This window comes from Lactuca serriola, chromosome 1 (assembly GCF_051521515.1).
Source record: "Lactuca serriola cultivar US96UC23 chromosome 1, Lser_US96UC23_V15, whole genome shotgun sequence".
Classification (NCBI taxonomy): Eukaryota; Viridiplantae; Streptophyta; class Magnoliopsida; order Asterales; family Asteraceae; genus Lactuca; species Lactuca serriola.
The window spans coordinates 82,445,111-82,517,199 of record NC_136408.1 but is presented as its reverse complement, the minus strand read 5'-3'; the positions used below and the strand labels follow the sequence as shown (position 1 = coordinate 82,517,199).

The 72,089-nt window shown below is 34.5% G+C and overlaps 3 protein-coding genes and 1 long non-coding RNA gene across 4 annotated transcripts; 2 read left to right on the top strand and 2 right to left on the bottom strand.

Moving 5' to 3' along the window:
- Window positions 1-12,891: 12,891 nt before the first annotated feature.
- Window positions 12,892-16,170, top strand: GRIK2 (geminivirus rep interacting kinase 2). Its single transcript, XM_079031806.1, has 12 exons — window positions 12,892-13,030; window positions 13,404-13,745; window positions 13,835-13,909; window positions 14,024-14,068; window positions 14,182-14,256; window positions 14,335-14,422; window positions 14,521-14,645; window positions 14,836-14,931; window positions 15,183-15,249; window positions 15,500-15,615; window positions 15,696-15,774; window positions 15,859-16,170. Exons 2-12 carry the CDS (start codon window positions 13,431-13,433, stop codon window positions 16,005-16,007), a joined length of 1,230 nt encoding a protein of 409 aa, XP_078887932.1. The 5' UTR covers window positions 12,892-13,030; window positions 13,404-13,430; the 3' UTR covers window positions 16,008-16,170.
- Window positions 16,171-22,488: 6,318 nt separating this feature from the next.
- On the bottom strand, window positions 22,489-34,473 carry LOC145093607 (uncharacterized). Its single transcript, XR_013702966.1, has 2 exons — window positions 34,387-34,473; window positions 22,489-22,628 (listed from the first exon to the last, which is right to left on the bottom strand). It is a non-coding gene; the product is annotated as an uncharacterized LOC145093607 (long non-coding RNA).
- On the top strand, window positions 34,397-36,333 carry LOC145093597 (F-box/kelch-repeat protein At5g60570-like). The gene is made up of 2 exons (XM_079031789.1): window positions 34,397-34,583; window positions 34,791-36,333. Exon 2 carries the CDS (start codon window positions 35,048-35,050, stop codon window positions 36,152-36,154), a length of 1,107 nt encoding a protein of 368 aa, XP_078887915.1. The 5' UTR covers window positions 34,397-34,583; window positions 34,791-35,047; the 3' UTR covers window positions 36,155-36,333.
- A 2,221-nt stretch (window positions 36,334-38,554) lies between these two features.
- On the bottom strand, window positions 38,555-39,850 carry LOC145057813 (uncharacterized). The gene has a single exon (XM_079005717.1). It carries the CDS (start codon window positions 39,848-39,850, stop codon window positions 38,555-38,557), a length of 1,296 nt encoding a protein of 431 aa, XP_078861843.1.
- Window positions 39,851-72,089: the final 32,239 nt, after the last annotated feature.

Here is a 72,089-nt window from a genome sequence, read left to right as displayed (position 1 = left end):
AGAGCGAGAACTCATAAGCCAAGGAGACAGTGGGAGGCAAATCGAGCTTGAAGAGATTCAAGAGTTGATAGATGAAGGAACCTCTACCGCTGGCACTCAACCCGAGGAGGAAACTCCGGTTGAACTGATTGACGAATCCTTACCTCTTAGACGTTCCGATAGAGTTAGAGTTCAATCCCAGTTTTATGGTTTTCATTTTACTACCGAAGGGGACACATATATTAGTGATGGTACACTAATAAATCTTGATGAACCTAATAGCTATAAGGAAGCCATGGCAGGCCCGGAGTCTGAAAAGTGGAAAGAGGCAATGGATAGCGAGATCTAATCCATGTATGATAACCAAGTTTGGAATTTGGTTGATAATGTGCCCGGACGTAAGACCATTGGGTGCAAATGGATCTTCAAGAAGAAGACCGACGTGGATGGAAACGTACACACATATAAAGCGCGATTGGTCGCGAAGGGCTTTACTCAAACTCCCGGAGTTGACTATGATGAGACCTTCTCACCAGTTGCGAAGATAAAATCTATTAGAGTGATGCTAGCGATTGCCGCATTTCATGATTATGAAATTTGGCAGATGGATGTCAAGACCGCTTTCCTTAACGGAAAGTTGGCTGAGGATGTTTTCATGGCTCAGCTAGAGGGGTTTGTGGATCCGAAGCATCCGAATAGAGTGTGTAAGCTTGAGAAGTCCATTTATGGACTTAAGCAAGCATCTCGCAGATGGAATCTTTGCTTCGATGAGAAAGTCAAAGAGTTTGGATTTGTACGAAGCGAAGATGAATCTTGTGTATATGTCAAAGCCAGTGGGAGTATAGTAAGCTTCCTCGTTCTATATGTCGATGACATATTGCTCATAGGAAACGACATCTCGACTCTGCAGGAGGTTAAGTCCTGGCTCGGGAAGTGCTTCGCTATGAAGGACCTCGGAGAGGCTTCTTACATTTTGGGAATAAGGATAGTAAGAGAAAGAAGTAAGAGACTAATTGGACTTAGTCAGAACACTTACTTAGAGAAGGTACTAAAACGTTTTAGTATGGAAAACTCGAAGAAGGGAGAATTATCGATACAAAGTAATGCCAAGTTGAGTAAGACTCAAAGTCCGAGTACTGAAGCTGAAATAGCATAAATGAGCCGAGTACCATACGCTTCCGCAGTTGGCTCAATCATGTACGCTATGACTTGTACTCGCCCTGATGTAGCCTTTGCTTTGAGCATGGTTAGTAGATATCAAGGGAACCCTGGCAGAGCCCATTGGATTACGGTGAAGAATATCCTTAAGTACCTTCGGAGGACGAAGGAATGGTTCTTAGTCCTCGGAGGGAGTGATGACTTGAAGGTGCGAGGGTATAGTGACGCCAGTTTTCAGACCGATAGGGACAACTACCGTTCGCAGTCGGGCTGGGTCTTTACCCTGAATGGAGGAGCAGTGACATGGAAAAGTTCCAAGCAGGAAACCGTAGCTGATTCAACGTGCGAATCAGAGTACATTGCAGCGAGCGAAGCGTCGAAGGAGGCAGTATGGCTGAAGAACTTCATCGGTGATCTTGGAGTTGTACCCGCCATAAAGGAGCCCATGGAGATTTTCTGTGATAATGAAGGAGCGGTTGCCTTGACCAAGGAATCGAGGGATCATGGTAGATCAAGACATATCGACAGAAAATATCACTTTATTAGACATCGTGTAGAAGAAGGACAACTCGTAGTGAAGAGGATATCATCAGAAGATAACCCAGCAGATCCGCTTACGAAGGGACTGAGTAGGGTTAAGCACTTACAACATGCTAGGAGTATTGGGCTGAAGGATGATATTAGCATAGATTAGATAGTAGTAGAAACGTGTAATAGATAAATGTAATTAACATTTGATGATTAAATAAAGGAGTTTTATTTATGAGTAATGTTACTATCTTATGTTGATTGTTTAACTATTGTTTCATTTTGCATGTTTTGACTTCCAGAATAATTGAGTTTATTAAGAATAATTGAATTATTCAAATTGTCCACAATCGTTCATATGTTGGAAGTAGATATGAATGAAGATTGTCGTGAATTGGTGCGTAGATTGTCTAAATGGTATTAGACATAGCAGATTGCTGTGACGTTCATGAGTGCTTATGAACTGGTTTTGAGCATTGGAACAAACCCGTGCTTGCTGGAATCACCTTATGGAATATGATATAAAAGGGTGATCGCAAGACGATAATATCATATAGTCTTAAAACCTAGATATATGGTTTGTTATTTGTTAATTGATTGTATATTGATAATGCGAAAACGCATCAGTAACTCGGTGTCATAAAACGCATTGTTGTGTATAGTTGGTTAATGAATAAGTAAATGCATATAAGTCGAAGTTTATCTGTAACTTTTATCCTAAGAAGGTAAAAGTGATATCTCGGCCGCTCGATGATTTGATTTGACTTAAGTGCTGGGCCCAGTCAGAACTGAATTGATGTGTTCGATTAAGTTCTATGTCAAATAAATCAGAGATCGAGAAACCTAAATGCTTGACTAATCATTCCACAGAATTGTCAGCATGATATCTAACAGAGGACTGTATGATCCCTTATCTAAAGGACAAGATTGATTAGATCAGAGTTTGACAGCGTCTTTGAGAGCTACGATTGCAAATCGAATTGTACTTGTGCATATAGTTACTAGACTTATCCAAGTGGGAGACTGTTGGAATAGTGTCTAAGGTTGCAACTATATTAGGCAAATATTTGACCCGATTGTGCATGGTCCTTTTGGGTTGCCTTCACCATAGCAACTTGATAGGATGATTTATTAAGAGAGAATAAATATTATTAATATATTATGAGAATAATATAAGGAATAATAATATTGTTATTTGATTAATATAAGTCATAAATTAATTGGTATTAATTTGGTGACTTAAAGAGATAAATTAAATAAGAGGGTATAAACTGTCAATTGTTTGATAGTTAAACTTTAGACTGTAAATCCTTATTGGATAGAGAATGGACGAATTCTAGAAGCTAGGGATAGCTTAAAATCATCCAAGGATATCTAAGGAAAGGATATGGATTGCTTTAAGAGAAGATTATCCAACTAGGGTTTAAGTTGTAACCCTTAAGGAGTCTACAAGTATAAATAGACCCTATGGCAAAGGGAAATCGACACTTCATTGAGAATAAAGAATCCCTGGCCGAATTTCGTCCCCTTTCCTCTCTCTCAAATCATCCTCCTTGCTATTTGGTGTTTGTAAGCCATTAGAGGAGTTACAATTGTGACTCTAGAGCTCCAAGACAACTAGATCAAACAAGAGATTCAAATGTATGATTCTAGATATGATTTTGTATTGTTCTTAAACCTAATTAGTCATTAGAAGTATTGGATTCAAAGCATGTTTAATTAGAAAACCTAGATCCAAGCATTAGGGTTTTGCATGCGCACATAGGAAAGTTCTTATGGCTAAAACCCATCATGGGGTAGTACCATGAGGTGACTAGGAGTGGTGGGGAGTACAATAGCTGGTCAAAGGAATGGGCATGGGGTGGTTGTTTGTGTCAAATATTATGGCAAGATCCACACTCCACCTCAAGATCTCACTTAATAGATTTTATTCTTAAATAAATATTTCCATAAATATATGTTTATATTATGAGTATTTAGGGTCTTATATGTTAAAATATGATTTTTGGAGAAAATCTCGCGTTAAAATGATGAAAAACGGGCTTAAAACGGAGTCGTGGTCGAAAATCGGGTGGAAAGTGGCAAAATCCGAAGTCAGGAGGGTAACTCCGGCCTTAACAGCACTAGATCCAGAGGAAAAGGGGGTTGCGGTCCGAAGGGGGAGGTCTGATGCGGTCAGGAGGCTGCGGCTCGCTGGCTGCGGTCGGCTTGCTGCGGTCAGCTTGCTGCGACTACCCCATTGCGGTCCGAAGACTGCGGCTGCTCAAGGGCCTCGGACTCAGTTCATGTGGCCTCGGATCCAAGAGGACTTGGCCCCTGTAGAGAGGCTTCGACCCTATGGGGCTATGTTCCAAAATATCTCCCCTCCTTGAGTGGTTTCTCATCAAACCAAGTATCGGGATGCCCCCAAATGATCAAAATAAATCGAAAGGGGTTTTGAGAGAGATTTTGGGAGAGATTTCACAATCTTGGAGAGATTTCACATATGGAGAGAGATTTGGGAGAGATTTCACAATCTTGGAGAGATTTCACATATGGAGAGAGATTTGGGAGAGATTTCACAATCTTGGAGAGATTTCGGAGAGATTTCACATTTTTGGAGAGATTTCTCATACAAAGAGAGATTTGGGAGAGATTTCACATTCTTGGAGAGATTTTTCATACGAATAGAGATTTGTGAGAGATTTCACATTCTTGGAGAGATTTCTCATACAAAGAGAGATTTGGGAGAGATTTCACATACTTGGAGAGATTTGGGGTAGTGAGAGATAGAGCGAAAGAGATTGGGAGAGGCTTCTTTTATGACCTTTTTGAGTGCTTGGCTCTGCAACGCAAGGTCTGTAAGCCCCGTTAAGCCGTGTTTAAGGATCTTACACACTCCCAGTGAGTATGCAACATCGTTTTATCAGTTTGGTTCGTTACTTACCATAGTTTTAGGTTAAGGAAATCTAGATGTACGAACTTTTCAATTTATGATTTCTCATTAGAATAGCGAGTTGTATAGTAATCACCTAATGTAAGCCCTAGTACACAAGGGTTAGTTTGGTTGACCGGTTTGACTTGTTGACTTTATTTGACTTTGACTTGACCAGAATTTGACGGTTGTCACAGTACCCGGTATATAGGGTGATGTTATGCTAGTGACCGGTTAGGTCGGAATCCTGGTTAGGATGTTGATATGCTATGTGATATGTTAGACTGTTTGTCTGGTTAAGGAATTATTATGTGATTAATTGTTTGATGTGCACATGGTTGTTTGACGGGGGGTGGGTTGAGGCAAGTCATGTTTTGTGTTGTAGGCCAACATACCCAGGGCGGACCGGATATTCCGAAGGCCCAGCGAGCGGTCCGGATAGGCTGAAGGCCCCAAGAGGGCGGACCAGACGTGCCGAGGCTCGGAGAGTGGACCAGGCCGACTGAAGGCCCGATGTGGGCGGACCAGTCATACTATAGACTCAAAGAGTGGACTAGGTGGATTGAAGGCCCGGTGCTGGCGAACCAATCACATTGTAGACTCGATGTACATGTCTAGACTCAGAGGGTGGACTAGGTGGACTGAAGGCCCGGTGCGGGCGGACCAGACACATAGTAGACCCGATGTGCATGGTTGTTCTATTTGTGATATGTTGTGAGTATGTTTATGTGTGGTTGGTATTTTGGGGGTAATTGACTAAGCTTTCAGGCTTACAGTTAAGTGTATTGTTTCAGGTACTTTAGGAGATCGTGGCAAGGCGAAGGTGTGATCGTACCGCTCCTTATGTTTTATGATTTATGTGATATGGTTATGGGAGATACTCTGATGTTTAAACTATTATGAAAACAAGTTGTATGAACTTAATGGTTTTTGAATGAGATAAAATGTTTTTTGGCTCGAATTTTATGGGTGTTACAAGTCGGGGGTTATTGACCCGTTGCGGTCGGGTCTGGGTTCTGATGTATGGTGGGGGTCAGACAGATTGTACTAGAGGAGGCTCACAAGTCTCGCCTCTCTATTCACCTGAGGGCCACCAAGATGTACCGGGATCTAAGCTTGAGTTATTGATGGTTGTGGATGAAGCGAGAGATCGCTTGGTATGTGGATAGGTGCTTAACCTACCAGATGGTCAATGCCGAGCACCAGATGCTGTATGGCAAGCTGCAGTCTCTAGATATTCCCATATGGAAATATGAGCATATCACGATGGACTTCATCACCAAATTGCCGAGAACGAGAAAGGGTTTCAACGCTATATGGGTCATCGTGGATCGATTGACCAAGAGTGCATATTTTCTGCCCATTCAGGAGAGCTCATCGGCCGAGAAGCTGGCCGATGTGTATATACATGAGATTGTCGCTCGTCATGGGGTTTCGGTCTCTATCGTTTTAGACCGAGATGTTCGGTTCACCTCCCGTTTCCGGCAGAAGTTCCACGAGGAACTGGGCACGCAGTTGTATTTCAGTACCGAATACCATCTGCAAACTGACGACCAGAGCGAGCGGACCATTCAGACCATCGAGGATATGTTAAGGGCATGTGTCATTGACTTCGGTGGGAGCTGGGACTCCTACCTACCCCTTGCAGAGTTTTCTTATAGCAACAACTATCACTCCAACATTGGTGCTCCACCTTATGAGTTGTTGTATGGACGAAGATGCCACACCCCGGTCTGTTGGGGTGAGGTTGGTCACAGGGTGATGGGTCAGACCAGTTGGATTTAGTTTCTAAGCCCATAACTATAATTGGTATGTACTTGACCCGAGAGTAGCATGATCCTTTTGGGTTGCCTTCATCAATGCAAATTGATAGGATGGACTTTTGAGAATAAGGTTAATTGTGATTTATTAATATATTACAAGTATAATATATTAATATGAAATCATATTATTTAATTATTATTGATCAAGAATTAATTTGGAATTAATTTAGTGATCAAAAGAGACTAATTAAATATACTGGGACTGATTTGGTAAATCAATGATTCTTATAGTGTGGGCCAATGATCCATGGTTATTTGGGTGGGCTAAGCCAACATGGATAGTCCATGGAGGTTAACCCATGGATCCTAAGTAAGATGAAGAGTCATGGTGCATTAGGGTTTACATGGATGTAACCCTAACACTTGACACACTATAAATAGACACCCCTAGAAGCCAAAATCGGTTACACCTATCATTCTTAGAGTTTGATATTGATTTTGAGCTAAGCAACTTATTCTCTCAAGCCTCCTTTTGCACTTGGTGTTTGTGACACATTAGAGGCATCACATTTGAGGTGCTAAAGCTTTTGAAGGCCAAGAACTACAAGTTGTACTAAGAGGTAAGTTACCTAACTAGTTGTCTTGTTTGATGATTAAAATTGTATGCTAGTTAGAGTGCTAAAAACCCATCAGAATCGAGGTAGTCCTGCAGACTACTGATATGATTCAACATATCAGACAACGGTTGTAGACCGCACATAGTCGGCAGAAGAGTTACGCCGACCGACGCTGAGCGGAGTTGGAGTTTCAGGTCGGTGACATGGTACTCCTAAAGGTCTCACCCTGGAAGGGTGTGATTCGCTTCAGGAAGAGGGGGAAGTTGGGTCCCAGATACATTAGGCCATTCTGAATCATTTCCAGGGTTGGCAAAGTAACATATAGACTGGATCTCTGGCGGAGCTTAGTTAGATCTATAGCACGTTCCATGTTTCATAATTATAGAAGTGCATATTAGATGAGGAGGCAGTGGTGTCATTCGATGATATACGGGTCGACGAGCGCCTGAATTACGTGGAGAGGCCAGTGGCCGTTCTGGAAAGGAAAGGGAAGGTTATACGGAACAAGGAAGTACCTTTGGTAAAGGTACAATGGGAGCATTAGATGGGATCCGAGTGAACTTGGGAGCCGGAGGCAGAGATGTGGGAGCATTATTCGGAGTTGTTCACCGCAGCAGACTTCGAGGACGAAGTCTAGTTTAAGTGGGGGATAATTGTAACATCCCGAATCCCAAGTATAAATTTTACAGCTTTATATTCAGATTTAAAGGCCTACTCGACGAGTTGGATGCCCCAACTCGTCGTGTAGAAACAAATATGGCCGCGTGATTTAAGGGACCTACTCGACGAGTTGGAGTTGGAATGTGAAACCCTAATTTCTAGGGTTTTGCACCTTATTTAAAGGCTCATTAGCCACCCTCTGCCTCTCTTATCGCCCCTTGACCTCAGAAAACCCTAATCGTGTATTACTTTCCATTTTGTGTGTGTAAAAGCTTGGAAGGTGGTTTTAGTGCAATTAACTTGAAGACTCAAGAGCTTTGATCAAGGAGAAACTTGTAGATCCAGTACCTACTCCATTTTAGCTTCCATTTGAAGGTAACAAGTTGTTACCTTGATCATTCTAGTGATAGATCTCCTCATTCAAGGGTTTAAATACATTTCTAGCATATTTATGGGTAATTTAGGGTATTGAGCATGATCTGAAGTTGTAACTACAAATATGGACTCCTTTAAGCCCTCATAGTCATAAATTTATTGAATTTATCACGCTTTGCCCCTTCTCTTTGGCTTAAACCTCTTCCTTAGCTTGGTTTTGGCATTTAAGGCCTTGCATGCACGTAAAGTTTGCAACTTTACGTGGTAACCATGCCCTAAGAGGCTAGATCTACAATTTGGAGCCTTGGTCTTGCTTAAAGGCGTCTGAATAGGAAAAGGACTAAAGGGACTCGACGACTTGCATGGTCAACTCGACGAGTCGGATGAAGATTGCTTGTTTTTGGTTCTGCATGGACTCGACGAGTTGTTTAGAAACTCGGCGAGTCGACTAGGGTTTTCACAACTTCTTGAGTTCTGAAGGAACTCGATGAGTCAGGGAGTTACATTCGACAAGTTGGGTCAACATGGATTGTTGACCTTGCTGTTGACTTTGACTTTTACCAAGGGTTGAGCAATTTGACTTCTAAGGGTACTTTGGTAATTTGGGTATTTATGGAAGTGGATCATTGGTGGTTGGAGCCGTGATTTGGGAGTTTGATATTTCAGTTTCGATTGACATTGTGAGGTGAGTTGTCCTCACTATACTAATAGGGTCGAATGTACCAATGCCGACCCTTTTCGGATTTGTATCCGAGTTTATTGCATGATGATATGCTTAATGACCTGTTAGGTTGGTATCCTGGTATATAGGATAATGCTATGTTAGTGACTGGTTATGTCTGTATCCTGGTATATAGGATAATGCTATGTTAGTGATATGTTAGATCACTATCCTGGTTATAAGATGATGTTATGTTAGTGATCTATTAGATATGTATGACTATCTGTACATTCTAGCTTGCGTATGATATTTATGTGCACATGATTGTTTGATTGGGGGTTGGGTTGAGGTGACTGATAACTTATTTTATTTCCTTATTTTTATTAGTTTATTTTAGATTTTTAGCTCTTTTTATTAGTATTGCATTGTATATCTTTTATTTTCTTTATCATGGATCGTATCGGGGACTTTTTGTTTTGCATGAGGAATCTTGCAGGGTTTTGGAGCTTATCGCGATCGTGGATTAGAGTGAAGACGGACTTGTGGGCTCTCGAGGCGCTATTGGGCTTGGCGGATCCATAAAAGGAGATTTGGGCTTAAAAAGATAAAGGCTTGGATGAAGTGGGCTTGTGAAGATGGATTATGGATAATTAATTTGGGCTTGGAACATCCATATTTGAAGCTAAATGATGATTGGTTGGTTTAAATCACATGGATATGGAGGGGACCAAAGGAATCTTTGGTAGTGGAAGGGTGGAATGGAGGAATGAGGAGCCAATAACATTACAACAACATTTGCGCAGGTGGAATTTTCGTCGCCCGGGTACCCGCGCAACTGCCCAGTTTGGGCATTTTGGTCATTTGGCACACCATAAACTTGGGGGATCAGATCCATCAGCAACACTCTGGATTTTTCACCATTGGAGACCTGTAGGAGGCGATTTTTGAGCTTGAAGACTCATTTCTTTTCATCTTTCCAAGATATTGGTAGTTTCTTTATGCAATTAGACTTTTGTGATTGTTTTTCTATTGCCATGAGTGGCTAAACTCTCTATATTGGTTAACTTTGGTTAAAACCTTTGAATGTTTGTGGGTTTTTGAAGGATTCATGCTAGATTGTCAATTATCTTATGTTTATGGTTCTAGATCATATTTCTTATGCTTGTTTAATGCTTTGATCATGAGCTTGGCACTTGAATGAGCTATTGTTAGTTTATTTCTTTGGTTTTGCATTGAATCATTGAATTAACTTAGAATAAGGGCTTTATGATGGTAAAAATCATCTCTAGTTTATGAATCATAGCTCCTTTATGGATGTGTAAGCGTTGACATCTTCTAGGAATTGGGGATTCCTTCTTTCTTAAGGCTAATTAACTTCTTGGGTTCAATTGCTTCAATTAAACCCTTGATCTTGATTAAGAAGGTGTGTTGTGGGCTTCCCCAACCTCCATACTACCTAAGAGGAATCTTGGCATATCATGCTTCATGATTGCTATAACCAATTTGGGATGAATGATAAACTTCATGTTGAATCCTAATGATAAACACATAAATGTTCATTGTTTTGAATTGCCTTAGTTAACCAACTCTCTCCAATATTTGAGCATCTCACTATCTTGCTTAATTGCAAGTTTTTAGTTATTCAAGTCTTTTAGTTTTCAAGTAATCAAACACCCCCCTTTTTAGTTTAATTGTAGTTACTTAGTTTATTTACAATAGTTCTTTTAAATTGCATTGGTGATTGAATACAACCATTTCTCCGAGGATCGATACCCCCTTTTTACCATTATATTATGTTTTATTTGCAAACAAAGGGTGTAATTTACTTGGTGGACTTGACATCCCACCAGCGACCATGCTTTGTGCTTGAGCCAACATACCCACGACAGACCGGATAGAATGCAGACCCGGTTAGGGCGTACTAGTTAGGCCGAAGGCCCGACGAGCGGTCCGGATAGGCTGAAGGCCCTGGTAGGTGGTCTAGACGTGCCGATGACTCGGAGAGCGGTTCAGATATACTGATGGCCCTGCGAGGCAGTCTAGTCAGGCCGATAGCTCATTATGCATGTTGTTTGTTTATATGATATTGATATAGTTTGCATGGCGTTGGTATTTTGGGGGAACTCACTAAGCTTCGGGCTTACATTTGTTGATTTTGTTTTAGGTAGTTCTGATGATCGCGGAAATGCGAAGGCGTGATCGTGCACCTCCTTATATTTTTATGATTTGATTATGGGATACTCTGATATAAAACTATTTTGAAAACAAATTTGTAATAGTTATGAGTTTTGAATGATTTAAAAGTTTTAAATTGACGTGGTTTTTATGGGTGTTACAGTTACATATACGACCGTTCATACATATATAAACGAGAAAATTTGACCTAAACCTATAAGGCCAATCCCGATTGAAAAACACAAAAAAAGCCTAAAAAATCTTTAGTCTTTAAAATTCCAGATCTAATGATAAGTCTACTGTCTCCATATTTGACAAGACTTGTTGTGCGTGTTTTTCATTTGTCATTGTTGTTTTAGATTGCATACTTAATCGATGAAAAACTACGGTTCTTCTATGCATGATGATAAGGGTGTCGATCACCTATATTGAATACACTAATCCATAACCAAAATCAATATAACTCACCTGTAAGTGTGTAATTGAACCCTAAATTGCCTTAGAACACTTCGAAACTGTCCCAAATACAATATATACGGATAAGATCTTATTTGAGTTCCTTTTTTTCATTCGAATTCTAATACTTTCTTCGTTCCATAATTATTGTTTACTTTTGACTTTTGAAATATTTATTCATCAACTTTGACCTTAGATATTTTTATTTGTTTTATGTATTACTTGATGAAACTTATAAAAATAAAAAAATATTTAAAACACAATTCATTCATATATTTTGCATCGAATATTATATATCAAAATCGAAAATATTTAAGTTTAAAGTTGAAAAATAAAAATTTCAAAAATCAAAAGTAGACAATAAATATGGGACTGAAGTAATATATAAATATGAAAAAGCCAAACCATATCGGGATACCTCAATATCAAGTTTTCTCCATTACTTCTTTGTTGACGTTCATTTCCACCAAACGACATCAAATCGTGAGTTTTACAATACATTCCTAAACGAGCACATTATAAACATTTAAATATAGAGACTCTTGTGTGGTCCTCTAGTCATTACTCATTACTCGCAAAGTTCTTTTTTAATATTGTATACGAATGTACAACTTGCTCCAAATCTCCAATACAGCAAATATTCACTTTGTCACGATTTGCATTTTGACATAATTTCATTGATTTATTTATTACATCTTACTTTCATTTTATTCTCTAATACAATATTATAATTCAAAAAAATTACCAAAACATAACAATATCATTAAAACATCAATCCTTATCACATCATATGCTTCAACTTTAATCTAAAAACTTTTAATAACAATAACAAAGTGTCCATTTAAAAAATAAAAAAAAATTATAAACTAATTTTGAATTAAAAACTTGAAACACATACAATTACATCATTTTCTTGTTTTTGTTTTCTAATGTTTTTTTATTACTTTTTGACAATCAAAATTTATGTTTATACTTTATACGTGTAACATGTTTATAACCAAAAAAATCAAAAATAGGTTACATGTTTAACAAAAATAAAAATAAAAATGTTGAATTGTATGAAATAATTAGATACCTACAAGGAATCTTATATGCACCCCCATTCTCTGTCTCCATGTCGCTCTCCTTCTCTTATCTCATCACATGGGAAGCAATGAGCAGATGCTTGTATTCCCTCCAGCAAGATTGCTTGTAATTTCAATTTTCAACTACAAATAATTGCATTTAGTGTTTCATTTTTGTTCCTTCATGTCCACCGATCAATCAAATCCCCAAATATTTTCATAAATCCGCTGTTCCATTCCCATATTCCTCTAAATCCGCAAATCTTGCCCTAACTTTCATATCCAAGGTAATTATTCGTATTTTTGGCCTTAATCTCGCGTAATCAATTATGTTTGAATCCGAATTCTGATAATCACTCTTCGATTACTTTAATTCTTTTAGTTCTAACAATCATTAAGTATGTGTATATATGAATTACGTATATTTCGTAGCTTCTAATTTTGCTTTTTGCTGATTTGAAGGAAAGCGAACGTTTTGGTGGAGTCAAGCCGGGAAATTTGGGGTTGGGCGGTTTTGAGAAAAACTGGAAGAGTTGTTCTTAAGAGATGTTGCTGGCTTTGAATCGTAATGGGGTTTATTTCATCAACTGTTTCTTCCATTTTTCTGAATGGCATCCATTGGAGTTCAGCAAATAGCAGATTAATTAGGGCTTGATTGCCTCCTTCCTGTAATTTCATAGGTCAGCATAATCGAATCCTACACAACTTTTTGCTATTTCTGAAATTCGATTTCCCTTCTCAGTTCTAAACTCAAAGCTTCACTTTATTGAAATGATATGATCAACTAAATATCAATGAGATTATCATATTTGACAAGGAAGTTATATGAAATTGAAAGATAGCACGCCTGTTTTAAAAAGTCAATGCTCAATTATTTATTCCTTCATTCTCTTGTGTTGGAATAAAGGAGTTTATTTTATTCCAGAGTTATTGCTTGCTTAACTTGACTTGTTTTTGCTCAACTTATATTCTAATTAACCTGATAAACGTTTGCTCTAGACTATTTGAATTCACGGAGTATTTAACAACATCAACTACTCCATGTTCATTCAGGGATAATCATCTGCAAGCGTAACATAAATGGGCTGCTGTGGTTGTTTTGGGTTTTCATTTGCAAAAAAACACAAGAATCAGAGGCCAAGGGTACAGGGGGGAAATTATGTTCTACAGGGGTTATTAAATGAAGAGGTGGAAGAAGATGAGGAAGAAGAAGAAGAAGAAGAAGAAGATCATCACTCATATACTGACAACATGACAGATACTGAAAAAGGAGATCATGAAGAGCTTAGAAACCCTGCTAAAACCTCTCAAGAGATTCTTATTTACAGGACAGAAAATGGATTAATTTGCAGAGAGTTTCCTGTTAAAGAAACCCACAAAGTTATTCGATCAGAGGTAATCGTTGTCCTTTGATCTCAATTTGGCTTCTTTTCACTTTTTTTTTCAAAAGATTCTTATATTAGTTTTTTTTTTGTTACTTTTAGGATGAAAATGGGAACAAAATGGTGAATGAGTATGTTCGCGAGTGTAAAATTGGAGCTGGTAGCTATGGCAAAGTGGTAATTTACTAATTACTTGATTTCTAGTTAATTATTTATAACCCTTTACATACAAAAAATAAAAGTTTATTAAATTATTAAAATCCTTATTCATTAAACTTACATGTTCTACAGGTTCTTTATCGAAGCCAGATTGATGGGAAGCATTATGCCATTAAGGTTCTTGGATCATATTTCAAACTAGGAATTGCAACTTATACTTTATAAATTTATAAAATGTTTTTGTAAATTTGTAATAAGAATAATCACCATTTCCAAATTTGTTAATGCAGGCTTTTCACAAATCTCATTTATTAAAGCTACGTGTTGCCCCATCTGAAACAGCCATGACTGATGTTCTTCGTGAGGTAATTTAATTTAACCTAAAACATTTTTTTTTCTTTTCCATTTTTGTTTTTTTAATTGTTTTTGGAATTTCCTCACAGGTTTTAATCATGAAAATGTTAAATCATCCGAATATAGTGAATCTTGTTGAGGTGATTGATGATCCTAACACAGATCACTTTTACATGGGTATGAACTATGAACTATGAACTATGAACTCTTACTTTCATGTTGATTTTTTTATTTTTTTTATATAAATGATTAATTTATTTATTCTTTTTTTGTAGTTCTTGAGTATGTTGAAGGGAAATGGGTGTTTGAAGGTGCGGGCCCGCCAGGTGGCCTAGGAGAAAATCTTGCAAGGAGATATTTGCGCGATATAGTATCTGGATTGATTTATCTCCACTCTCATGTAAAATTACAAAACCATTTTATTTTAAAATAAATGAAACATTTTTCTTTACAATATTAAAAAAAACATTTTCTTTAAATCCAAGATTGCATCTTTATCATTGTAATGATCACAAAATCTTGATAACAGATAAATGAGTTGATATTCTGTGTTCTCATTTCCTTTTTTTTTTTTTTTTATAAAATTTCAGAATGTTGTTCATGGAGATATAAAACCTGATAATCTTCTAGTAACTGGTAATGGGAATGTTAAGATTGCTGATTTCAGTGTGAGCCAAGTTTTTGAGGTAATGAAATTAAGTTTACTTTTTGATATTATGTTTAATTGCAAGAAACAACAATATACTTTTATTAATTTGTTTCTTATAGCATCCTACTTTCATTTTTTAAAGTATAATGCTTTAATATAATAATTTTTTTTGAAAGTACAATGCTATAATAGAAAGAAATGAAAGTAGGAAAGTAGGTTGCTATTTCTTGCATTTAGCTCTAATTAATTGTTAATCATATTTTTCTTAACGTTAAAATATATTTGTAGGATGAAAATGACAAGCTTCGCCGCTCCCCTGGGACACCTGTTTTCACCGCTCCCGAGTGCTGTCTAGGTAAATATACAGTACAAGACATGACATGACATGACAAAAACAGAACAGTCTGACAATCTGGACATGACGTAACAGACTGTACGGGAATTGAGACTGATGTCAATGGAACAAGATTTCAACTTTTTGGGATGGGATGGTGACTAGCTCTAAGTCTGTGTTCTGTGCAAAAGACGAAAATGCCCTTCTCATACGAGATAGTTTCAACAAGTTTTTTATTTATTTTTGTTTTTTGTTATTTTTTTATAAATAGGTAAAAATTATCATGGTAAAACTGCGGATACATGGGCGGTTGGAGTTACTTTGTATTGTATGATATTGGGACAATATCCTTTTCTTGGAGACACACTACAAGATACGTACGATAAGGTATAAAAAAATTCTTTTGTATTTTAAATGTTTTAAATATTATAATATTTTTTAAATTAATTTCTTGTTTTATTTTTCAGATTCTTAATAATACTATATTTCTCCCCGATGATATGAACCCCATGCTCAAGAACCTTATCGAAGGGCTTCTTTGCAAAGGTTAGTATTTTTTGTTTTAATGTAAAAAGAACGACTTAATAGATACAGTAAGGGAAATTACAAATTTGCCCTTTGTTTGAATAGATCCTATGGAGCGAATGAGTCTCGAAACGGTTGCAGAGCATTCGTGGGTGATGGGAGATGAGGGACGGGTCCCGGAATATGTTTGTTGGTGCAAAAGGAACAAGTTACAAAGGGACGAAGAGAGAGAGATTATTAGCAATACAAATTAAGTTGATTTTGCTTTTTTGTTTTATGGATATTTTTGTATAGTAAGATGTTGATTTATTAATGAGTTTGATAAAAAAAAAAGTAAGAAAGGGGATAAATGTGAGATAATAGTTTGGAACTTTATAATATATGATGATATAATATCATATTCTGGTTTGTTGTATACCTCCTAATTGTATTTTTATCGATTTCACTAATCCATGTTGTATAGGTTATGCTTGGTAAACTAGCAAAAAAAAAAAAACTTTTATCTAAAAAGCTAGGTTTTGTCTGAAATAGCTGGTAGTTGATGAAGTGATAGTGTATGGTAAAAAATAGTTGATAAACTAGATGACATATAAAATGTTTTAAAACGACAATAGCAGGATATGAACATTTAATGGTATATTTGGAAAACGTCTTGTGAGTTTTTCAATAAGATGGTGTTTCTTTGTGAGTTTTTCAATAAGATGGTGTTTCTTTTTGAACTGGTAAAATGTTTTTAGTTTTTTTTTTGTTATTTTTCATATATGTGGAAGAAGATAGGGACAAAAAATCTTTTTCCATGTCTTTATAAAAAAATGGTTCATACAAAATATTGTTTGTTTTTTTATTTGTCTTTTCAAATGACCAAAGTTACCAATAATATAGATAAAGTCTTTTTCCCAAATTATACCAATATTTAGAAAAACATTTTTAAATAAGACATCCAAAACTTTACCAATATATATAAAAGTTTTCTTTTTAATAAAAACACATAACTTTAAAATAATATAGATGTTCTTATTGTCACTATTAAAAAAATATAATTTTAAATTGTAGAATTTTTCTCGATACGCGTTTAGATACCATAACATTGCTACCTACTTTGTTTTTTTTTCTTCCTTTTTTGGTAATCACCGTTGGTTTGTCCAAAAATTAGGAACTCAATATCATTTCAACATATTTAAATCAACACATTTTTTTTTTGTTTTCACCTGGGTAAAAGAACACAGATTCTTGAGTCTAGATGACTCGATCCATTTTTGGAAATCGCCAAAAAAATGCTTTCAAGAACTTTTAGGAAGAGGGGATAATCATAAATTTGGCGACATTGATCGAAGAGTAAAAAAACAGTTCAGTAATGAGATGGTTGAGTTGAGTGGTGATTGAAGAGGGGTAGGGTGAGTTAATTTCAAAGAGTGGATTTCAAAGTTTAGATCAAACAATACCCGTATTTAGAACTTAAGATCATGAATGAGATAACAAGCAATGTTGATCTAAGTTGAAAAAGAAGAATGATGAAACATTTGGGGACAATTAGGATTAAAAGAGAAGGGCATAACATACCGAACAAAGGCGAAAACTTGATGAAAGGGAAAACAGTCGATGGTGTGGTTGGATATGTTTTAGGAACCGGAAGAGTTGTTTTTAGATATTTTTAGGAAAATGGTCAAAAAGTTTTTTCGAGATATTTTTGTCTTCTAAAAAACAAACAGTCTTTTGGAAAACATCAAAAGTCCATTGGACATAAGTGTCCAAAAAGCACTTTTAGTTAAAAACAAATCACACCCTAAGTATATTTATTGAAATTCTTTTTTGTAATACTTTCTAGTGTTGAAAAAATAAAAATAAACTTAAAATTTTATTATGGTAATACATTATCTAAAACAAATTTGTTACAAAGTAAACCTTAATTCCACCTCTTTCATATCCATGATTGTTATAAGTGGATCTTTATATAAACAAAGTGTGTCTACATGTCTATAAAAATTCTAATATTTTGTGTAAAAAAAAATTTGTAATGATGTTACATACATTGATTAACAATCTTGAACCCTCTATTCTTTCTATAAATAGGTTAAATATCTAATAATTGTACCATTTTAGGACAAATTCATGTCTTTTTAAGTATTTTTTTCTATTATAAAAAATCAAATAATGCTAAATTTGTGTAAATCTTGAAAGATTCTTCAAGTGGTTGGATCATTATTCAATTCCCCTCTTTCTTCAATCAGTCACAATATTCCACTAAATCTATTTACAATATTTATTAGATATTTGTAAATTTTAGAAGATTTGGTAATAAAACACCAAAATTCGCTCCAATCAAAATAGATTGCGTCTTTCATCATTCAATCATTTTTAAATTTAAAATATAATTGTATGTATTTGGGATTTTATGAGAATTCTTTCAAAATTAGATATATCGGGCAATGTTTGTGTGCATTTTTATGTGATTTCATTAAATCCAAACATAAAATTCTAATGTGTACATGTTTATAGAATCAATAAATATTTGATCAGACACCATTGGAATAATATCTTTATTTTGAAACCGACGGAATTTTATAAAAACCACCGTCTATAAAAAGCAAGGCAGAACAAAGAAAAAACAAAAACAACACAATAGCATAGTGTTAAAAGACGAACAAACCCGGTCCCCCACTTACAATCACCAAAGTTTCCTCTATTTTTAACCAACTATGTACCAAAGTGATGATATTATCCGCTGTTTTTACCGTCGAGACTCGAGTTTTATTGAAGAGCTGGTCGTTCATCGCCTTCGAAATACACCACAAAACCCCATAGAAGATAACCAGCGAAAATTTCCTTTTTTGGGGGCAATGACCCCGGTTTGTAGCAAACTTCATGAAATTGACAACCTGAAGAAAAATGAATAAAATGAATACCGCACCACTTTAAAACCCATTCCAATATCTCCTTAGAGAAAGAACACTTCACAAGAAGGTGATCAGTCTCCTCCAAATCATTAGAACATAAATGACACATCGAAGAAGAGAATTGAGCAATGTCACGACGAGACAAAGCCATAGCAGTTGGGATCCGATCCATACAAGCACTTTTGATGTTTGATTAAATTCTTGTTTTAAATTAGTCTTCTTCAAGAATTATTTCTTCAACTTTTTATTGTATATGATGTAAACCAAGTTGTTCATTCTTTCGGTGCTCAAACGGTTTCGTTTTTTTATATGCACTTGATTGAATATACTCCAATTACGTTTATAAGCCGAAGCGGGTCACGTAAGACCCAAAACCTTTATTGCAAAGGCCTTGAGTTCCGAAGCATCATCTATATATTCCCCTACCATGTAACTATATATGTTTATAAAAAAGTTAATAAATAATTTAATTTATATAAAATAAAAAGTATAATAATAATAATAATAACAAAATTAACAAATAGTTGGACATGTCTGATATGTAGATAAAGAACCTCTATATCTAAGTAGTCTTTTTACTTTGTAAACAACAAGTTGATCTTCAATCTTCAAATAAACTCTCATATTCTTCACGAGCCTTTCCATGACATCGTACAATCCTTACCTAATCTTCGGATGCTCGAAAACATTGGGAATCCATTAATATTTTGCATTTAAGTATTAAGCAGCCGCATGCAAATCACGATGCATTTGGAACTCCTTTTTTTTTTATCGATGGCATCCCAGATCTATTTATAAGAAGAGAGGTTGTTATCCAAGTTCTTTGTTATTTTTTATTTGCCCTCATCCATCGCCCCATAAATATATCCAATTGCTAGTGTATGTTCCCCATCAACAAGCCTTAAAACTTCAACAAGTGGCATTGTAGTTTTAATGGAAAAAACCACACTAGACCAAAAGGTTCTTTCATCAGTGACTATTTTTTTTTATCTATATACCATCAGTTTTTTAAGCCCAAGAGACGCCCCTATTCGTTTGAAACAAACATTTGTTGTAATTTTTGTTTCGATTCGTAAATACTTTGTACCTTCAGAAATGTTGCGGCGAATCTTGTGACGACCGGTCGAAGTAGATCTTTCTTTAGAATCTTTTCAGGATAAACTTAACACCACTGTTGGTTATAGATGAAATTGCTAACATTTTTTGCTTTAATTAAAGTATTTTTATGTTGTGTCAAATCCCTAATTTCTTTCAAGCATCAAATCAATCAAATGAGCGGTACACAGAGTCCAATACAAGTTTTTTTCTCTTCTCCATTACGAACACTTCAAAAACTTTGTATGCATTAACATTGTTGGTCACCACTTGAACGACAATATCTTCCAGGATCTCTTCAACAACTCCATCAAGCAACTCAAATTTTTTTTTTGAGCATTTTTATGCAATCTGATGCATCAACAGCTCTAAAATGACAGTTACATATTGATTGTTGACCAAAAAGTTGATTAGACTTCGGTTTCTCATGTATGACCAACCATCTAATAACACTGACACGCCGTTGTCTTTCCAATATATCTAACTTTGAAAGGATCCAAGTTTGTAACTCGTGCATTGAAGGGGGTTTCAATCCTCTTCCAAAGTTTCCAACTGAACGTAACATACTAGTAAATGATGGACTAGTTGCTACTTTAAACGAGATTCCATTCTCGTAAAAAAACCTCCCAATATTCATGCAAACTTAGTTTCAGTGCTCTTTAGCACTTGTCGGGTGATTTTTTCACGAGATCTTTCCTCATAAATCTATCAATTGGTCCTATAATACCCCTAGATCTAAAAGTTGTAAATAATGGATAGACACTTCGCCACTATTGAATATGCCCCACTTGTCATGTTTTCTTTAATGTTCATTTAAGCAGATAATTTAGAATCCTAAAATGATTTCAAATATTATAGCATTTCTTCTTTCACTATATCTTTCACACTAGGACAAGGATGTACATCCGTGTGTACAAGGAATATGTTCCTTCATTCTCTTAACTCATCGTTTAAACGTTTTACTACAAAAGTTACATTTTATATATGTTTAATCCTTTTCCCCACCTTGTTCTACATGTTTTTTTACCATACTTCCAAGTAGGATCATTCATTCTACCTTCACTAGACATCCCCACTATGTATAAAAAAACATAATGTAAACAAAAATACACTTATATGCATAACATAAATCAACAACCTCGGGTCTGTAACAACCCCAGGTCCGTATCAACCCCGCGATCATCTGAAGTACCTGAAACACAGTAAATCGATAATTGTAAGCACGAAGCTTAGTGGGTTCCCCCAAAATACCACATACAACATATATCACAACACGTAGTCATATCGGGTCCATAACAATCGCGAGTCTATATCAACCCTAATGAATCTGAGCCCAGATCGGCTCCATGCATTCAACATACAAGCACATCAGCAAGAGTCACACATACAAATTGCATAATCGACACCTAGTGTCCTATAATATAGTGAGAAAACTCACATCGTAGGTAGTAGCTAGAACACAACAGCTCTTACACGGTGAAGCCTGGTACTACAAAACACCTAACAACAATAAAGAAGTACCTACTCAATTTACACCCTAAAACCTCTCAATTGACCAAAAGTCATCTATGATCAAAAGTTAACGATCAAAGTCAACTTTGACAGGTCTTCATGGCAACCCAAAGGCCACGTCATAGGCACTAAGAGACAAAGCAGTCAACACCCTCCCCGGTCACCACGTCGTGGCCACATAAGCGCCACATCATGGGAATTGGGTTCTAATAACTTAACATAGTTAGCTTTTAATACGCTAAGCCATTCCTTCAAACTTTCCAGAACCCTTCCTAAGGCCTAATACTTCACAAAGATCGGTTATTTTCAGTCTTACATGTCCAATGCAAGTATAACACTCAAAATTAGGTCAAAAGGAAGAAATACCACCAAAGATCACATGCATGAAGCCCAAAATAGCAGCAAACTTCAGATCTAGAACATATCTCCACTAAGGGACCTCAAAAATCCATAAAGTTGCTAACTTTATGGATTCCAAGCATTCTACCCAACCCAACATAGAGAAATATGACCAAAAACCTAAATCTAGCATGCTCATAACATAAAGCTTGAGTCTTGGATACTTACAAAGGTTTAGAAAGTAAACAAGGAAATGATGATGAGACTTTCAAGCTAGATCAATGCTTCAACAATGATTCCTTATCCTTTAAAACATCAAAAATGACGATACAAGCTCAAGATCTTCCATAATGGGGCTAGGGTTTGGATGGGGTGGGTTCTCAGAGGGTGGGGGCTGCTAAACGAGGAAACCCTAGGAGTTAGTGCCATTAAATAGGGAACCAACCCCACAAATTAGGGTTTTGGCCCAAAATAATCCCCACGTCGTGGCCAACATAACACCACATTATGAGATACTTAAATGAAGCCGCGTTTAATCTGGGTCTTGCCACGTTGTGGTGGTGCTTCCACCACGTTGTGGCCTTCCAATTCACAAAAAAAAAAGTTAAATAAAATTTATACCTTGAAGACTTGGATGTTAGAAAGTTTACAACAACAAGAAGAAGTGAAGAACCAGGTTTGATGTGATTGTGAGATGAAGAAGAACCAGTAGCAACGTGGAGAATGAATGACGTAATTAGGTCAATAAATGAACTTTATTTTCCTTTTTATTATAAAACCGTAAGTTAATAAAACATAAGTCAAGAAGTAAAAGTTAAAAAAGTCAAAATAATACTAGAAATAAAACATATGCATCTCTACTGTAAAATCCATAAAAATCATGCCAAATTAAAACTTTTTAAATCATTCAAAACCAAAACTTATTATAAATTTGTTTTCAAATTAGTTCCATATCAGAGTATCCCAGAAACAAAGTCATAAAATGTGAGGAGTTGTACGATCACGCCTTTGCCTTCCCACGATCATCCGAAGTACCTGAAACCAAAATTGAAATTGTAAGCCCGAAGCTTAGTGAGTTCCCCCAAAATACTGATACATAAAAAATAATACATATGCATAACAACATGTAATGGGTCCACAGCTCTATAGACTGGATTACCCCTGGGCCCACAATGTGAATTTGGGTTGCCTTCCGGGCCCACAACTCACATCTGGCTTGCCTCCGAGCCCACAACATAAGTCTGGTTTGCTTTCGAGCCCACAACTTATGACTGGCTTGCCCCCCTTCAGTCCTAAGACTGAAATATAAATGATCAACCCTCAGTGCGAGTCTGTCATGCTCCCCTGGCCCTCAGCTCGCAATTAGAATGCTCTAACACCCTCAAGCCCTCAGTATGAGTCTGACATACTACTCGGTCCTCAGCTCGTATCTGGTATGCGAATGAGTCCTCAGTATGAGTCTGTTATGCTTTCCCAGCCCTCAGCTCATATCTAGCATACTCTAGGGTTTGTTGGCCACCGCGGGAAGCAGTGCAACCTCAACCCTACCCACACAACATGTCTACATATACAGCTAAATCCACATACCGATAATCAAACAGTAACAAAGGTAGTCCTACAGATCTACCAAACTGGCATAATAAACTAGCATGTATAACTATCTCATACTCAACATATCATCAACTACTGGGATATCAAATCCAATGGGCTAGCATTAGTGCCTTCAACCCCTTAGTATAGTGAGGATAACTTACCTCACAAATGTCGGACTGTAGTGATAAGATAAAACTCCTGAATCAGCCATGAACTCCACCACCTATATTCACCATAAAACTGTTGGATTAGTGTCTAAGTGCATAACTATTTTGGTATGTACTTTACCCCATTGTGCATGGTCCTTTTGGGTTGCCTTCACACTGGTGACTAGACAAGATAATTGTTGAGGAGAGAGGCTGGTTTATTGTTAAGAATAATAAATTAGGGTATAAATATGATTTGTTAATATATTATATGAATAATATATTAATTTGGAATCATATTATTAATTAGTATTTAATCAGAAATTAATTTAGAATTAATTTTGGGATTAAAGGAACTGACTGAAAGTGCAGGGGCTATTTTGTAATTATTTAATAGTTGAGGATTTGGACCATTGGATCACCTTTATTAAGGCTTGAACGAAAATCCTAGAAGGATCTAGGAGTTTTCATCCAAGGGCTTAAGGAAAGGAGTCCATGGACTTGCTTAGGCGCTAAGCTAAGGGATTAGGGTTTACACCTTGAAACCCTAGTTAGCCTTAAGTATAAATAGCACCCTAAGGCACTAAGATTTCGTCCAAGCTTTGGGAAACCTTAAAAGGGACGAATTCTAGGGCAAGATACCCTTCTCTCCTCTCTCCGATATTCATCCTTTCACCTAGTGTGTTTGTGAGCCATTAGAGGTACTACACTTGTGGTACTTGCTTTCAAAGCTAAGGAGATTCAAGGAACTAGTTGTTATTACTATATAATAACAAAATGTATGTATTCTATTCTTCTATGTGGATTTCGAAAATAGTACTAGCATGCCAAGTTTTTTTTGTGTTCATAAAGTTGTATAACTAATAGTGAAAACATAGATCCAACTCTAGGGTTGCATGTACACATAGGATTGTTTGTATAAAGCCCATCAAAAACCATTTACATAAATTCCCAATTTACTAAAATACCCCCAGAAGTCAAACCAGTCAACCCTTGGTCAAAGTCAAAGTCAACGGTCACAGTCAATGGTCAAAGTCAATGGTCCATGTTGACCGGACTCGTCGAGTGCATCTAGCAACTCGTCGAGTTTCTTAACAACTCAGAAGTCACCAAAAATCCTAATTGACTCGTCGAGTTTCCAACCAACTCGTCGAGTCCATGCGTGTCCAGATGTCGGGGAAAACCCTAACTGACTCGTCGAGTCATCTTAGTGACTCACCGAGTTCATGCAGAATCAAATACGGGAATCCTTCGTCCGACTCATCGAGTTCATGCAGTCCATCACTCATATATATGTTTTTAAAATACCCCAAAGATCCATATTGCAGATCCAACCTCCTAGGACATGATTTCCATGTAAAGTTGCAAATTTTACGTACATGCATGGTTCTAAATGCCAAAACTAGACTAAGGGAAAGGTTAACTCAAAGGGAAAGGCCTATGTTTGCCAAATCTCATAACTTTATAGTTATAGGGTCCAAGGGGAGTCCATATATGAAGTTACAACTTCAGATCTTGCCCCAATACTCGAAATGACTCCCAAATGTGCTAAAGATAGCCCTAAAACCAAACATGAAGAGATTTAGCTAAAGATAAACCAAGGTAACGACTTTTTACCTTCAAAATGATGCCAAGATGAAGTAGAGTCAGATCCACAAGCTCCTTTTTGCTCTAAGCTTCTTATACTTCACACCTTCTTCACACAAAGCACCAAAATCACTCTTTAAGCCTCACAATCACTCAAGAACAAGGTTAATAGCGATTAAGGTTTCTCTTAGCCGTCAAGGGGGTGGTAAAGGACTGGAGGAAGGGACTTAAGGTCTTTTAAATAGGGTGCAAACCCTAAAAATTAGGGTTTCATCTCCCAGCTCCTACTCGTCGAGTCCGGGTCCTCCGACTCGTCGAGTAGATCCAATAATCCATGCGGGCTAACCCGCCTATACACGACGAGTTGGGGGCAACCAACTCGCCGAGTAGGTCCATTAATATGTACAGAGTTCTTTAAAACTTATACCTGGGAGTCGAGGTGTTACATCTACACGTACATATTCTACCTTATACTATATGATTCACTGGTATCAATTACGACCGAAGAAGTGATGCTTCATGTACTGTATATGTCCACATCTAATTGATATGTACATTTTTTCCCGATTTTTTAAACCATGGCTAAAGTTAACCTATTTATAACATACAAAACCCCTGAATACATCTAAACAATAAAGAAACACATAACTAATAAAAGGAAACAAATAAACCAAATGGAAATTAATGTAAACCCTATACTGATGAATTAGATTATGACCCCTGTAAAACACGGGAGACAGTATTATATATATATATATATATATATATATATATATATATATAAAGTTGATATAATAATAATAATAATAATAATAATAATAATAATAATAATAATAATAAGATAAAGTAATAGAAACATAATTAGCATTATTGGTAATATTGAAATGTCTAAAAAATGCAATGAAATGTCTGGATATCTATAATCATTGAATGGCCTCTTTCTAGACAACATTTTTTGAGTACCTTCAAGCATTTTTTACATCCGACGCAAGAAACAACAACATATAACTGGCCATGAGTGAAGACGGACCTACGCAAGTACGAGTTGTAATGTGTTGCTATTTTTTTGTTTATTCGACATAAATTCGAGTATGTGACATCATTTCATCTTTGTAGTCCCACATTAGTGTGCTGGTTAACCACACACGCTCCACTAATGACTTGCAACGAAATGATATGCATTTTCATGGATTAGCATACAATTTCATATTTTTTCCTAAAGTGACTACTATCTATATCCTTCTATAATGAATCTTGTGCAAGTGGGAGATTGATGGGCCTATATGCCCAAGAATCATTATGGAGTGATATTGCTAATAATATATGATCATATAGGGTCACACATTTATCAAGTTGACACATTATGTATATTTATTATTAATGTTATTATTAATAAATAATATCAATTCTTGTCTTTTAATTAGGGAATAATTATTGTTTTATGAAAATAATAATTATAAGAGAGTATAACTAGTTACTATTTCATATGGTATGAATTAATAAGTCATGCATAACATTTTGGACTTATTGGATTCTTTTTTGTTTTACCTAAAGACAAAGTTTATATTTTATAAACTTAGAGTTTATAAAAAAATAAATAATTCTCCTCTTTTAAGAGGTATGACCTAAAATATTAAAATATAAGGGTTGCTTTTCAACCTCCATGCTTTGTCTCCTATGCTTCTAAAGGCTAGCCATTACTTTAGAGTATTTTAATGGTTAAGCCTTACTTTTCATGGGCTATATAAGAGATGCATGAGGCTTGCATTTTTGCTAGAGAAAAACACTTATTTCTTCCCTTCTTCTTCTCTCTAAAACCGTAAGTGTGGAGATGCTTCATCTCCATGCATTTTGATGCTTTACTTTGGTGTTTAGAAGACCTCTTGAGTTGTTCCCTTTAGTGCTTAATTGACTTAAGCACTTAAAGGCTTAAGACACTCAAGAATACAAGAAGGAACTAGCATTCCAAGTGTCTTACTCTTGATAATATGAGCATGTGATGGACTCGCCGAGTTGTTCTTGGAACTCGACAAGTCGGATCAATGTCCCCAAACCCTTCTTTGATTATGAGTGAAACCACTGAGTTAAGGAGATGAATCAACGAGTTAGAAATGAGTGAGACTCAGAAGCAAAAGAACTCGACGAGTCCAAGGAGAGACTCGACGAGTAGAATCGAGATGTCCCGACGTTATGACCGTTTGAACTCGACGAGTCGGTAGAGGGACTCGGCGAGTTGGGTTGACTGGGAGTTGACTTTGACCTTGGCGTTGACTTTGATCAGAAGGGTAAAATGGTCATTTTAACCTAAGAGGGATTACCAATTTTTAATTAAGTGTTGTTATGGAATTATAGCCGGAGAGTCGTCGGAGCAGCAGATAGGGATCCCTCACCCAGTTTTTCAGCAGTCAGCCATACGAGGTGAGTTTCCTTCCAGTAAGAACGGGTCTACGGCCACAATGTCGGCCCGTTTAGATGATAGTAGTTCCGGACTTCGGTCCGATGTCGAGGTGGTCCCGAGAAGTAGTTATGAATACTTGATGTCTTCGTGATTCATGCATGTTTATGTTATGGGTATATGTTCCAGACTCCGGTCCGATGTCGGGCAAGCCTGATGCAGTATATGTGATTATGTTATGTGTTCATACTTATGTTATGTTTAGTTTATTCAAGACTTCGGTCCAATGTCGGGCGGGGCCCGATGCAGTGGGTGGGGCCCAAGTTATTCCGGACTTCGGTCCGATGCCGGGCAGGGCCCGATGCAGTGGGCGGGGCCCAAGTTATGCCGGATTCCGGTCCGATGCCGGGTGGGGGGCGATGCAGTGGGCAAGGCCCAGTATTTGTGATATGTGTTATTGTATGGTATGAGGTAGTTTGGGGGAGCTCACTAAGCTTCGTGCTTACAGTTTCAGTTTTTGTTTTAGGTACTTCAGCTAGCAAGGGAAAGGGCTCGGGATGATGACATGACATACACCATAGTTTTCTTAGCATGGGAGTTTACTCTGATGTTTTATATGAGATTGTGTTACGATGACAGAATTTTATGAGATTTTGAGATACATGTTTTATGATCTTATACCATGGCGATGATATTTATGTTTGTTAAATGATTTTGAAAATGAAATTTTTGGGTTGTATTTTTCGGATGTTACACAGTATTTGACTATCTTTGAGAATTATAAAAAGAATTATGTTTGTCATGTTTCACTTATTTTTGAATCATTCTATTTACATGATGATGATGTTGCTTGGTGGATCGACTCGGGTGCAACAAACCATGCATGTAAGGATGAACGGTTGTTTGAAACATCAACACCGCTTGAAGATGGATCTGTGTTGTACATGGGAGATGATTCTTTTAAACCTATTTGTGGCGTCGATGTCGTTAATCTTGAATTTACTTCTGGAAAGATTGTTAAACTTTTTAATGTTTTGTTTGTTCCTAAGATTCGAAAGAATATTGTTAGTGGTAGTTGTTTGAATTCTGATGGTTTTAAACAAGTTTATGAATCAGATAGGACCCTATATCGAGGTGGAATGTTTATTGGCTTTGGTTATTTGAATAATATAATGTTTCGTTTCAACGTTATTGATAAATTGTCACATATTCAAAATTCTTCTTTTTTTATGTCATCATCTTCTTCTAAAACTGATGACTCCTTGATTTAGCATGCTAGATTGGGTCATATCAATTGTAGAAGGATGCATGAAATGTCAAAAGATGGTCTTATTCCACACTTTGACATAAATCTAGAAAAATGTAAAACATGCATGCTTACAAAGATTACAAAACGACCCTTTCCTAATGTTACTAGAAAATTGGCTATTTTGGAAGTTGTACACAATAGTGACATGTGTGATTTCCACTATACTCCTTTAAGAGGGTCGCGCCCCCTTGTGGGGTTCTGGAGGCAACCCCCCTAGCGGGGTCCGAGGTCCGTACCCCGGTTCGAAAAAATACTAATTTTATTAACAAAAATAAAGTGGAAAAAACCGATTTTAGTGATCAATAATGGCATTTCGGCTCTTGACCTTGAGCCACTTAACGACATGTCCATTCCATGAAATATGGGTCTGTTGGATTGACTAATCCAGATGAAGACAACTTGCATTAATGACAGTCCCATTTGTCAAAGATTTGGCAACTATATTTGTTAAAGATTTTGCGGCCACATTTCTCAAAGTTAGGTGCAACTCATAGAATATAATTGATCTGATGCTGGATAATGCAAATGATGACATACTCCATTTGTCAAAAATTTAGCTCCTTTGTGGAGCCACACAAGATTATAAACAAGGCTCTTCTCAATGAGCAAGATGGGGTTTTTAGAAGCTCTTATTCTTCTCTAAACATCTAAAGTACTCTCTAGCTAATTGGCTTGTGTTTTCTGTGTCCAGAATCGTAAGTGTCCCTTTTGGATTATCCAAGACTGGATTTCTTGTAACCTGGGCATAGGGTAGAAATATCAGTTCAGAAAGTGTCTATATCCGATCCACTGGGAATCCAGGTTTCCATTATTACCATTTCTATTTTTCTAACAATCGAACTGATATTTCCTGTTTGGTGTACATAGCTGAATTAATCCGTGAGTTGACCATAAAGTTCAACAAATTGGACAAGTTTGAAGGAAATGATTTCAGGCGCTGGCAGAAGAAGATGCACTTCATGCTGACCACTCTGAAATCTGCATATGTCCTGAGTAGTTCAAGGCCTAAGGTTGTTGAAAATGAGACATTAGAAGAGACTAGAAAGAGGAGAAAATGAGACAACGATGACTACATCTACAGAGGTCATATTTTGAATGGTATGTCTGATTCTTTATTCGATGCCCATAGTGATGCTAAAAGTGCAAAGGAGTTATGGGACAATCTTGAATCAAAATACGTCGGTGAGGATGCTTCTAGCAAGAAGTTCCTGGTTAGTGACATTAATAACTATAAAATGGTTGACTCAAGGTCTGTCATGGAACAACACAATGAACTCCTTTGCATTTTGGGTCAATACAAACTACAAAAAATGAATATGGATGAATCTATTGTTGTGTCAAGTGTGATTGACAAACTTCCACCATCATGGAAAGACTTCAAACACAACTTGAAACATCAAAAAGAGGAATTGTCTATGGTTCAACTTGCTAGTCATTTGCGCATAGAAGAATCCCTTCGTGCACAAGAGAATGGCAAAAACAAAGGAAAAGTTGAATCTGGACAACCCTCGGTTAATGTGGTTAAGAACAAACCAAGAAATATGAATAATAAAGGACATGGAAAACACAAGCAAGAATATGTCTCAAATAAGTCCAACAAAAAGAATAAGGAACCGGTATGTTGGAAGTGCTTTAAGGTGGGACTTTGCAAGCGTGATTTTCGTGTGAATCTAGGCAATAATGATGCTGGAAACAATGGAACCAATGTAATTGGAAGTGGTTCTAAGGACCAAGTGAAAGGATATCAATATTTAACTAACTTTGATAATTCTAAACATAATTATGTTTATCATATTTCACTTATTTCTGAATCATTCTATGTACAGGATGGTGATGTTGCTTGGTGGATCAACTCGGGTGCAACAAACCATGTATGCAAGGATGAAAAGTTGTTTGAAACATTAACACCGCTTGAAGATAAATATGTGTTGCACATGGGATACAATTCTTTTAATCATATTTGTGGTGTCGATGTCATTAATCTTGAAATTACTTCTAGAAAGATTGTTAAACTTTTTGATGTTTGTTTGTTCCTAAGATTCGAAAGAATCTTGTTAGTGGTAGTTGTTTGAATCTGGACTATATTCAAAATTATGCTTTTATGTCATCATCTTCTTTTAAAATTGATGACTCCATGATTTGGCATGCTAGATTGGGGCATGTCAATTTTAGAAGGATGCATGAAATGTCAAAAGATGGTCTTATTCCACCCTTTGACATAAACCTGAAAAAATGTAAAACATGCATGCTTACAAAGATTACAAAACAACCCTTTCCTAATGTGACTAGAAAATTGGCTATTTTGGAACTTGTACATAGTGACCTGTGTGATTTCCACTCTACTCCTTCAAAGGGAGCGCGACCCTAGCGGGTCCGTACCCTAGTTCGAAAAAATACTGATTTTCTTAACAAAAATACAGTGGAAAAAACCAATTTTAGTGATCAATATTAGCATTTCGGCTCTTGACCTTGAGCCACTTAACCATGTGCCCATTCCATGAAAATGGGTGTGCTAGATTGACTAATCCAGATGAAGACAACTGACATTAATGGCAACCCCATTTGTCAAAGATTTGGCAGCTACATTTGTTAAAGATTTGGCAGTCACATTTGTCAAAATTAGGTGCAACTCATAGAATATAATTGATCTGCTGCTGACTAATCCAGATGAGGACATACCCCATTTATCAAAGATTTTAGCTCCTTTAAGGAGCCACACAAGATTATAAATAAGGAGTTTCTCATTGAGCAAGAGGGGGTTTTCTAAGCTCTTATTCTTCTCTAAACATCCAAAGAAATCTCTATCTAATTGGCTTGTGTTTTCTGTGTCCATTTGGATCATCCAAGACTGGATTTTTTGTAACCTGAGTATAAGGTAGAAATATCAGTTCGGAAAATGTCTATACACGATCCACTGAGAATCCAGATTTCCACTATTACTCTTTCTATTTTTCTAACACTACCTACATACCCTCGTATTCATGAGTTCACATTTGACACTCTGAGTGTGCACCCCACACCTTCAATCTCAGATAGAAAACAGAACTCAGACTGGGTCAATAACAATATTAACTACACTAAAATATGTTGATAACACTAAATCACCAACATATTTGGTTTCAAACATCACATATTATTTATCCTTTGAGTTGTAGGTTTGTTTTTGAGGTAAATATCTTTTAACTCAATACGAGGAAATACAACGATATCCCGAGTATAATTGAATTGTCAAGTGAAATGCAGATACTATCTTGAAGAATTTACAAATGAATAAATGATGATGATCTTGTACAACGAAATAATATTGTTTAGAATGTTTGTTAAGATTTGAGACAATGCCAAAAAAAGTCCTTTATAAATAAATTGATTTCATCTAAAAATCTAATATGATTAAAAAAAGATATATTATATTACATGAAATAGTGAGATGAAAGATGACCATATTGTAAACTATTTGGCTTAAAATGGAAATATGATAAAATCTCAAAAACACTTGTCTTAATGATGTGCATGAGTGAAACCCTTTACTGGGTTATGACTTTGACTACCTCAAACAAGACTCTAGGGGAACTATTAGTCGTCCACTTCCAAAAGGATTTATTTATACCAAGTTACCAACTAATGCTACTATGCCTTTTTTTTATGGGAAGTGATTTGTACAGAATAGTGTTTTGCCATACACAACAATTTGTGTATTATATAGCTGTACAATACTACATTTTAAAACATCAATTGTTGTGTATAGAGAAAAAATATTGTGTACGGATCAGCTCCACTTTTTTATTAATGGAGTTTAATAAGACCAATTGAATAAGGGGCTATTGATATGTTTTTTATTAAGTTTGGTAAAAAGGTGATACCACAATTAATTTTTTTGATTTGTTTTTATATCTTCCACATGTTTTTTATCAGGTGTGATGCAATCAAACCTTAACTTAATAAGATCTAACAATCAATATTATCAAACAACCTTTAAAACCAAGATTTAAACTTAATTTTCTTTTAAAATATGAAATAATTAAAAGAACAAAAGAACAAGAAACAAACAACGGTTGGAACACTTGGTAAAATTACCAATGATGTTAAAATGACAATGATTTTTAAATTATAAATAAAAAAAACATTTGAGGCCCTTTAAGAGAAAAGAAATTAAAACTTGATGCAAATTTAGAAAATACACTATATTAGGCATTTGCATACCAATTAATTAATTTTCAACTTTTAAAAGTTAATACGTGTTCTTATTTCTTAAACATGTGGATTTTAATCAGTAACTACGCAAATCTTTCCAAAATTTACGATAATAAAATACAAATAAAAGACAAGATATGTGAAGACAAAAAAAAAATGATTAAATATGTAACTTGAATAAGAAATTATAATTCATATAGATATACTATATTCGTTAACAAGAAAAAGACTTAGAAATTTTAGAAGTCTGTGTTTTTTAATTTAACTTTTAAATACCACTTAGTTGGTGTAAATGGTTATAATTAGAAGAAAAAATGGGGAAAATATTTTGGAAAACATTGTTAATCCCAAATTATGATTGATTATATATGCCTCATGGTATACATTAAATTAAAATAAAATAGTGTAAGTGATTTCTGATACTATAAAAAGTTATCTATTTATCAAATAGTGATGATTTCTACCTAACATTTTTAGCCATATATAATAAATTATATTTTATACAGTTACAATATAATCATATAAAACATAAATTATTGTGTATGTCTAAAAAATATTGTGTATTATAATTATTATTTAGTAAAATCATACAATAACTTATTTTGACTTATGATATAGTTTATAAGCTAACTTTTAATAAATTATTTTAACATAGCCTTTGATAAGTTTGTAAAGTTTTTCTAAAATATTTCAAATATGTTATAGTTATATCTATTTTCTTTTCTTTTAGTTATATATCTAAATGTCAATTAATGTTATTTTATATTGTAATCTGGCTTATGAATTATTTTTGTAATTGTCTAATATGTACCCTAAAAACAAACATAAGAAACATTAATTATGAAAAATATTACAATAATTAAATATAAAATGTATTAATTATATGAAATATTTTTCATTGAAAATATGAAATATGCTAATTATAAAGAATATTTCATATAATTAGTACACTTCATAGTTAATTATGATAATATATTTTTAATAGTTAATGTTTTTTATATGTATCAATTAAAATATATATTAGAAAATCTTATTATTTTTTTTATCAAATATTATTAATTTATAAGCTAACATATTATTAGCTATCAGCTAGTTATTTAGGTCAAACATAACCTAAAATTAATTTTCTAAAACAAAAGGTTATGTTATCATGTTTTTCAAGCATGTTAGTTTTCTAAGAAAATGGAATTGATTAAGAAAAAGATTTCATTGTGTAAAAGTTTTGTTTAAGGTAAGCAAGTTAGATTTTTAGCATTTTTTACATTTAAAGTAGGATCAAGCTATGGTCAATAATGACAACCCATTATTACTTGAATATGTATGGTTTTAAAAGTGACCCACGTGGCTTTGTTATAAAAAAGTATAAAAAGAGAAAGAAATATTACTTTTATTGTTGGATTTTATAACATGCTTCAGACTATTACCTAAAAAAGAATAAGGGACTTGATTTATAATATTAAAACTTAAGGGGGTTTAACAGAACATTTTGTCAAACGACAAAACTCCTTTTCACTTTCAGTCCATTTTCTCTCTCAACAAGTTTCAGTTTTTCTTAGTTATAAGAAAACGTACCATTTTATCCTTCTTCAATCCGTCTGTCTCACACAGAATCACACATATCTGTAGGATTCCTTTCGGTTTCCGGCGAGATGTCTGCGCATGAACAGTTATCTCCGGCGTCTCCGCCTGCCTGACATCCGACTCCGAGATCAGATTTTTTTATCAGCTCCGGTGACACTCTAATCGCCGGGATCTGTCATCTTTCAACGGTTAGATTCTAATGTCTCATGCCGCTTCTCTATTTTGATCTCGGTTATTCCAACATCTGATTTTAATTCGCTATATTTAAAAAATTGAGTGAAAGGTTTTGAGCTTTTCATGGATTTTGATTGATTGAAGAGGCCGAATTGATGTGTATTGCCTTAGTTGCTTTCCTCTGTCTGATTTCCGATGAGTTTCGTTTGGGGCTTTTTCAGGAAATTATGATTGGCCTAAATTGACGGATAGGATGAAGAATAGTTGGAAAGATCAAATTTGGATTTTAGTTTGTTGCGATGATGACGTATAGTAGTTTTTCAAACTGCAGGCTTTGATTTTGTGTAGCTAACTTGTTCGCCTTTAGAATAATTTAGTTTTGCACAGATGGATCATGAGCAAAATCGTTAAGATTCCAACAGAAGTTGCTAAGTACTTTGCATAAGATCAAACAACTTCTTCTCAGTTCTCAGGAAACATGAACAACGAGAGAGGAGATTTCCAATTCTTCCATAGACGACTGAATCAAACCTCCAATGATTCTCTTCTTCCTGGACTATACGACGATGTAGCCCTAATTTGTCTAGCCTGGGCTTGTAGATTCGATTACGCTTCACTCTCCTGCTTAAACATCCGATTCAATTCCCTCATGAAAACAGGCTACCTCTACGAGCTCCGAAAGCAACTCGGAATCATAGAGCATTGGGTATACATGGTGTGCGATCCCAGAGGTTGGGAAGCATTCGATCCAATCACCAAAAACTGGATGAGGCTTCCCAAAATCCCTTGTGATGAATGTTTCAACCACGCAGACAAAGAATCATTAGCTGTAGGGAGTGAATTGTTAGTTTTCGGGCGTGAACTATTCGAATTTGCTATATGGAAATACAGCTTAATCCATAGAAACTGGGTGAAATGCGAAGGAATGATTCACCCCAGGTGTCTATTCGCGTCAGGAAGCTTAGGAACAATCGCCATTGTTGCAGGAGGTAGTGATCAAAACGGAAACATTCTAAAATCTGCTGAGTTATACGATTCATTAACAGGTAGATGGGAAATGCTTCCAAACATGCACTCCCCTAGAAGATTATGCTCAGGTTTTTTCATGGATGGAAAGTTTTATGTAATAGGAGGAATGACAAGCCCTAATGATTCATTAACCTGTGGTGAAGAGTTTGACCTCAAACTCAAAAAATGGAGGAAAATCCCGGGCATGTACCCGAATGTAAACCGGGCAGCCCAAGCTCCACCACTTGTAGCGGTTGTTGATAATGAGTTATATGCAGTTGAGTATTTAAGCAATATGGTTAAGAAATATGATAAGATTAACAACTTATGGGGTGTTTTGGGTAGACTTCCAGTTAGGGCTGACTCATCGAATGGTTGGGGGTTAGCTTTTAGGGCTTGTGGGGATGAACTTTTGGTGGTGGGTGGACAAAGGGGTGGACCTGAAGGTGAAGCTATAGTCATTAATTCATGGTGCCCTAAATCCGGGGTTAAAAATGGTATTTTGGATTGGAAGATTCTTGGTGTTAAAGAACATGCTGGTGTGTTTGTTTACAATTGCGCTGTCATGGGTTCTTAAACTTATCTCCAAATCTTCAAACCCTAATTACAACAGGTTTCTAGTCACCCTTTCAACTTATCTCATTAACCTTTTTTTTTTTTTTTTTTTTTTTTTTTTTTTTTTAAAATTTATTTTCGTTTGTGTACTTTTTATTTGTGGTAATAAATTGGAAAAAGGTATAATTGTTTTGAGGTGTATCATGTATGTTACTTACTTAGTACTATATTTTTAGAGTTAAGGACTTAAAGGGTAGATTTGGAATAGTGAATGTGATGATGAATTAGTTTTGAAGCAAAGGGGGAAAAAGGGTAGGGGTAGGGGTAGGGGTAGGGGGTGGGGGTGGGGTATGATTGAAGTCAAAAAGAGGTGATTGGGTGTTTGGGCAGCAAAGTTTTTGTAGTTATTGAATGTAACATGTGGAGGGGGTTTAAAAGAGCCCCTATGGCCCACCAAATTGTCCTTCATATGGCAAATATTAGCTGTGTTTTGACAGTTCATCTTTACTCAGATGAAAGAAAACTCATTCCTTTTATGGAATCATGTAGGCCCTTTTTTTATTTCTTTTTTTAATATTCCTATAATCTTATCCCGTGTATATATATATATATATATATATATATATATATATATATATATATATATATATATATATATATATTGTTATGTAGTGTATAATTTGAGGAATAAAAAAACATATCTAGATTGAAATGTTGGATTTTATGATGTTTTTAATGGGAAAGATGTATTATTTAATAATAGAATATGGAACATGTGGGCATGATGGTGGGTTAGAAAATGAGTTTGAAGTGGGCCAAGTTGTTCTGGCTCGGGTTTTTTATTTATGATTAGAGGGCAAAGTGGTTAGTGGCACCCGGCAATGAGTGGTTACTATCATGGATAAGACAAAAGAAATAGGAGGGGTAGGAATGACTTTTCAAATGTTTTGAAAGAATCCAACTTTTTAAGGGGTGTTTTTGACATTTTGTATATCACATGGGCTTCGTTGGCCCAACAGCTGAGATGGGACGTAAATCTTTAATCTTGAGTAGACAATCTACATGTGATTCTAGCCTTTGTGGACGACTAGACGTTGACATTTATTTCAAAATTTATATTTTGGACTTCGTATTTCTAAAAGAATTAATTATTGGAGTATAAATAAATATCGATATTAAATGGCATGAAGTGGACCTTAGAATTTGATAGCGACAAATTCCAAATTTGTATAATTTAATTGGTGTGAAAAATCAATGGGTTAAAGTTTTTGATTATGGGCCGGCTGTCAATAAATATATTGTTTAACTTTAATACCAAAAGTTACACTTATTTTTAAATCCTGATTAATGTGTTACAATAGTTAATAACGAGTTTTCATAAGAACAATCTGTAAACGTATTGTTGAGAATACAATCAAGCAAAACTAATTTCTGTTATTAGTAGAGTTTTTAGTTTTCATTATGTCAAAGTCATAAGATATTTTATTTAAGAGTGAAATGAATAAACAGAATATTTTGCTATACAATTCTTAAAAGCTGCCACTTTCCTCACAAATTATATTATAATTATGATAATATGTTGGTAATATTTGAATGCTTAAAATGCTCTCTAGATATAAAATCAATGTTTACATTAAAAATACTTTACAGCGGACAAATAAATAATTTTAGACTTGAATCTTACTAATAAATAAATTCTTTCAAAAAAAAAAATCAATCGTAAGGACTACAATGTGGTTTAATTACAAAATTTTCAAATACAATTTTTTTCCTCGAAAAACTAGAATTTAAAGCTGAAAATGCTAAAAGTACTTTGTCTATTTATGTTATGAACAATCTGTTTAAAACCACTCGATTCCTTTTTCCTTTTTTTAACATATGCTTTATACATCCAAGTCCATTTCTTTTTTACTTTAACTAAATAAAAACAGAAATTTTCAAAAAAAAAAAAAAAAATTCAGTTAACTTTTACTTTCCAACTAGAAGTTTAAATGGATTACGTACAAGCAACTTGAAATATGTTGGACCTCCATATTTTCTTTGACATCTATTTTATTATCCCTTTTGAGAATTAAGAATTGAGATTCATACAAAAGTCTGGGTCTTAGGACACAAAAACCCAGCCCAAACTAACTTGGTGCATAATCAATTAGAGTTTGATGGGCTAAAATCACACATGTATATCTTGATAAAACTATTTTGTAATTAAAACATGTTTTAATGAATCCACTATTTGTTATGATAATACAATCACATACAAAAAATCCCGAACCCACACCTACAAACAATGGTCTTATCATCCGATATTAGATGACCTGTACACAATGTACAGACATAGACATAAACACAGACAGTCATCAGATATCTGATGATAGATAGACAGACCTCGAATTATTCACCATACAACAAAGAAACAATCATTTTAAACAACCGGTCTTCGGTGAACAAAAACACCAGCATTTCTAAGACCATTAAAAAGGCTCAAACAATCCTTGCATCTACTATTCCCACAATCAACACCATCCAAACATCGAATAAACATCTCATCAACACCACAAATCGCTCCACTTTCAAATAACTCAAACAACACTTTGATATGTGTAACCCCTGCATTCATCATAAGCACCACAAAATCCCCATCTTTTGCAGTCTCCTTAAACCAGTTAATAAACTCAAATCGTTCTTCATGCAATGGAGCTTCAAGATAATCACCATTGTCAACACTAGTACCAATCTTTTCGTCATCTTCAACAAGACCCGGATGATAAACAAACGTCACACCACGCTTTTTCACATAATTGGAAAAAGCAGACACGTTATGATCAACTACAAACACATTGAATTCCTTTTGATCGATGGGATAATTAGCTTCAAACTCCGATTCGTATGTCCCCATGTTGATGTAAATCAACCTGTTTCTTGATGAAACGTTCATGAATTTAGGCAAGTAAGAAACCTCGTTGAATTTTTGATCCATGGGAGGCTCGATGTGTTGCATGTAGGGTTTGTTTTTGGAAATCGATGAGCATTCGTTTGGGAGCTTATAATATTTGAAAAATTCGACATTATCTAAACGTTTCTTGAACACGATCAATGCAAATGATCCGATTCCACAAACATGGAGGATTTCAGACCTTCTCAAGAGTAATGAAACTGGTGTAGCGGATCTTACCAGGCTACCCATGTTGAAGGTGGAGAAACGTACAAGCATGGCGGAAATACCACCAGGTTTTAGAACGCGTTCGATTTCTAGAACGAGAAGAGGTGGAATGGGAACCTTATGGTAGATTCTACACATAATGAAATCGAAAGAGTTTGTTTTGATGTCGAGTTCATGATCGATTTGATTCTTTAAAATCGATGAGATTCGAAATGCGTTGGTGATTCCTAATTCTCGAAGTGTTAACAAATCTGAATCTGAACCCTCGCCAATGGATAATGTTCGTGAATCAAGGCTAATCATCTCCTTGTTTATCAACTCTTCGATCACACCACGAGTCAGATTCTTCATGTTTGAGTATCGAAACAGGTTGAGATCCAACGAACATTTATCGAAATTCTCGAAGATCGGTTCATTCGTTCGAATTTCATACGCCATACGACTGATACGAGTGAATGAAACGATCACCATAGCCAACACAAAACATAAACTCCCTAGAATCAATCGCCTTGTTAATGCCACGCGAATCAGTTGCCATTTTAAGGCTTTGAAATCCATTTCGAAATATGTTGTGATATCGATTGAAGTAAGACGTGTAAAAGTTACGAAAAATCAAAGAGCGACAATAAGTGGAGTGTGATTTAGCGAGTACAAAACCTGGAGGAGGTGTGATTTCCACCCACGAGTAATACCGTTGTAGTTTGGAACCCTAACCATGCCTTCATCGGACTCCTTTTCACCATCGTCGTTTCGAACTGCTTCTGAATCATCGTAAACTGAAATTTGGATACCTACATTATCGAATTTGGAAAACGGAAATTTTACGTGTTTGAATTAAGAAGGAAATCGTTTTGAATTTTGAGGAAGAAGAAGAAGGTATAGAAAGAGTAATGGCGGATGTGGAAAGCGAGGGAGTTTAATGTGGAAGCGGGAATCATGGGCCTTCACTCACATCCCAATAAACAAGGTGTGAATCGCTCATATTTGTCTGGTTGACTCGTCAATAGTACTATGTTGGACTCCATGTTTCAAAAACCGGTTCGAACAAACCGCATGAGTCGGAAATCAGGAGAGAAAACAGTTCAACGATCGATTTTATGTTCATTTCTAAACCGGATCAAAACAGACGGTTGCTTTAAAAACCAGGTTAAACCAATGTGATAGAACTGATAAAAAATAGTTTGAACCAATTTATTAAACATGAATAATTAAATTTAACTTGGCCAATTAAAAAACAGGCCAAAAGAAAATCCAATAGCTAGATTGATTAAGTTATTCAACATGTATACAACTCAGGACGACTCACACCACTGTTAGATGTGTACAGGCGGCTGAACCGGTTAAACCAGCTTACAAACCGATTGTTAGACCGGTTCACTAAAAAGTCGCTTTTTAAATCATTAGACTTGAGGTGAATGAAATCAATAAATGATCGTTGTGTGATAATCTAAAACACAATCTTGTCGTAGCAAGATACAATTAGTCAATAAAAATTTAAATATTTTTTTGATATTGATATATGCTTTTTTGGTCGAATTCTAATCTGTATAAAGAAACATAAGTATGATGATTTGATCCATCACCCGTCGGAGGGATAAATGATCTTAATTTGAGTTTGCAAGTCAATAAATAATGATGAAAAAAATAGAATGCCGAGTCTTCATGTTGACATTGTGTAGAATGGCCAATAAGTATAGAATGAGAGTTAAAAGGATACAATTAGTGTAATATCCAAATAACAAATTGGTAATAGGTATAGAATGGGACTTAAAAAGGATACAATCATTGTAATATTTAACTCGACTAACTTCATATATCATTGTGAAATTAATTAACTTATTAAATGATCCAATGGGCTCATTGGTAAGACTGAGGAGTCCGCTAATGGCCTAGTGAAAAAAGCCCATTGCTATATAGAACCATTATGAGGTTAGAGGTAACGATACCATTCTTGTCATATTGTTTTTTTTTTGTTACTAAACAGGCACCACCTCATTTTTATGGCAGCATTTACATTTTTTACCATCTAGATTAGAGATAGAGATGGAGGTGAGGGTTGTCACCGAATTAAAAATACATAACAAGAAATTAAAAACATAAAAACTAAAAATTATATAAAAAAAAAATAATAATTAAAACATGCTAAATTTGATTCTTGTTCATTGCACTTGGACTTAAACATCTAATTACATTGCATTAAGCAGTAAAATTTACACATGTAAATATAATTGTAACGTGTTTCGAAAATGTTTAAAAAATATATGCTATCAATTTATAAAAATAAAAAAAAATACATAACAATAAATCAATTTTTATTTTTAGAAAAACGTATTTTATTTTGTTATAACCATATCTCAGATACTAAATTTCAAATTTTCAAATAAAAATTATAATTTGTTCCACATGCGTAGTTCTTCATAATTAAAATAATTCGAGCTATCTCTAAATATTATTAAAAAAGAACCTTTAATTCATCAATGAAGCAATCAAGACCCTTGATTGTATTTCAATCATATGATTTTCACCATTAGATCAAATTGATGACATCATCTTCTCAACATAGAATTCAAACATTTAATTATAAAATCTTTAAATTTACCAATTACATTTCAAACACAATTACATTAAATTATAGAATCTTTAATTATAGAATCTATTCATATTTAATTATAGAATCTATTCATACTTTCGAAAATATATTTCACAATTCGGGCATAATTACATTTAATTATAGAATCTTCAAAATCAGCAATTATGTTATCAATTAAAGCATATCATTTTATTTATATATGAGACATCGATTTCTCCATAAATCTGGCCAAAAACATGAATAACCGTCCCCATCTTTCTCCTCTATTTTTTCTCTTAAACCATAATTCCTTAATCCTCTTCTTCCTCATGTCAATGGTTGTGCTTCAATTGATGTTTTGTGTGTTCATAACAGAATGTAGCACCATAACGTGGTTCCTTTTTTTCATGTATTCTTAGAATTTGCGTATTGTCTTTTCCTTGCATCTCTAATTATCACACCTCTGCTTTGGCTTCACACAAATCTCTACAAACTGAAGCAATCATCTCCTTCAAGACATCTTTTGACGATCTATGTCATCATTAACCCTAATAATATTGTTCATAATTTAATTCCATTATTTATAGTTTTTGGCTTCAAAATTTAAACCTGATTAGTTTTTCTTTTTTAAAAAAACTCATTAAATAAGCATATCAATAATTATGTTATTTTTAATCTTTATATATATATTAAAAGAGAAACCTGATTACATCATCTTCAAAAATCAGGTCCGTTGATTGGCTTTTCCTTATAGTTTTCCACCCTTAGATCAATTTGATGATGTAATCAATGTTAATAGGATTTTTTTAAATCCTTTCAAATGTTGATTAAGGAAATAATTATTTTTTTGGATTCCGACATTTATGATTAAAATGTTTATTAAGGAAATAATATCTTTAAATCATTTAAAATCGTTGACCCTTATAATGTTCAAAACCATCATTTAATAAAATCTCATTAAATATGCATCTAATTCATCTATTTTTGACAATTATTTGAATTTAATATAAAATCACACCTCCTATTTTCTAATTATTTATTGAAAATCGCTAATCAACTCTCATTCCTTATTATTTATTGAGAATTAGGAACATTTATTTGTTTCTTGTCATTCAATTTGCAATAGAATTATGGCATAAACTGATTGTGATGGAGTATATCGATCTATTAGGAAATAGTATAGGGACATTTTCGTTAATTTTTATACAATAACACACATTAATCCTTTATTTTGGGTCATTTTTGCTGTCTGATTTGGTTAGTTTCATATTCCTTTGTGAAAATTTGATAATTTTCTTGGCTTTTGGTGCAAGTGTATGGTTTATAGTTTTTTTTTTTCATTTTTTTTATTTATAGCAAAGTACTATGCTATTTGTGTATACGTCTTTATAAAACAAAAAAGTTTTATTTTTTGGTTTGCGCGAGATTCGATCTTCAAGGAATTATTTTTGTTAATCTGAAATAGCAAAAGGTTTTAATCTAAAATTATAAAAATATGATTAGAGACATTGTTAGCTATTTGGCTATTCGATCAAGGTCCAGATGTCAGGTTTGCAGCCTATGAAATTTTTGCATTTTATTCGAAGCTTATGGTTAGTTTGGTTCTCATGATATAAGTAATGCATATTTATGCATAACATTATGCTTTGAATGTAAAAATAATAATAGAAAAAAACTTTTACGTAAATAAAAATGTGGGTTTTAAACAAAAAAATATATATTTATATGGTTTAAAATGTAATAAAAATATATTTATATGATTTCAAATGGAAAATGGTCAACACTGAATAAAATTGGATAAAATGATGTTCGATTTGGAACAAAAATGCAGAGTGTCAAAACTGGAAAAAAAATTACATTTAGTGTCAAAATAAAAAAAATAAAAAAAAACAATAACTTAGTGTCTTTTGTGGGAAATAAATTCAATTTTGACATGTCATGTAAGTTTGTCACGTCATCATGCCATGTCAGCAGCCAATCGGGTTGAACGGTCAAGTGGTCAGAATTGTAAAAAATTGAAAAACGCAGTGTCAAATTTGAGATAAAAATAAACATAGTGTCAAATTAGAATTTTGGTGTAAACTTAGTTATTACAATTAGTTATAACTAAAGATTAAATTACGTTTAATCTATTGGTTATTTTAAAATTTTATTAACATTTAGAAAAACGAATTTTTAAATGATATAACTTTTATTTTATCGATATTATTTAATTATAATTTGAAAGATATGTTAAGATTCTATTTAAATATGGTATGATATCATTTTTTTTATTTTAATGAAAATATTAATTTTGGTATGATGTTGAATATTTTTGGTATAATTTTTTAAATGTATATTAAATTTTAATTTTAACAAAATCGAAGTTAATTATCTTTGGATTTGATACTAATTACGAAAATATCATTTTTATATATTAGAGATGATTATGATTTTTTTATATATTATGTTATAAGAATCAGATTAATTTTGATATGATTTTAAAATATTTTGGTATAATCTTATTATACTTTTAGGTTGCTTTAATAGTAAATAATATATAATCTATTTATGCATCCTTTGAAATTAAGTATAGAAACAATTTTGTTGACATCTATAATATACGGGTAATAATTTCCAAAATTGTCTTTAAACTTCTGTTGTATATATTGTATATGACTTCCTTAACGCTTATTGTTATTCATTGTGAACATCAAAGCTCTCTAATATAGGAATCAAGATACCGAGAAATACACAAGGTTAGTGGTTTTATTCTTTTTGTGTATACAATATCAATTTTTTTACTTGACACACATTGAAAGACAGCTATTACATGATGTTTTGCTTACTAATTGTCAATTTGACTTATCAAATCACTTCAATTTATCAAATCAATAATGGATTACACTTCAAGCAATAGAAGTAATGATGCACAAGATCACTCATCCATCATATGTGGTTTACATCTTATTGTCTAAAGGAAATACGATTAAGTATGTTGTTCCGGCACATCGTTTCTCAAGAAGTATTTTCATTTCAATTAGATTTTGAGATAGTGACTGTGCCAAGTAGAAATATATTTTAATCTTCAACTCATGTTTTATTTTGTTTAATGATATTAATTTTTTAGGTTACTTTATCATTTTTTTATTGTGTCGACTTTTTATAACTTTATATGATTTTTTTATACGTTCTTCCGCGTTTAACGCGGGTCATAATTTAGTTATAAAATATAACAACATAACAACTTAGAGAGAATATAATTAAATGAATAAATGAAAGAATTAAATGGATGAGAGACGGAAGTGACTTGATAGTTGATACCACAACCAAGCTCGGTATAAAACACACACACCAAGGACATTGTGCGTTACGTCCAAGGTGGTAAATAGTAGCCTAAGCCACGCCCACTCCATACAATTTTAAGATGATGGGTTGTCATGTTACATTTGTTTTTTATTTTGATTATTATTTAAAACAATACAAAACTTAAAACTTCATTAAAATTAAACTGACAAGTACATGATACTAATAAAAAATAAGACATTTGAAATTAAAAACATACAATACATGAAACATAAATAACACCACTTCAGTCCACATATTGACGTCATTTTGTGCACCCACTGACAACTTGCCAAAACTCTATATATCGAAAAAGTATATTATTTTCTGGGCGGAAAATTTCAAGACCATTGTTTAACACCATTTCATCATTTTCACAATTTCTAAATTATGTCTCGCTCTATTAAACAAAGTGTCAAACTCTAATACCACTTTGTTTGTGTGTTTCTATTTGGTGTAGATTTGTTCTTTGCTTTGGTAATGACCTTACCCATTTTGTTGTAGAATCGTTGGATGATTATGTTCCAAAAAGAAGACATGCTTGTAGATGCAGACTATCGGATCCTCATGTAAATTGACTCATGCACGAGCCAAAGCCACCTCTTCTATAATGCTCAAAGGGCGAGCATTTGAAGAAGTCATTTTGAAAGAGGTTTATAAGTTTTGAATATTTGAGAGATGAATATTGAAGGTTTGAAAGTGATGAAAAATATAGATGATTGTCCGTATTTATGTTGATTGAAAAAAGATTTAAAATTTGAAAATTTGAAAATTTAAAAAAAGAAAATGGTTAGTTTTTTGAAAAGTGATGTATTTTTTTTTTTAAAAAGTGATAAAAAAAATGAAAAATTAAAACACATTTCTCCTTCCTCTATACAAAATCTCCGAATTGGCTTGCTGAACTTGACATGTGGAGGTGGTGGCAACATCCACCTGAGGTAGTGATGAAGCCATTCTGTATAGCCTAATTTATTTGATGGTTAATGGCTAATTAAGGTTTATAGAGAACAATTTTTGTGAGACATAAATTCTAAGCCTTTTTTTTCAACACAATGAGTTAACACCTGTATATTGATATCGCTAGGAGGGAGTTTTTTTCCTTAAAGTCGTTGATTTCTACTCTACATCATATAAAGGGCACCTTGAGATATGAACTATGAAAGCCCTTAGACTATCCCCATTGGTGAGCTAGAAGCGGATCATAATAAAACATTTTTAAAAAATGAAAAATAAGCCCACGATCTGCTCACCCCCACAACCTCGACTCATCAATTTCATGACCCTTTCCACGTGTCCACCATTCAAAGGTGGAATTAAATTAGCTTTTATAAACCAAAAGAAAATTTGAAATAAATATATTTAATCTTTATCAAAAAATAAAATAAAATACATGGAAAATGTATGATTTATTTTTCTCTACAAAATGAGATTAATAATGATATAGTTTTTATAAATGTTTTTTTAGTTAAAAATAAGTTTGGGTTGGATTGCTAATAAGTGTTAAAATTTTGATATGTTTGGATTGCGTATTTTAATGAAAAAAATAATATCTACTCTAATAAATGAATGTTTTTTGCCACTTGTCACATTCTCATTCAGTTTTTCATATGTTATTTTGTGGTTATTTTAAATTAATTTTTTTCTATATGTCATTTTGTAATTTTTTTTATTTTTTTTTAATTTCATATAATATTTTAATGTAATAATTGCAAAAAAATGTAGTAATAAATGGATATCAATTTCATTAATAAACTTAATTTTAATTTTAAAGTTCTCAAAGTTAAAACTCATTAATTTCTTTTGTTTAAATATTTAAATTATTTATTTGAATTTAAAAGATAAAAAAACATTTCCATTATAATAATTCATAATTTTTTTAATTTTCTTATAAATATAAAAATCTCAGATATTTAAACTTTTATATATATATATATATATATATATATATATATATATATATATATATATATATATTTTAAAATTAACCCATTAAATAGATGGGTCTCACAACTAGTTTTTTTAATAGATAATTAGATTGAGTTGAATTATGATTGAGAATAGTCTTATAGTTGTCGACCCAAATAGAGTTTCTGGACCTGACTTTGGAACTATATCGGGTTTTATCTAAAACTATTTCCGTTGATAAATTACAAGAATGGTCCCTATGGTTTGGGTTAACTGTGTGGTTAGTTCCTAAGAATTTTTTTTACTCTGAAGGTCCATATTGTTCGTTTTTCTTGCGTATTTAGTCCCTGTTCGACCTAAAATGATTTTTTTACCCTTATTATTTTATTTATTAATTAATTTGTTTCTTATTTATAATTCTAGAAAAAATACGCACTCCACAAATAAGAAAAATTAAAAAAACTGTTTCGATATGGTTTATCGAATATAAATTTATTTACTTGAATCAAAATAAATAAAAACATTAAAAACAATCATAAATAACTAAAGTTATAAAATAAAAATAGAAAACAAAATGTAAAAACGATAAAAAAAGTTATATATATAATATATATATATATATATATATATATATATATATATATATATATATATATATATATATATATATATATATATATATATATAAATTATCAGATTGTAGAAACATTTGAACCTAACTTTTTTTCTCTCTCTCTCTCTCTATATATATATATATATATATATATATATATATATATATATATATATATATATATATATATATATATATATATAGAGTCAAGATCAAATAAGAAGGAAAATTTTGGTAGGAAGGTAAGAAGTTTTTTTTCTACATATTTTTTTAGCGAACATACAAAATGAATCATTAGATGATTCATAAGAAAAAATTCCCAAAAAAAACGTCTTCATGATTCATTTTTAAGTACATTAAAAAAAATTCACTTTTATAACAATTTTAGTGAATAACAACGAAATCATTGTATAAATGAATCATCGGTATGTTTTTTTGATATTTTTTTTGGTGAATCATGTTATTTTTTATTCATCTAGTGATTCATTTCTTTTGTTCGTCAAAAAAGTATGTAGAAAAAAAACTTCTTACCTTCCTACCAAAAAAAATTTCTTACCGGATCTATATATATATATATATATATATATATATATATATATATATATAATTTCAGATTTACAAAATTACATAAATGGTCCTTGAGATTTGTAGTATATTGCAAATTTGGTATAAAAGTAAAACAGTTTTTTTCAAAAAAAATATAATAGCGGTCAGATTTAACGGAAAATTTCCAAACTACAGGGACCAATAACATGACGTTTTCTATGAAAGTCCTTAAAATAAGATATTTTACAAACCACGGGTACAGTTATTAAATTATGTTTATAACATATGACTTTTCAAAGGTCCTTTAGTCCCATACATACATTAACGACATTGAGATGGCACACATATATAATGATTAATTTTCTCTATCCTAAATTGGTCCATATAAAAAAATTATAACGTACTTTTATTTTTTGTATTTTAATCTTATAAGCCCTAAATTTCTGATTTTGTAACGTTACAGCTATATTATTGACCTAATTCATGAATTATGATTGTGAAATTTTGATTTCATTTACACAATTCCACTAATTATCGGAACAAAATGAATTTCTCATTTCAATTACACATAAATCTTATTACCCGGTGTGTAAGTTACTGAAGCTACATTAAATAAAAGATGAATAATAGCAATCTTATATAGATAGACTAGGTGTGAGACTCATATATTACATGGGTTTATTAAAAAAATTAAATATAAAATTTTTACAATTTGAAAAGTTTGAATTTATAAGAAAAATGAGAAAAAATTTTAATTATTAAAATTAATGAGACTTTAATGTATTGAATACATTAAATATATAAACCCTTTTTAATAAATACCTTACATATTGAATGTGAGATTTTTATTTAATAAAATAAAAAAATACAATAAATGACAAGTAGAAAATAAAAAATTCAAAATTCTAGAAAATATCATGTGTCCAAATGACAGAAAATATGACATATGGAAAAAAGTTCTTTATTTATTATGAAAGATGGAAGATTTGAGAAATTGGGCCGGTGATGATTTTTAATGTTTGTCAAAGTTGTATCGTTGAAAAAGAAGAGCTTGCAAATGTTACAAATAAAAGATGAATTATATCAACTATCTTTTATCTGAAACGTTACATATTAACTAAAAATTAGTTTATATTTAAAACTAGGTGTGAGCCCCATGTATTATTACATGGGTGTATTTAAAACAATTAAATATGTATAAACATTTGAGAAATTTGAATTTATAAGAAAAATGAGAAAAATATTGAATTACTAAAATTAAAGTGTTTTTTTTTTCTCTTTTAAATTTAAACAAACCATTTAGTTATAATAATCAAAGCAAATTAATGAGATTTTATTTTAAAATTTTGAAATTATAAGCAAAGTCCATTAATGAAATTGATATGCCTTTATTATTAAATTTAAATACCATATGAAATTTAATAAAATAAGAAAACCACAAAATTACATATGGAATAAAAATTAATTCAAAATAACCACAAAATGACATGTGACAAAATGAATGAGAGTGTCACAAATGGAAAAAAAAACTTTGAGAAGAAGATTATACTACTAGTTTATAACCTGTGGGAACCACGGTTACAAAATTAATTAAAATTTCATTGTAAAAATTCAAAATTATTAATCAATTATTTTAAATAAATTATTAATTAAGAGATATTTTTATTAGTTATGTAAAATTATATTCGTTGATTCAAATAAATATGTGAAATTAATTTTTAATTTATATCGAATAACTTTTATTTGGGAACTAATGTAAACAATAATATAAAATTTAAAATGAAAAACGCAAAATAAATAGATTGACAAGTAACATCACATTAATTAGGAAGTCTAATAAATTTGAAATGAATAATTAATTGATTGACAAGTGACATCATATTAATTAGAATGTCTAATATGGTGACATATGACAAAACAACTACTTTTTTATTAGTATAGGGACGATAAACTTAAAAAATAAAACATCTTATAAACCTAGTTTATACATGCAAAACAAAACCAAAATCCGCGCCCTCACACAAATACAAAAAGGGACTACGGTCCCATTGGCCATTGGTAGGGGTGAGCCTCGGTTGTCAACAATTTTGAGAAATTTCTACTATTGTTAATATTTTAATCCTTAAAATTGGGCACTTAGTCACATTCATAATTCATGGCCATATCTAGTGTTTAAAAAAGGTAGTAATTCCGGAAAATACGTGCTTTTATTTGCTTAATTTATGAATGCTAGCTTTTTGTCAGTTGTTCTAAAATATATCATTCTTTCATAAGTTTGGAGGTGGAAACTTATTCTAATAGTAATATAATAGATTATATAATAATAACAATAAAAAACAACAATAGATAAGAGCAAAATGATCATATTTTTTAATGTAACAATTTGGGTATTTCATTTGATGAGTACGTTATGAAATGAACAATAAAAAACAAGAAACGGACTATATACTTACAAAAAAGCTGTAGCATATGAACTAAATTTGTAAATTACATTAAAAAAAAATATGTTACAACTTATTATTCTAGTTATTTAAAACTAATCACATACATTCTTATTCATTATTAGATTGTTCTTCAAAAGTTCAAATTATATTTTTAGTCAAAAATCATATATTTCTTTTTCAAATTAAACAACTAACATTTTTCAGATTAGACAACATTACGAACTAACACCGTGATTAAAATTATGTATCACACACTTGCAACAATTACGTCAATTCATAACTTAAACTCGAATTTTGTGATAAAAATAATCATTAAAAATGTTACTCTTAGCTATATTTTTTTTTTTGTTTTTTGTATATAACGAAGGAAATTGGTCAGCTATTTAGGATAGTCCCAAGTTGGTTATGAGTCAACTCATATAGCCTTCAATTGTGCTGATAAGTTGATAAATGATAACATCAAGAAGATGTGGTTTCGTGATCATTTTGTTTATTTTATCTTATCTATTTATATGCCTAACATAAATTTTTTGGTTAAGTTCGTGAATTTGGCATGTTGATGTATTGGTTACAATCATTTTATCATCTTGTCTTTTTGATATAGCGATCTAATCATGTTGGCTTAAAAATGACAATATGCTTTTTTCTCTCTTACATATATATATATATATATATATATATATATATATATATATATATATATATATATATATATATATATATATATATATAGGGTTAGGTTATTTTGTTTTTACTAACTATTGTGTGCCAGAATGCATAGATTTGGACCATCGGATGGAATATAATCAAAGGTCATGATTTGAGGGTCTATGATAGTAGAATATAATAACATGTACCATATAATCACACAAATTTCAGCATAAGGGCATTTTAGTCAATTAACCTATATTAAAAAAGGAAAATTTCAGATTTTCAGGGATAGTTAATTCCTTTCTTTTTTAAAAATATGAATATTTTAAATTAATTCAAATTTAAAAATCCGATTTATTCTGTCAGAATGATAGATTGCCAACCATAAACTAGTAAATATATTTTTCGATTTTATTATGTCAGAATGACAAAATGCCAACCATAAACTAGTAAATACATTCTGAAAGAATACACAAAATCAATTCTTGAACTAATAATATAACAAATAATTACATTGTATGATTGTGATTCATTGAATAATAACAACATTCTGAAAGAAATGATTTTTAAGCAACACTTTATACATTGTAGCATAACACATTCTGGTATAATACACTCTCGTTCTATATGTTTTCTTCATTCTCCACATCAATGTTAGCCTCTTCAAAACCTAAATCCACAAAGAAAACATAATCAAGTTTCAAAAATTAAACAATTCAATGCATTCTAATAGAATAAAAACTATAAATTCTGACATAATGTATTAAAGACTATAAAGTTTGACAGAATATAGTAGAAAAATAAAAACTATAAATTCTGACAGAATGTAGTAAAGACTATAAAGTCAACCATAAAGTATCACAAATTCATTACTAGTTAAACAAATATACTTGTTGTGAGATTGATATTTTGTGTATGTTTGACCTCTAAGCCACTTCAAAATATGCTAGCATTCTATGAAATTGACATTTTGTGCGATTGACATTCTGTCAGAATTGTATTGCATGAGAATGATTTTATACAAGGAGCTGCAAAAAGGAGATAAACATGAGCATGATTTTATACAACATACATTAGAATAATTTGAAGTGAACATTTTATCAAACCAACATATTAGATTTCATTCTAACAAAATTGGAATTCGTGATTCCATTGTAGCAGAATTACCCTCATCATATTAGATACTAAGACGATTTTGCTATTGCTACTAATTGAAGATTATTCCTTTGGTGCTTGATATTCATGAGGAAGATAAGAAATAAAATTTTCACCAATGTCTTTTTCAAATATCAAGTTCTACAAGATAGAATACAAACATGATAAAGTAATTGTTTACAGGTTATCTGAAACTATTCTAAAATTCTGTGTGCCTGAAGTCGGATGACTTCACCATCTGATTTTTTGACGTACTGGTAAAATTCAGGTTGAGCAAGTGAATCATTGACTGAAGACTTCACCATCTTTATACGATGGATCTCAAAAAATCAAGAATATAGTATCAAATGGGTAAATAAAATTAGGAAAAATCAAACACTTACATATAGTGTTAGAACAACTTCCATGAAAAAGCCCTTGAATGCAGCTCCAATGGGTTCACCGGTGGTTGAATAGATCGCAAGGAAGGGAGATCTAATCTCCGGCGGGCTTCCCTTGGTTCACTATCTCCGTCTCCGTCAGCCACCAATCGTGGAAAGGAATGGAACGGAGGCAGCAGTGTTGCCGTCAAGTGGCAACGACGGCTGATCCTTCTATCCGACAACAATCACGCAGGGAGGGAAAGACTTCGATCCTCAGTTGATCGGAGAAGAAAGAAACACACAAACATTCAGAAAATGGCCTATGACTCTTAATCGATCGTAAGGAAGGGCTGCAATCGGCGGTGGGAAGTCGTTGAATTTCTTCTCTGTAGTGGTGATGTTCCAGGCAGGAAACGAAGGTGAAGGATTAGGTCAAATATATTTACTTTATTTTCATAATTGTAGGATTTCAATTAAAATATTTCCATAATTAAAAGTACAAAATGTCCAAAATACCCTTTATTGATTTATTTAATTATTTATTATTTCTTGAATTCTCATTGGTGCATTTAGGCACACAATATTTGTTGAAAACATTTAAACCTAACTCTCTCTCTCTCTCTCTCTATATATATATATATATATATATATATATATATATATATATATATATATATATATATATATATATATAGGTTCAATAGAGAACCATAATTAACCAAGGAACCAATCTTTTTTTCAACATTTAGAACTTATTTTTATAAAAAAAAAACTAAAAATACAGAAATTCATAACTTTTTATCCTTTTCCTAATGATATCAGATTCAATTTTTTTTTTCTTTTTACGTCAAATTCACAATGTGAATTCAGATTCACACAGGTGAATCCGAAAAATATTTTTCACATTCACGATGTTAATATATGAATTTAGATATTTTTAGATTTTTTTTTTCGATAAAGAATAAGCTCTAGAAATTGAAAAAAATATTTGGTTCCTTGAAGAACCAATAATTATGGTTCTCTATTGAACTTTTCCATATATATATATATATATATATATATATATATATATATATATATATATATATATATATATATATATATAAATGTTCAAATGTTTCTAACAACTATTGTATTTCTCAATGCTCCAATAAAAAATTAGCAAATATTAAATAATCATTAAATTGTTAAAGGGTATAATAGTAATTTTTACCATATTTAATTTTAGTAATTATTAATATCCCTTTATTTTAGTAATCAGTTTTTTATTTATCTTATTAAAATCTACCTTCATCAAACGTCTGCAAATACTTCCATCGACCAAAGAGGCAACTTGAACCACTTGTTGCCATCGACACCATCACCATCGTCGGAGCAATCTTCACCAGGAAAGCTCATTGATTTTAATACCCACCATCAACGACACCACTTAATCTCTTTAAATCCTACAACCAAAAAACCCCTAACTTGTTTCCATCTTTCGATTTCGATATGCTAGTCTCCAATGATTGAATATTTCACTGGTTGATTGACGAATTGGGTTTCATCGAATGGACCTTCAATCGTCGTCCTCTTCTCCACCGGTGACAAATAGCTTGAAGAAAGTCTTAAAAACACGGTGATTTCATTACTTCTTTGACTATCTTTTGCTGTTTATATGATGATTTTGAGAAATTGATCTGGGTTTATTGTAACCAATTCATCAATGCGACCAAGAACATGCACATAATCAAGGTGTGTTGAAGCTTTCACCTTTCTTCAAAGCTTAGGAAAGCTCGGGAATGAAAGACTGGCTGCAATCTAATGCAAAAGTGAGTATCTTTTCTCTTTCCCCTTTCAAATGCTTTTTACCCAGGTTATTGTCACAACACAAATCCTCTCCTAGGTTTCATCATGTATGCTTTGTATTTGTTGTTTTGGCTTTTCGAACCGATGATCTATAAAAGATCAGAAAGGTGCTTTGTTGCAATATGTATGTTTTAATTTATGTTAAGAAGCTTTTGGTAGCAGACTTCAGTTTCAGTTTATTATGACATTACATAAGATGAACCGAATCGTTCATATTTTATCTACTGTAAGGTGAAAGAATATCATGATGAAAAGACGTGCATCACTTGCTGGATCTTTGTTTTTTTTTTTTTTTTTTTTTTTAATTTGCTCTTTGATTCTCTATTATCTATATATGTTGCACGAAAGATGTTTGTGGAAATGCCTAAAAGAGAATATGTTTATGTGGTATGTATTCTGTCAAAAACTCTTAGAATGTCTATTATTCTGACATAATTCGATTTCAATCTCCTTATTTGTCAAGATAGGAAAAGTAAAAAACATTGCAATATAGGAAAAATGAAATACATTCTGTTATAATATGCTATCATTCTCTATTATATAGTTTCTATTAAATAAGTAATGTTTGTATTCTGTCATAATTTATTTATATAAATACATTATGTTAAAATGTCTTTGAGAATGTTTGGTAACAACAAGTACATTAGCTTCACTAGTAATACTAACGAGTAATGCATGTTATTCTTTCAGAAAGGCTTGATGAAGAAATTCAATATTGATCATACAAGAGAAAGATTTGGAATTGAGTTCAACAACAAATATATTTTGCGAAGAATTACATTCTTACGATAACACATCACATTTTTGTCATAGTTTGAATCAAGTAGATTATTTGGACCATTGATAAAGATCAAGTGTATTTGCTCAATAATTGTATATTTAAGAATGTTATTTCTTAATATTTTTATTCATTTTTTATGATATTTTGTTAGAATATGTATAACTATATTAAATTGTATAAGACTATTAGTTTGTAAGAATATGTATGATTTTGTATCAAGGTTCAGATGTATATAAAGAATATATGTTGAATTCTTAAATCAGGTTAATTATCAAAAATATATGCATTGCAAATATATTCCGTAAGAATAAAATCGAAAATATCTTTAATAATTAATGTTTGACATTCTGACAAAATAAAATCGGAATTTTAAATTTGAATTAATTTAAGATATTCAGATTTTTAAAAACAAAGGAATTAATTATCCCTAAAAATCCGAAAATTTCTTTTTTTTTATTATACGTTAATTGACTGCCCTTATGCCGGAATTTGTGTGATTATATGGTACATGTTACCCTATTGTGATATCATAGACCCTCAGATCATGACATTTTGATTATGTTCTGTCTAGTGGTCCAGATTTGTGCATTCTTCCACACAATAGTTAGTAAAAACAAAATAACCTAAGCTTATATATATATATATATATATAATATTATTTTTGTATTTTATAATGATTTATTTATATGGAGAGGGGATCTTATATATCTAAAAAAATGCATTGATGATACATTTTTGCAATGGTTCATTGAAGTTGTCCGAAAAATTAATCAAAACTTGATTTAGTAAAAAAATGAATCATAAATGTTTTTTATGGATTTTTTTTTTGCAAATCTTATTATTTTTGTATTATATAACGATTTATTTGGTTTGCTGGCCAAAAAACACGCAACTGATATATTTCTTACCGGTCTTACGAAGAATAATATCTTATATATATATATATATATATATATATATATATATACTAGGTGTAAAACCCATAGATTATACGGGCTGATTAAAGAAAAAGGTTGATTAAAGAAAATAAAATATTAAAATGTAAATACTAAGTATTTTTTAAAATAAAATTTTAAAATAAAGAATGAGGAAACATATTAATTTCAATTTAGTATAATATTTATTATATTTGGTACTTTACATATATAAGTATAAATAAGTATTATGTGGCTTTTTAATTTTAAAAATTGAAAATAACCATAAATTGACATGTAGATATTATTTATTTAAAAAATATTACTAAATGACAAGTGTTAAAACACATTAGAGATTGACATGTGGCAAAGTTATATTCATTTATTATATATATATATATATATATATATATATATATATATATATATATATATATATATATATATATATATGGAAAAGTGAATATGTGGTTTTCATGTATTTAATATTAAGTATAAAACCATCTAAATTGACTTCATTTTGATTAAATAAATACAATTTTCTTTCATTGTTAGCTTTCTTCCTATTGCTTTTAAACTCATATTATTTTTTATTTTGGAATTTATTCCCGACATCTATTATTTCGAATGTGTTTTTTATTAGATTTCTATTAGAAGCTTCATAACTTCCTCCGACACCTACCTTATGTATACTTGCATTGTTTTTTTTGATGGATTATAGGAAGAGGTTTATCGAGCTTTTAATGAACAATTTAAATCTTTCACTATAGTTTTCTGAAATAAATTTCAATATAACGAACTACATGTGTTTTTGTAAAATATTCGGATAGACGGTTTGTGGTGCAAAAGTAAACTTATAAAACTCCATATAAAATCTATTCAAAGTGTAACATAATCTCTAATAGATGATACAAGAAATATGGTAGATATATTTGATTGAATTTTGTTAAAATTATGTAGTTTTTGATGGTTCTATACCTAATATTAGGTACATAACAACCACATATTTCTCAAACTCATATATATATATATATATATATATATATATATATATATATATATATATATATATTTCCGCATGATGACTGTGACCCCATGTTTTTGTTTTAAGTCTCTTACATGACATAATATATACTTTTTATTATAAACATCTAAAATTATGATTTATAATGAAATAACTTATCATTTACATACATGACATGTGTATAACTTCCTAATGTAACATCCCAAAAATCTCAATAAATTTTAACTTTTCAAAAACAACCCATTTCAACCACAAAGTTTTTACAAAACCATTGTTTCAAAAGTATAAACATAATCAGAGTTTTTCCCAAGATCCAATATCATAAAAACAGGAAGATGAGCATGATCACACATTCAGTTTTCCGCGATCATCAGAAGTACCTATAACAAAAACTGAAACTGTAAGCCAAAACTTAGCAAGTTTCCCTAAAGTACCACCACACAAAATATAACATATACAATTCAACATGTTGAGTTCACAACCTCTCGGTTGGATTACCCTGGCCCACAACCTCTCGGTTGGAATGCCCTGGCTTATAACCTCCCAGTTGGATTGCCCCGGTCTATTGACTGACAACACAAAGCAGTACTCTCAACCCCAACATAACATGTTGCCACCCATTGAACGACCATTTTATAAGCCGCTTCCTTATATTCTTTTTATAGTATGGTTTCGTGAATGGGACGTATTAGCGATTTGACTGACTCTTCTTATACATATAATATATATATATATATATATATATATATATATATATATATATATATATATATATATATTAAACTTTTAATTATATATACATAGTATAAGGTGTATTTTAAAACATTTTAAAATTGCAAGGGTGTAATATTTTAATAAATTAAACTTAAACCATTTTATGGATTTTTTAATTATCTTTTAATTAATCATTTAATTAAATTATTAATAAGATCCATTAGGATAATTTTAACCAAACACATATATCATTATCTTATCTATAATCATCTCCTAATATTTAAGGTTTTATTTAATTATCTAGTGTGACCAAAATTCGGATTATGGCAGATTATATAAAAGATAATTACCAAATAAATCAAATTAGGCAAGAAAATCCAAAAATTCATAATATACTGTGCTCAAGTCGTGAGCATGGATTGCTCACGTCGTGAGTACAGTCTGACAGAAACAGATTTCCGGATTAACCTATGCTTACATCGTGAGCCTCCAAGTTCACGTCGTGAGATCTGATTTTTCAGAAAAAATTCGATTTTGTTCAAGTTCAAGCAACATACAATTAATTGTTAGACAACCTATTCTTTGATACCACTGACGGGTTTTACATGTATTAACGCGGATAAATCCTTAACACTTAAGGGTACATGCAACCTAAAGATCTATGTCATAATACTATTGAAGTAATATTCTATTGAACAACAAAAACCTATGAACCCTAGGCTAATTTTCGAATTTCACAAAACAAAGTAGGGTTTATTTACCTTTTAGTTATTTTAGTAAATAACTAATCAAAAACCTTCTTAAAAAACTCTTGAAGCAAGCACCACAAGTTTCGTGCCTCTAATGGTTCACACTCAAACCCTAGCAATCAAGGAACTTGAAGAGAGGGAGAGAGAGGAGGAATTTCGGCCTAACCAATCTATGGATATAATAGCCGAAATTTGCAAGGTATAAGGGTCTTTATATAGTGCAATTTAGAAACCCTAGATAACCATAAAAGGAATAAAATAATATTATTTCATTTTGGCAATTATCCAGCTTCCTAATTATCCTCCAAGGATAATTCTAGAACTCTAAATACCTCCTTAAAATCGTCCATTATGGTTCTAGGAAGGTTCTAGAATGCATCTTGCTCAACTATTGAACAATTATACTTTAACTCCTGTACTTTTAATTAATCCAATTAATCCCAAAATTAACTCCAATTAATTTTTGTGTAACATCCCAAATTTCAAGTCCAAAAATTTAGTTTTTAATTAATTAACTTATAAAACCATTTACTGAAAACATTGTCGATATCATATCAATTCATAAAACCATAATAAACATGTCTCAAAATCATAACATCGAACAATAATAAAATCAGAGTATAATCCCATGAATCTCCAAATGCGGAACCTAATGTGTGTATGTGATGCGTTGCTATCACCCCGACTCCTTCCCCTTCGACGAAGAGGTACCTGAAACAAAGCTGAAAACTGTAAGCACGAAGCTTAGTGAGTTCACTCATCATACCACATACCATACAATCACATATCATACATATTGTCGGGCAATTCTGGGGTGTCGGACCTACCCGGTCCGGCCATTCTGGGGTGCCGACCTACCCTGTCAAGCAGTTATGGGGTGCTGACCTACCCTACGATCCTAACAACCGAACTCCGAGGACTATTCCCCTCCTACTACCACTATTACATATAACATATCATGCTAGCACATAAACATACCAGGTAGTAGCAAACTAGACAATTATCACAAAGACAATCATCAACTATAATCAACTACTAGTGGGCCGGCCTTGGTGCCTTAGACCCACTCCTACTGGAAGGTAACTCACCTCAATGTCGTGTAGTGTCTGCACTGTCCTCGGTATGGAGATCAACTCTTCTCGACTCCTCAATCCCTACACAACATCCTTTCTACTGTTCTACATTACCATTTCATACTCATAACCCCTACAAGGGTCAACTCAAGTCCAAGTCAAAGTCTAGGTCAAAACCTTGGTCCAAGTCAACATCTGGTTGACTAGAGTCACCGTGTTGGTTCACCTACTCGTCGAGTCCCCACGTCAAAAAATGCTACAACCCCATCCTTACTCGTCGAGTGTAACACGAGCTCGACGAGTTCACCTTCAATAGAACATCGAGACCTTCTTCAACTGACTCGCTGAGTTCATCCTTGAACTCGTCGAGTTCATCTTCATCCATATGAAGGTGTTTAGTGTATGACTCGCCGAGTTCTCCTTGAAATCGTCGAGTCCATCTTCAAGTGGTTGGGACATTGCCTTGAACTCGCCAAGTCTGCTCATACGCTCGCCGAGTTCCTGTTAGATAAGGTGTCTAAGTTCGTAACTATATCTGGTATAACTTGACCCGACCCGACATGGTCCATTTGGGTTTCACTTCACCTAACAATTTGTATGGATATACTTTTAAGATGCTTTTATAAGATGCTTTTTATCTACTAATATATTATAAGTTATAATATATTAGTTATATTATTTAATTAGTGTTGATCAAGAATTAATTTTGGATTTAATCTAATGATCAAAAGAGGCTAATTAAATATGGACTCTTACATATATATATATATATATATATATATATATATATATATATATATATATATATATATATATATATATATATATATATGGATTGGGCTAAGATTTATTTAGGATGGGCTAAGAGTATATGGAAGTTCATGGATAGTTCATGGAGCTTTTAACCCATGGATCCTAGGAAAATGAAGAGTCATGGGTATTAGGGTTTAACCCTAATCCTCCATAGTATATAAAGAGGTCCTTGGTTCTAGAATTGGCACAAGTGTGTGTTATAAACAAGTGTGGGACGATTCTAGCAAGCATCATATTCTCTCAAGTATTTCCAAGTTGTTTTGGGTGATTTGTGACACCACTTGAGGCATCCACACTATTGGTGGTAGGATCAAAAACTCCAAGCAATCAACCACAGAAGAAAGGTATGTTATTCAAGTTAAAGTTTTATATTACAAGTACCCCATAACATGCTAGTTAGGTTGTAAACCTTGGAAATAAAATTTGCATGTATTTTAGAGAAAACATAGATCCAAGGTTTCTAGGGTTGCATGTACACCATAAGAGTGTTAGTATGCTAAAAACCCAACAGTGGTATCAGAGCCTAGGCTTGTTTTCTTGATACTTGATGGAAAATTGTTGAAAAAGCTCAAAAATCTGCTATCTGCTGCATGAACTTGCCGACTCCATGGGGGGACTCGACGAGTCCATGTGATAATTCATCCTACTCGTCGAGTAGGTTCTTGCACTCGACGAGTAGGAGCCCCTGAATGCAGTTTTTTGAGTTTTACTGCTAAAAATGGACTAGAAACATTACCCTAAACTTTTTTGGTGGTTTAAAACTTGTTTTAGACGGTGTAATGGTTATGCTAATCCATTTACAATGCCTAATATCAAAATTCCAAGTTTTATATGTGTTAATATGATTCTTGAAATTTTGATATAAGTGTTCATGTTCTTATGAGTTATTATTTGATCATAGGAATTATTTGCTGAATTGTTTGATTAATTCCTGATCAATTATGTGTTTTAATGGAATCCATAATTTGTCCTCAAGTTATGGATTACCAAAAGTCACTCCTTTAAAGTCCATATTAAAACACATAGGTTACATAAAATGAAAAGTCACTCATTTTAATGAGCCATTAACTCATAAGTTATGAAGTTGAAAAGTCTTGAATAGTTTCGCAACTTGCCATCAAGTTTGGAATTTGTAAAGTCTCACACATTAATACTTTAAATTCCAAATTGAACCTTAGAATTTTAAAAGTTTAAAATTCAACCCTTATACTTCTATAATATTAAAAGTTTAATTATTATATTTATGTATAAGAATAAGTCAGTCTTACCGTTAGTAGGCCTCATTCATGTAGCCGGTCTATAAGGGGGGTATAAGGTTACTGCCTATAAAATGGCGGTATAATGGGTGTCCACTCTCACCCACCGCTTCCTTGACTAGTGAAGGGTCGTTAGCCAAAACGGGTAAGATAACACCTTAATCCTCATTAAAAGTATAACGAAATAATAAAGTAACTAAACCTTTATTAATTCCCAGTCTTAGTTATTTTAGGAAAATGTGAAATAGGTGCTAACCCATGAAATTACACTTTATACCTTACCAAGTCGTTAGTGGAGCGTGTGTGGTTAACCGGCACACTAACAAGGACTAGTAAGTATGGAAAAGGGTGACTTAAGTTTTATCATAGATCAGTGGAGTGCGTGTGGTTAATCGGCACATCGATTGGGTGATAAAATTAAGGGTACCAAGTCATTTTGCATGGTTATTCACACCTTGTTTGCAATCCTCGGCATCCCAGTCACAAACTTGAGAGGGCACAATCGAGATTTAAACATGCCATTGAAAGTTCAATGTATCTCAAAAGATTTAGGAGTTTCAAATCCAATTAAAACTTAATAATTTATTTTGTTTATAATGGTGGAAATTGGTAAATCGTCATTTACCTACCTTCAAATATTTTATAGCTTGGATTACGACATCCCTCTTCCAAGATATGAAATAGTTTGTTGGGTCCTAGCCTTAATATTTCATTTGGGTGACTATTAAGGACTCTTTATCTAATTAAAACCTGTCCTTCTTTTCTTTCAGATGTCTTCCAACATTGTTGTTGGCTCAAACCCTATAGGCTCCGTTTCCCCCATGAACTTGTGTGGGAAAGTCACTTTTGATGGTTCTAATTTCAATGAATGGATTAGGTACATCAGAATGATTACCGGCTATGAGGACAAGGAATATGTCCTTGACAAGGTGCGTAAGGTTATCAATGAGTCCATTGCTACTCCTAAGGAGATTGCGGAGTATGTTGCACAGGAGATGGATGCTACTAAAGTGTCCTGCATCATGTTGGCTACTATGACTCCCGAACTCCAGAAATCCTATGAAGATTTCTACCCCTATGAGATGCACCTGGATCTGATGGAAAGGTACCATCAGAGCGCACGTCAAGAGAGGTATGAAATCATCTCCTCCATGATAACAACGAGGATGAATGATGGTGAACCCATCACCGGTCACTTGCAGAAAATGCAAAGGTTCGTGGACCAGTTGCTAAAGCTTAATGTAGACTTCCCTGAGGACATGGCGATTGACATCATTCTCCATTCCTTACCTCTAAGTTATGATCAGTTTCGTATGACTTATCATATGAACAAGGAAGAAGTTACACTTAGCAAGCTTTAAGGACTTTTGTGGACCGCTAAAAGTGGCCTTAAAGGTAAATCCTTTGTTACTTCTACTCCTACTCCTTCAACAAACCCTATTATGGCAATTAGGTAGGGAAAGGGGAAGAAGAGGAAAACCCCTTCGAAGGGTACCAATGGAAAGTCTCTTGATGACTCCTCTTCAAGTGGGACCAAGAAAGGTCCCATTCCTCCTTCTTCAAACCCAAAAGAAGCACAATGCTTCTACTGCCATGAAAAGGGTCACTGGAAGCGAAGCTGCCCTAAGTACTTGCAGGATGTAAAGGATGGGAAAGTTAAACCCACCCATGCAGGTATTTATACCATATTGTCTAAAAACTCATTGCATACTAACTCTTGGGTGCTTGATATTGGTTGTGGTATTCACATTTGTACTGATTTGCAGGGCCTAAGAAGTAGTGAAGAGGTGGAGCACGGGAAGATAAACTTAATCATGGGCAATAGGAAAGAATCACATGTGACCAAGATTGGAGTTTATTCTTTATTGCTTAATAATGGGTTAATTTAGATTTGAATAATTGTTGTTAGTCGTCAGAAATGGCGAGAAATATTATTTCCTTTCAGATTTTGTACAAGCAAGGATTCACCTTTTCATTTGATAATAAAATTTGTGCTATTGATGCTTTTTATAATGATGTGTTTTATTTTAAAGCATTACCTTGTGATGGTGTATATGAAACTGTGTCGATTGTAGACAACTTAGGGAATAATGTATTTCATATTGTTTCTTCGATTACCTTGGATAAAGCATCCTTATGGCATTGTCGTCTTGGACATGTCAACAAGAAGCGCATAGGCCAACTCCAAAAGGCTGGAGTTTTGGAATCATTTGACCTAAAATCAGATGATAGTTGCGAGTCTTGTTTACTTGGAAAAATAACAAAGTCGCCCTTCACTGGTTCTTGTGAGAGGGGTGAAGTTTTGTTGGACCTCATACACACAGATGTGTGTGGACCCTTCAAAACCACTACAAGGGATGCTAATCGCTATTATGTGATTTTTACTGATGATTACAGTAGGTATGGATATATCTACTTAATTAAGCATAAGTCGGAAATCTTCGAAAAGTTCAAAGATTTTAAGCAGGAAGTGGAGAATCAATTGGGCAGGAACATCAAGATGCTCCGATCCGATCGGGGAGGAGATTATCTTAGTATTGAGTTCCTTGACTATCTTAAGGAATGTGGGATTGTCTATCAATTGACACCTCCTAGGACACCACAACTGAATGGTGTGGCTGAGAGGCGCAATCGAACCTTGTTGGACATGGTTCGTTCCATGCCGAGTCAAGCTTCGTTACCAATCTCATTCTGGGGGTATGCCTTAGAGATTGTCGCCCATATCCTTAATCTAGTCCCTAACAAAAAGGTTGCGAAAACACCTCACAAGATGTGGACTGGGAAAGTTCCCAATCTAGACCACATCAAGATTTGGGGTTACGAGGCGCGAGTCTCACGAAAAGCTTGAACCTCGAAGTGAGAGATGTATTTTCATCGGCTACCCACAAAAATCCTTTGGTTACCTCTTCTACAGACCCAGTGAGAATGTGGTCTTTGTGGCAAGGAGACGAGTCTTTCGTGAGAGAGAATTTATAAGCCAAGGAGACAGTGGGAGGAAAATTGACCTTGAAGAGCTTCAAGAGTCAAGCGGTGAAGGAACCTCAAACATTAGCGACCAACCTGAGGAGGAAACTCCTGTTGAGCCGATAGATGAGTCCGTACCTCTAAGGTGTTCCATTAGAGTTAGAAGCATACCTAATTTTTATTATGGGTATCACATCACTACTGAAGGTGATACATTTATCCGTGACAGTACACTTATAGATTTTGATGAACCTAATAATTACAGGGGAGCCATGGCAGGCCCCGAGTCTGCTAAATGGAAGGAGGCTATAAACAGCGAGATTCAGTCCATGTATGGCAATCAAGTTTGGAACTTGGTTGACAATGTACCAGGTCGTAAGACAGTTGGTGCAAATGGATCTTCAAGAAGAAGACCGGTATGGATGGGAAGGTGCACACCTACAAAGCGCGACTGCTGGCGAAGGGCTTTACTCAAACTCAAGGAGTTGACTATGATGAGACCTTCTCACCAGTAGCGAAGATCAAGTCTATTAGAGTTATGCTAGCCATAGCTGCATTTCATGATTATGAAATACGGAAAATGGATGTCAAAACCATTTTCCTTAATGGAAAGTTGGTTGAGGATGTTTACATGAATCAGCCAGAGGGTTTTGTCGATGCAAAGTACCCTAATAGAGTGTGTAAGCTTGAGAAATCCATTTATGGATTGAAACAAGCATCTCGTAGATGGAATCTTTGCTTCGATGAGAAAGTCAAAGAGTTTGGCTTTTTAAGGAATGAGGATGAGTTCTGTGTATATGTTAGGCCTAGTAGGAGTATAGTTAGTTTTCTGGTACTGTATGTGGATGACATACTACTCATAGGAAATGACATCCCAACTTTGTAGGAGGTTAAGTTCTGGCTTAGGAAGTGTTTCTCTATGAAGGACCTTAGAGAAGCTGCCTATATCCTAGGGATAAGAATAAGAGAGACATGAGTAAAAGACTAATTGGACTTAGTCAGAGTACCTACTTGGATAAGGTGTTGAAAAGGTTCAACATGGAGAATTCCAAGAAAGGAGACTTACCGATCCAGCATAATGGCAGTCCTTGGTCATATGCCCCTCCTTGCCACATTTGTAGCAAGACCCTGATCTGCACACCCCGTCGTGGCTCTTGCCGCACTTGCCACAAGTGCGGCCCCTCTGGCTCCCTGATCTCGAAGCGGCGGGCTTGGCCCGCTTGGCTACCGGCTGAGACTGCACCGGTCGCCGATCCCTCCCCTGAGACTCAGCCTCCTCCCTAGCCTGAGTCTCCAACTCTATCTCCCTCTTCCGGGCATTCGCCTGAAGCTCGGAAAATGTTCGGTACGTCGAGTTCGCCACGAACTCACGTATATCCCTCCTCAGAATGCTCAAATATCGACTTATACGTGCCTGCTCGGAGGACACATGCTCAGGGCAGAACATCGCCCACTCATGAAACATCCTCGTAATCACCGTAACAGACTCAATACCCTACTTGAGGGTCAAAAACTCCTGTGCCAAACGCTCCCTCTCCACCTAGGGAACGTACTCATCTCGGAACATGGCAGTGAACCTCTTCCAGGTCACTGCCGTAAGCTCAGCAGGCGTATAGTGCGCCGTCACAAACTTCCACCAGTCCTTCGCTCCCAAGCGAAGCTGGTTCAGCTCGAACCGGACTCTCAATTGCTCAGGAGATGAGCAAGTACAGAAACACCCCTCTATATCTGAAATTCATCTCATAGACGCAACCGGGTCCTGGGTCCCGTCAAACTCCGGTGGTTTTGTGTTGCTGAACTCTCGGAACAGCAATGCATCACCACTCTGCGGCCTCGCAGCAGCAACAACTGCGGTGGCCGCTGCAACAAAAGCCTCAGAAAGAGCAGCATAACGCTCGTCAAAAGTCTCAATCAACGTGGTCTTAATAGACCCAAACATCTCTGGTATCTCTGCCCTGATGGCCGCAGCCACCTCCTCAAGGATGATCCGACGGATCTCCTCATCACTAGCCCCACTGCTCTCTGGCATATGACGTGTCCTCACCATGATCTACCTCTGAAATACAACATACGATAAATTAGAAACCCATCATACTCGCACTCGACAACTCATCCCTCCTTGATCCCTGGCATCCCGAAGATTCTTACTTGGACTGTACACCGCCCCGGTGTTTTCAGTAGTACGGGCCCAATACTACTGTCCGCACCGTATCAGTATACACCCCAAGTCCTCCTCTTCGGATCCCAAATCCCAAGTACTCTATTATGCATAATCCATTCTCTAACAGATCTCTCATAAGCTCCTCGCTGCTACCTACTCACTCTCAAGCATCTCATAGCAGCTCACCTCTCCCTAGGCTAAGGCATCACAAATCAGGCCACTCTAGTCCTAATAGGAGTACCTAGCCCACTCTAGCATGAGAATACATCATATAAATATCATAACATATAATATAAAGGTATATTGGGAAATCACCGTTCGGGCGCTGACTGATCGTACACACGACTCTGCTCTGTGTTTTTCCAAAAATCTTTTACTCTTTTTGAAATTATTTCTCAAATCCTCAGTTTGAGTTCAAATACGCCCGAAGATGTACTCGAATCCCTCAAACCAAGGCTCTGATACCAACTTGTAACACCGTAAATTTTTAAAACAATTTTTCGCATTTTATAAAAACATAATTCATTTATCATTCATAAAAACATCATTGTTTGAAACTCAAATTCATAGCATATAACAATCCCAAGATCTCATAACATAAAAATCCCATGTGTGTACTGATCAGGCCGGCGCCTTCCCGCGATCCTCACTAGCACCTGAAACAAATATCACCAAACACTGTAAGCACAAAGCTTAGTGAGTTCCCCAAAATACAACACATAACACATATTAGCCACTTGAGGCTATAACTCTGAGGGTCCGTGGACCCTACTCTGTGAACCCTCTGGTTCTAACTCTGTGAACCTTCCGGTTCTAACTCTATAAACATGCACAACATAAATCACATAGAAATAATGCAGTACAACACATAACATATATAGCATACAAATAATCTGTCACATAACTCTGGTTACCTACTCAAGGTAAAGTATAGTGAGAAGACTCACCTCGCGTATCTCGGTAACTCGTAAATCCCTGAAATCACTAGTGCTCGATCTCCCGAGCTATAGTCCTCCTATAACACAAATACATCTCTAATTAACACTTTCCCACTAGGGTTGACTAATCCTATTAAGTCAACACCGGTCAACTCTGGTCAATGGTCAACGGTCAACCCAACTCGCCGAGTCTGGTGTGGACTCGCTGAGTCCCTACAGGGACTCGATTCCTCTGAATCCCTTCCGACTCACCGAGTCACTCACCCAACTCGGTTACTCAACCCTAGGTTTGAAAACACGGAACAACCCGCTCCAACTCGTCGAGTCTGCCAATGGACTCGACGAGTGCATTCCATGCACAACCCCAAACGACCTTCTGAGGTCAGATCTGTTCCACTAACTCATAGATCTAGTCTTTCCAAGCTTATTTATCACGTAAAGTTTATGTCTTGGCGCTCATATCACCTCTATTGACTCATAAATGGTGTTTTAACCTCAAACACAAAGATCCCAACCCAAAACCTTCATAGATTCATATAAAGCTTGGACAAAGAGGCACTCTGGACCTCCAAGGGTCCAGATCTAGAACCTAACTCGCTTAACGGACCAAGGGAGCACTAGATCTAGTCACGAAAGGGCTCAATAAGCCCTAAATCAACATGAACATCACCTCAACAGAAAATGGTTCGAAAATAGTACCTCAAACGTGATGTTCTGGACCTCAGATCTTCAGGAAGTTAACCCTCTTGCTTCCTCTTGGCTATAGCTTCCTTTCCCTTGCTAGACAACACCTCCAAGGTCAACAATGGATCCTTCTCTCACTCCAAACGCTCAAGCTCACTAGGGTTTCGCTCTGGGGGCTGGTGAGCACAAATGACGGCCATAAGGCCGTTTAAATAGGCCCCAAACCCGAGAAATTAGGGTTTCATTAAACAGCGGTGACTCGCCGAGTCCACCAATGCGACTCGTCGAGTCTGATCATTAATCCGGGTGAGAAATCGCGTCTTTACTTGGTGAGTCTATGCACCAACTCGCTGAGTTCTTCCACAAAACTCAAAATAAAAATGAATAAATATAATACCTGAAATTCCGGATGTTACAATTCTCCCCCACTTGAATCTGACTTCGCCCTCGAAGTCTCATTCCTGAAATAGCTTCGGATGCTGCTCCCGCATCTCACGCTCTGGCTCCCAGGTCAACTCGGATCCTTTCCGATGTTGCCACTAAACCTGTACCAGAGACACCTCATTGTTCCTCAGAACCTTGATCTTCCGATCCACAATCGCAACTGGTCTCTCCGCGTAGTTCAGGCTCGCATCCACCTGAATGTCCTCTAACGGCACTACCGCCGACTCGTCGGCTATACACTTCCTCAACTAAGACACGTGGAAGGTATTATGAATCCGCTCCAATTCCGCAGGTAGCTCCAAGCGATACGCTACCCTGCCCACCCTCGCGATCACTCTGAACGCCCAAATATACTGGGGCCCTAGCTTGCCCCTCTTCCTGAATCGAATCACTCCTTTCCAAGGAGATACCTTCAGGAGAACACAATCACCGACCTGGAACTCGAGCTCGGATCGTCGTCTATCCGCATAACTCTTCTGGCGGCTCTGAGCGGTCAACAATCTCTGCTTGACCCGCTGTATCTGCTCTGTTGTCTGAAGCACAATCTATGTGCTACCCATCACTCGTTGCCCCACCTCTCCCCAACAAATAGGAGTCCGACACCTCCTCCCATACAACAACTCAAAGGGTGGCATATCAATGCTCGAATGATGGTTGTTGTTGTAAGAAAACTCTGCCAAGGGCAAATATGTGTCCCAACTCCCACTGAAATCCAACACACATACCCGGAGCATATCCTCGAGCGTATGAATCGTCCGCTCGCTCTGTCCGTCAGTCTGGGGGTGGTATGCGGTACTAAAATGCAGCCTAGTACCCAATTCCTCATGAAATTTCTTCCAGAATCTGGAAGTGAAACGCACATCTCGGTCTGAGACAATCGAGATCGGCACCCCATGCCGTGATACCACCTACCTCATGTACATCTCGGCCAACTTCTCTGCGGAAGAGTTCTCGCTGATAGCAAGGAAGTGAGCGCTCTTTGTCAACTTGTCCACAATCAACCAAATTGCATCGACTCCCCTAGCAGTCCTTGGCAATTTGGTGATAAAATCCATGGTAATCTATTCCCACTTCCATTTGGGAACCTCCAACGGCTGCAACTTACCATGCGGTCTCTGGTGCTCGGCCTTAACCCTACGACAGGTCAAGCACCTCTCAACAAACCACGCGACATCTCTCTTCATACAGGGCCACCAATACTCTCTCTTCAGATCTAAATACATCTTAGTGGCCCCAGGATGGATCGAGAACTTTGATCGATGAGCCTCTTCCATCAAAATGGTATGTGCCCCGCCCACGAACGGTACCCAAATACGACCCTGAAATGTCATAAGCCCCTGGCTGTCGGTAACGAACTCCGATACCATCCCGACAACTCGCTCTCTCTTCTGGTTCTCAGATCTCACGACCTCAACCTGTGCTCCACGAATGGTGTCCAACACCGGAGCCATCACGGTCAATCGCAAACATACATCTCGCAATGGGGCGCTCTCCGCCCTGCGGCTCAGTACATCGGCTACGACATTAGCCTTGCCCGAATGGTACAGGATCTCACAATCATAATCCTTGACCACATCCAACCACCTCCTCTGCCGTATATTTAGGTTAGGCTGATCCATCAAATACTTCAGGCTCTTATGGTCCGTGTATATCGTACACCGAACCCCATACAGATAGTGACGCCAAATTTTGAGGGCGAACACCACTGCCCCCAACTCTAGATCATGGGTGGGATACCTCGTCTCATGAGGCTTCAGCTGCCTCGATGCGTATGCTATCACATGCCCTCTCTGCATCAGCACCGCTCCCAACCCCAAGATCGACGCATCACAGTATACCACAAAGTCCTCCATTCCCTCCGGGAGGGCTAACACCGGGGCTTCGCATAACCTTTGGTGAGGTGTCTCAAAGGAGGCCTGCTGCTCGGGGCCCCATGAAAAAGCGACACCCTTCCGGGTCAACCTGGTGAGTGGCACTGCGATCTTAGAGAAATCCCTGATAAATCTCCGATAATAGCCTGCCAACCCTAAGAAACTCCTGATCTCGGAGGGTGACCTCGGCACCTCCCAACTCATCACTGCCTCAACTTTGGCTGGATCGACCAATATCCTTTTCTGGTTAACGAGATGCCCTAGGAACTGGACCTCTCGCAACCAGAAATCACACTTGGAGAATTTGGCATAAAGCCTCTCCGATCTCAGAACTCCGAGGATCTCCCTCAAATGCTCCTCATGCTGCTCTCTAGATCTCGAATATACCAAAATGTCGTCGATGAATACAATCACTGACCGATCCAACATCGGCCTGCACACTCGGTTCATGAGATCCATGAACACTGCCGGGGCATTGGTGAGCCCGAAAGGCATCACCATAAACTCGTAATGCCCATAACGCGTCCTGAATGCTGTCTTCTGGATGTCCTCATCTCGCACCCTTACCTGATGATATCCAGACCTCAAATCGATCTTGGAGAACCAAGATGCTCCCTGTAACTGATCAAACAAATCGTCGATCCTCGGCAACGGGTAACGGTTCTTGACCGTCAGCTTGTTTAACTCCCGGTAATCAATGCACATCCGGTGTGAACCATCCTTCTTCTTGAAAAAAAGGATAGGCGCTCCCCAAGGCGAGCTGCTCGGCCGAATAAACCCCTTTCCCAGCAGCTCCTGAAGCTGCGATGATAACTCTTGAATCTTTGGAGGTGCAAGGCGATAGGGCACCTTGGCGATAGGCGCGGCCCCTGGAACCAAATCGATACTGAACTCCATTTGCCTCACGGGAGGCACACCCGGCAACTCCTCTGGAAACATGTATGGGAACTCATGCACTATCGGGACCTCCTCAACTGACCTCGGTCTCTCTGAA

Excerpts from the sequence above, each read along its gene's own strand:
- GRIK2 (XM_079031806.1), top strand. The coding sequence starts at position 13,431 with ATGGGCTGCTGTGGTTGTTTTGGGTTTTCATTTGCAAAAAAACACAAG. Across the intron at positions 14,069-14,181 it reads GGAAGCATTATGCCATTAAG|GCTTTTCACAAATCTCATTT; the intron begins GTTCTTGGATCA and ends TTGTTAATGCAG. Across the intron at positions 15,616-15,695 it reads TACAAGATACGTACGATAAG|ATTCTTAATAATACTATATT; the intron begins GTATAAAAAAAT and ends TTTATTTTTCAG.
- LOC145093597 (XM_079031789.1), top strand. The coding sequence starts at position 35,048 with ATGAACAACGAGAGAGGAGATTTCCAATTCTTCCATAGACGACTGAAT.
- LOC145057813 (XM_079005717.1), bottom strand. The coding sequence starts at position 39,850 with ATGGATTTCAAAGCCTTAAAATGGCAACTGATTCGCGTGGCATTAACA.